We start from the raw sequence: 72,089 nt of genomic DNA on the forward strand, positions 1-72,089 counted from the left end.
ACATGCTATGAGCAATAACGGGGCTAAAATAAAATAAATAAATAAAAAGATAAGCGCCTATAATGGATGGAAAAATAAAGTCGTGTGTAGTTGTATTGGTGTAAGGCTTGGAGCTCTTCGTCGCGTGCTCCTTTTATGAACTTTTGAGATGCAATGGCCTTACATCATTTTTGTCATCGTGAAAGATTTGGACGCTTGGCCGTGTAAATATCTTTGATTCTTCTACATCAACGTAGCTTGTTATGTGCAACCATGTGTATAAGAAAGAGACTCGCATTCATTGGCTGGAATCATCGCGTGTCTAGACTCTCACATTGGAAAGTTACTAGAGTCCTTACGTCACTTGGCTTTGGCATCCATAAATTTAGTTTTGGCAAGGCTCCAGCATTTAACGTTAGATAGAGGCCTTCTTTAGTGAGATTCTGGCATTTAATGTTGAAAGAAGAGAGTCCTGCTTTAATGGGACAATTTTTTTAATTTTTTTTATAGAGATTACTTTTGATAAAAATCTAGCATTTAATGCTTTCTTTTATGTGCATGTCTCTGACTCTTCTTAAAGTTGATCTACACCACCACCACACCCGACACGACTGTCACATGGCGTCTTCTGAGCCTATTTGATATGGCCACGCCAGATTGTGTGTAAACAATGATGGAGGGTGCAAGTAGGATTTCACCCATCATTTAGTTCATGATGCTGACATGTGCCAGCATCTCATTGGTCCACATAAGTGTGCTAAAAATGGGTATAAATAAAGTCTACATGCAATATGCATCCGCTGGCCAACTATCAGGATAACATCTCTACACCGGTAGTTTTGGACAGTTTTACCCTAACGACTAGTTTTCAACGAAGTCATAAAACTTAAGATTTAGAAGGGCATGGAAGTGATTTCCAACATAGGTCAGGTACATTCAAGGCATTTTGCAATTGTGCGTGATTGAGATGAATGGTTGGGATTTTATCCATGTTAGTCAACGGAGTGTTGCAAACAACTACAATTTTACCTACATTCGATAAGCAACAAAATGTATTAATTTCAATCTTTCCATGCAAGTAACTTGATCTCACTCTACTGCTCTTTGTGTGTAGCTTATATAGTAACAATTTATTAAGGTAACCGCAACAAAGGCTTTATGAGGCCCACCGTGATAATTTTATGAAACCCACTCTATATATTTGTTGCACAGGCTTATTTTCAGGCATTTACTAAAAAATGAAGTAAATCTAAAATGTGAATGGCCCATCACAACTAAATAAAGTAGAGATAAGTCACTCATTATTGAAAACCCCTCTCTCTCCCAATAAGCGCACAAGTATAATATCCATGTACCACACACATCCGAATAGCCACACGCCTCTTATTCTCTCTTGCTTTCTCTCTCCTTCCCTGTTTCCACATGCCCCTATCATTTATGAGGCTTTTGCTCACATGAGTTTGTTAGGACATGAAGTTGTGTGCGTTATAACCGTGGAGGTCCTACTGTGGTATGTATTCAACTCTGCGTCATGCATCTAATGTGCCAACCATGTTGGGCCTGGATTCTATCTATATTGGTCCATAACATAGGGAGGGTGAAGTCTACCATTAAAACTTTTACATGCAATGTAGCGTTAACAGTATTTCAAAAAAATACAATAAACATAATATAAAAAAAAATTGAATCTTGTCTTGTCCTATTCTTTAAGTTGTCCTATTCTTTTAAGTGCCATCTTTAGTCGCGAAGTGAAAAATGCGTGTAAATCACTCAATTCTATAGCTTTTTTAATTGGTGCATTATTGTACACTGGTCTTTGCATATGCATACACCAGAGATATTTATCAACTATAAGTACCCGCATGATTATTGTTAATGCAGTCTATTTGTAGGTCGGCACCACTCCGATGCTGATCGGCTTGTAGTGTTCTCGTGATCATCGGTTCCAATAGTCATCGGCTTCCCTTGCCGAGCTCAACAATTCTTATTAGGCCATCGTTTTCGAAAATTCGTCGAGGATCGCGCCAACCTGTGACTGGATTGACCTATAGTCATGCCGAGCTATAGTCGTGTCGACCTGTGACTGGACCGACCTATGATTGGGTCGACCTATCTTATTGGTCGGCTCTTCCCAACCAGTGGTTCTCTTTCGGGTAGTTTGGTTCATTGGTTCATATTGGTTGTTGGTTCGACCTCTTTTCGTGGATCATCCTATTCGAAGGCTAGGAAAGGGAGAGAGGGAGAGAGACCCACATGGTGGATGGGGCAGATATGATGTATTTGTGTCTTGCAGGGCGCTCAATACTAGCAATGTGTTGGGTGTACATAGGCAAGTTAGGCAAGGGCAATCTTCCTTTTATAAGATTGCCCGAGTGGTAGACTCTGAGGAGTTTCAACACGAGGTCTTGGGTCCCACTACGGCGTGCGTGGGGTGTGTGGTGGGTGCGTGTGTTAAAAAAATAAAAAATAAAAAATCTTATAAAAGGAAGACTACCCTTTGTGTTGGAGCGGATTACACCTAAGATGGTGCAACGCTTACCATGAGGCCCGTCTTGATGTATTTATTCTATATCCATATTGTCAATTCATTTTTCTAAATCATTTTAGGGTATGGGCTTAAAAATGAAGCAATCCAAACCTATGCGTATCACATTATATGAAACAATAGGTGATTGAATGCCTTACCATTAAAAGTTTCCTAAGGCCTACTATAATGTTCTTGTAATGTTTATTCTCCATCTAACCTTTTAATAAGGTTAGAAACTTGGATGAAGGGCTAACTTGGATGAAGGGCAAAAAATAAATGTGAGTTTCATCTAAAGCTTTTGTAGCCCACAAAAAGTTTTTAATGGTCAATCACCACTTTCTCTTGTGGTATGGTCCACTTGAGAGTTGAATCTACTTCAGTTTTTTTCCCTAATGCCATAAAATGATTTGAAAAAAATGAATAGATGGCACATATGCAGAATAGGTAATCAAGGTGCACTCCATAGCAAGGGTTGCACCGTATTCGCCACCTCTCAGTTTAAGTAGCGGATTAAGCGTGGCCTCAACCTTACCCAAGATGGTATGGCCCTTATAATGGGGTCCACCTTGATGTATGTATTATATATTCATGTTGTCGAACTATTTTACAAAATTACTTTAGAACACGAGCCTATGAACACTACCCACTGAGTGCACACTCAATTACTTTTCTATTTAGTTGCATAAATGGGGTATAGCATTGACTTAGATGTAAAAATGTAATTAATTTTAGAGTCGCCACTAGCTAAATGAAATATGAAATTTATGGTACATTAGAAACTATAGAATCACTTGAAGATTGGGAATCATGAGATTTCTTGGCTCAAGTGAGTATATTATTATCATAGATTCCAAGTAAGAATCTTGGTGACATAAGATAAATGGTTTAAGCACTCTTATTCCCAGATTACCTTTGTCATTTGAGATAATCAATTGTACTTTAGCTACTCTTATCCAAGATCAATTGATCTAGCCTATTAGATTCGCCCTACATGAATTTTAATGGGCTAAGTAAGAGATTGATTTGTCGAAGAGATATGGAGTCATGATTTTTGGAGATTTCAAATTATTGGCCTGATTTTGGTTGGCTTTAGTTATATGCCAACCAGGTCCATATGTTGCTTTTACAACTTGCTAAGGGGGTGTTTGGCGCAGGGTATTAGTGGGAATAGGAGGGATAGAACTGCATTTGGTCCCGTGCAATTCCATCGACCATTTGGAGAGGATGGGAAAGGCTGGAATCAAGTGGGATGGAATTGTATTAAGTCCCATGGAAATGCATTTGGTCCCATGCAAATTTCAATGTATTTTGAAATCCACTACACATGTGAGCCTCACATTGATGCACATGTTTATCCATGCCATACATCCATATACACCGTTTACAAGTGACATTTTGGTTATATATGTGTTCAAATGGACGACATCCATTGTGAATTTGGTCCATTGATTACAATTCCATGGTCCACCAAACATGATTTTGCTTAAACCAGTGTTTTTCAGTAGTAAAAAATTTATCCCAAACATGGGATTTGATGGCTACAATACCATGGTATTTCCGGACATGCAATCGTTGAGCAATAATGATGTTAATCCCATCTAATACAATTCAATACCATTCAATTCCAAGAACCAAGCAGGCCATAAGTGTTTTGGGCATTTGATTGAACTGAATTTTCTACCGTTCTCAAGTCAAGTTACCTAGGGATGATTTTATTAAAGTCTAGCAAAGGTTTAAATAGTAGTTTGTTTTCCTTTTGAGAGGTGTGTTTACATAACCCAAAATAAAGCTCATTAAATCTCCAGGTGGGCCCTACTAAATAAAACAAGGGTGATTGGCTATTAATAGGCTACGAAGGTTTTGGACCAAGCTGAATTTTGTTTTTTTTTCCTTCGTCCGGGTTTATGTGACCTTATAAACAGGTTGAATGGCAAATAAACATCACCGAAACATTATGATGCGCCTATTGAGTTTTTAATGGCAGGCATTTAATCACTATTGTTTCCTATAGTGTGGTCCACCTGAGATTTGTATCTTCTTCATTTTTGAGCTCATGCCCTGAAAGGATCTGGCAAAATAGATGGATGGCATGGATATAAAATACATATATCAAGATGAGCCCCATGGTAAGGGCCGTACCTAATCCGCACTGGTATAACCGTATAAGTAGCTGAGGTAGAGTAACTCGTTCTAGGTACCTGTCATGAGAGCCACGTAGGTGGGACTTTCATGAGATCCACCCCGTCCATCAGGTACGATGCCTTACTCTAACCATTGAACCAAAAGACTGTTTTCCTCACAAAATCATGTGGGCCACACCACAGGAGATGAAACATCAAACGGCAGTTTTGCCTAGGACCTACCTAGGTGTTTATAGCCCTCTAATAGATTCATCTGATTTTTCCCTGACTGTGGGGCCCACAGTGTGTATGTGCCTTACATCTACGCTGTCCATCTATTTTGACAGATTAGTGTAAGGCATGATCCTAAAAATGAAGTAGATCCAAGTCTAAGATGGACCACACCGCAGGAAACAGTGGTAATTGACCATTAAAAACTTCTGTTGGGCCATTTTTATTTATTTTTTGGATCAAGATGATATTTGTGTCGTCCCTTCATCCAGGTCTTTGTGACCTTATCAACAGGTTGGATGGCTAATAAACACTCCGGTGGCCCCCCCAAGAAGTTTTTAATGGTGGGTATTTAATCACCACTGTTTCCTATAATGTGGTCCATATAATATTTTGATCTATTTCATTTTTTGATTCATGCCTTAAATTAATCTGTCAAAATGGATGGACGGTGTGGATGTAAGGTACATACATCAAGGTGGGCCCCACATTCAGAGATCCACCCACCTCGGTTCCAGGTGTACATTTTTTACGATGACCCAATTGAGTGTTGGATAATCCTGATATTGGGGTCAAGGCCTAAGAAGAGGCCGTGTACGTGATGGACGGATTGGATTTCATGCACGTGTGGTCGTTCCTCTCACGACACTAGCTCCAGTAGCGGTAGGTGGCCTGGCGCTAGTACCCGAGTCTCTTCCTGTTCTAAAGACGCGAGAAATTTCCAACTGTACGACCAGTATATGGCCTACATCCTTCTTAAGGCCATTTTTTTTTAAGTTGCCGAGAATACTCCCCGAGCGTATGGACACCCTTGCACATGATGAAAATGCCTTTGCTCTAAAACAGAAGATCAATCATACGATATGGTTATAGCTACGGTTATAATCCGTAGCTATAGATAACCGTAGCTCGGAGATCAATCGTGGCTCCCGTGATTCCACCGCAAGTCACTGTCCCGATCGGCAATCAATGACGGATTCCACGATTCCACCCCCGATCTATGGCTACGGATTATAACCGTAGCTATAACCGTATCCCTATCCATTTTTATTTTTATTTTTATTTTTTACATGGAGAATTTTATTCTACATACATTTTTATCTAACACATATTTATATAAATATGTATATATAAGCATATAAAAAAAAAATTTATCTTTTTTTTTTCATTTCTTTCTTTATTCATATAACAAGAATATCTTCTAAACTAAATTAGTTATTTGACACGTACCATATATGATTTTAGGGTTGAAAGTTGAGCGGGCTCAACCCGACCAACCTGTGTCCGACCCGACATTGGGTTGGGCCTGGGCAGGATGTATCGAGTTTGGTCTTGGGATTGGGCCATACAAACACCAACCCAATAAAACTTGGGTTGGGCTCGAGTTGAGGTCTTGGGTTGTGTAAGGCCCATATCCTGGTCCGTGTCATTCCATAGGCTTCTACGGTACTCCCGGTCGAATTCTGGCAACCCTCGACCTGTATCCGACGTTTACGCGCGATCTTAAGCCGAGGCCTGCATACCAAAGTCGGCTCGACCCAAAACTTGTACCTTAGCGACCGCACCGTCACCGCAGTTCCAACGCCGTGACTCACGCACCGATCTGATACCCAGGCTAGAAGATGTGGGCCCACGTTCATTTCGAGAAAAACGTCACGCGTTGCGAATTTCGAGGGAATCTCTACAACATATCCCATCAATCAATCAATCAATACACCTCATACTTCAAGTATAAGCTCCATCCCTCCTTTTTCCACAAGTCAACTCTCTCTCTCCCCTACCCATCCCTCTTTTACAAAATTTCAAACACACCCATGCTTTCCCATCTCCTTTCCTTACAACCACCACTCCACCCATTCCTTCATCCATTATTTCCATCTCTCCCTCTCATTCTCTAGCAATTTCTCAAAAATCCCATGAGAGCTCCAACATCCAAGCTCTCTCCCAAATAGTAAGTGTGGCCCACCTTCTCATCTCCCATCTCAACCTTCCAATACCCATCAACCTCTATCAAAAGTGAAGGTAAAGAGCTAAGGAGGCTAAGGGATCAAGGAGGAGTGCAATAGGTGGGTGATCTACCGTTGATTATTTATTTATTTATTTAATGGCCCACTTGTGATAGGGCCCAATTTGATTTATGTGATGTAACCGTATGAGGGGCCCATAGTGGCGGGGTCCCTCCACTACACCGATCTCTCTCTCTCTCTTTCTCTCTCTCCTCTTTTGGTGATGTTGATGATGAGTGTGTGGCCCACCATGAAGTAGGTATCTTATCCATGCCATCCACCTTTGTGGGACCCACCTAATGGATGTATTAGATCTACACCGTTCAGTCCGTTACAGGGCCTGGATGGAAAGGAAAATACAAGTATGAGATGAATCCAACAGGTGGGCCATGCCCATGTGGGACCCACCATGATGCCTGTGTTGAATCCATACCATCCACTGTCCGCATGGCTGGATGTGGCAAATGGGGTGTGGCTAATAGAGTAGTGAGAACTGGCGCTGGAATGTACTAACCAGCTACTTTAAATTTTAGAAAAAAAAAAAAGAAAAAAGAAAAAGAGAGAAACTATGATATATATTAGTATAAAATACATTATTTATGTATGTGAGGTGGGCCATAAGTGTGGGAACCACCATGAATTGTGCCTAAAATCAGCACCGTCCAGAGCATCCAACGGTCTGGGCGGTGGCTTTTTTTTTTAATATAGCTACTGTATGGTATGTTGTATTATTATATATTATATTATATTTCATTACATGATATTATATTACATTATATAAATATAATATAATATTTTATATATATATATGCTTTAAGATATATGTGATGGTGGCCCTTACGTGGGACCCACCTGTACTCAGCCGTGAGCAGCAGCTGACGCTGCATCTGCAGTACTGGGGCCCGTCTGTTGTGGCACCCACCGTGATGTATGTATAAATATCCATCTGGCACGCCACATGCGCCCCACCAGGCATGTGCTATATCAACCCATCCATCCATTTTGAATCCCCACCGTCCATCTGACTTGACGGTGGGCCAGCAGCCAAAATCAGCTGCTGCTGCACGTGCAGCAGCAGCACTCTGAACAAATAAAGCAGATCCACTTCTTTGGTGGACCACCTACGTGGACCCCACCCTCCTGATGTATTTGGATATCCATGCCATCCTTAGGTTTGGAGTATGTATCCCTGCCGTCTATCCATTTGGCTAGCTTGTCTTAAGCTTGAGACCAGAAATGAGACCGATCCAGTTATCAAGTGGACCACGCTGCAGAAAATAGTAGTATTGAATGTCTACCATTGAGATCCCATTTTGGGTTACAAAGTTTTGAATTAATATGATATTGTTTCTTCTCCCTGTCCAGGTCTTTGTGACCTTGGGAACAGACTGGACGGGAAAATAAACACTATGGTGGGCCCACTAGAAATTCAACCATGGAAATCATTATCACCACTGTTATTTGTGGTATGGTCCAGATGATCTTTTAATCTGATTCATTGTTTGGATAATGCTCTAAAATGATCTCCATAGATGGATGAATGGTGCGGCCCAAGTAGCGCGACCCACTTGTTGTATTTGAGAGGCCCGATATGATGTATTCGGGGCCCATGGGTCGAGGCCCATTGTGATATATTTGGGGCCCAAGGGTTGAGGCTCATTGTGATATATTTGGAGCCCATGGGTGAAGGCTCATTGTGATATATTTAAGGCCCGTGAGATGTGGCCCTTTATGATGTATATTAGGCTCGTGTCAGAGGCCCAATGCGATGTATATGTGGCCCATATGATGCGGGCCACCTGATGTATGAGGGGCCCATGGATGTGACTCATCGTGATGTGTATTAGGCCATTGTGTGAGGTCATGGGCCCACTATATGTTTGACCTTATGTGGGTCACCCCTTGAGGGCAATGTTGGTTGAATGTCCACATTGATGGGCAGTGATGGTTAAATATCCACATTGTAACCTTCCCTTAAGCCCATTCTCATCGTTCTCTAGTGGGTTGACCCAAATGTTTGGGTCCCATTGATATTGCTTGATCCATCATCGACTGTTTATCTATGAACGTCGAGGGCGAGTCAAATTGTCGAGGCCGATATCGTTAGTCGAGGCCAATTCCGATCGTCGATTCCTATTGTCGAGGCCGAGTCCGATCGACGAGGCCGATTCTGTATGTCAAGGCCGATTCCGATTGTCAAGGCTGAGTCCGATTGACAAGGCCGATTCCGTTTGTCGCAGTCGATCTCGATTATCGAGGCCAATTCCGTTTGGTCGAGGCTGATTCCGTTTGGTTGAGGCCGATTCCGTTTGATCGAGACCGATTCCATTTGGTCGAGGCCGATTCCGATTATTATCGAGGCTGATTCCGATTCTGATTATCGAGGCTGAGTCCGTATGTCGAGGCCGATTGCCGAAGCCCATTGTGATGTATATGCGGCCCGTATTTGAAGCCCATTCTGATGAGCATTCAGCATTAGTTTGATGCATTCGAGACCTATGTAATGTATGTGAGGCCTATGTGATGAGACCCATTATGGTGCATTTGAGGGCTAGGCGATGGAGCCCGTTGTGTTGTATATTAGGCCCATGTGAGAGGCCCATCGTGATGTATATTAAACTCTTGAATGAGGCCCATGGTGTTGTATATTAGGCCATTGTGTGAGGCCGTGGGTCCACTATATGTTAGGCCTATGCGAGTCATTCCTTGGAGGCAATGTTGGTTAAATGTCCACATTGTCGAGTCCGATTGTCGATGCTGGTTATCGATACCGATTATGAGTATGTGACAGCATAACATAATGATACATGCCCATACGCATTATCTGCATGTTTGTTATGAGACGTAGTTGACCATTGCATATGTCACTGGGCAGGTTGTTATGAGACTCCATGGTAGGCGGAGATTGTCTCACATGAGCGCACGGTATGCGCAGGATTGATGTATGACTGGATTGTATGACTCATGCATCTGGCAATGCGTGTTGTGATTAGTGTACACCCTTACGATATCAGGGTTGTAACCTCCACAGGCATATCGTGGATAGCCAAATGGGACACCTAAATATGTTATTAGCATCGGGCTGTCATAGATGGCCCTGGGTGCAAATTCCTAAACCCTCTTGGTACTAAAAGACGCTCCAACGTCAAGACCGAGTGGATATATATGAGTCATGAGGGCTGTATACCAGTAGGCCGTATCTCCCACTGTGTCGTGATCGGTTGGGAAGGGGTGTGGCCTGACCCACTTGAGGGAGTAGGCATAACTAGACTGAGTTTGACCAGCTCATGAATGGGTCCGCTATCGACATGCCGAATAGATGTTGGCGGACTATTGACCAGGCAAATAGTGAGGTCTTTTACACTTACCCAGTTGTGCGCTTGATGAGGCGGCAAGCTAGTGTAGACTGTACTAGACCCCGGTGATGATCCCAGAATTGAACAGTACTGATATGTGGACTTATTGGGCAGGAGTTGCATATTCATTCATTCACTATTCACTCAAGCTAGTGGTGCGCAACTATTTATTATGTGTACCTTTGCAATGGCCAGGATTTCGGTTGGAGTGCGCGACTAACTTGAGATCAGGAGTTTACTGCATTGAGCCTGACTATCCAAATTTAGGTATGGGACTGGTTTAGATAGAAGTCCCTTGTGATGGACCCCATAGCCTGCGATAATACGTACTATGATCCCAACTTCACACTCCAGCATGATCATTTCATTTGCACCACATATTGCATATTGTTTTACATCCTCGACATATGGCATTTTGGGTTGCATGTTTTCGTATTCATATAACTTCAATGAGACTGATGGTATTCGTTAGCTGTTCCGAATTGCATATTGCATTATATCCTCGGCATTTGATATTTGATTCTTTATGACTTCTCATTTGCATAGCTGATCTATATTACGTATTTTAATATTGATTGACTTCTGGACTTGTCAGTATGTTCGCTTACTCTGATATCGTACGATTCATGTTCTTACCAGTATTTCTGATATTTTATGATTATGGCATTATATTGGATACTTAACACTTACCTTGTGTACACACTTACACCACCCTCTAAGCTTTTTATAAGCTTATGCACGATAGATGCGTGTAGGAAATGTTAGGTTGCAGCAACGTGGAGCTTAGAGCATGTACCTGACTTCCGGGGCTTTGATTTTGATATATGTATATTCTCATTCAACATTGTACTCAAATATTTATATTAGTAGATATATGATGATGATGTTACCTTTGTGATTTGGGTATACTTGTGGTTTTGCTTATTACGAGATAAATGTATGTTAAAAAATTATCCTTGTAGGATCTCAGGATCGGAACCTAGCATATGGGCGTTAGGAGCGGAGAATGGGGTACTACGGAGGCTGTCGGCACCGGATTCGGCGATCGGGGGTTCCTGTGAATCCGATTTCCGGGTTTAGGGCGTGACAATTTGCCTGACCCAACACAAACCCCATTAATATACAAGTTCCTTATAAATTAATTATAATTGAGTGCAGATCATTTGTGTTGAAGGCAAAGGTAATTTCAACGCCTCCCCTCAAGCTAACAAGATATGCCGAATTTTCCTCTCGCAAATAAATTGCTTGATACAAAATACGACTGGTAATGGAGTAGTTGTCCTATATTTTAGCTTGTTTGTTTAGAAAAAAATGCATGGAAATGATCGTGAAGTGAAGGGAATTGACCGTGAAATGAAATGGAATCGTCGGAATTGATCGTGAAATGCATGGAAATGATAGTGAAGTGAAGAGAATTGACCGTGAAATGCATGGAAATGACTGTGAAGTGAAAGGAATTGACCATGAAATGCATGGAAATGACCGTGAAATAAAACGAAATCGCTGGAATTGATTGTGAAATGCATGGAAATGGCCGTGAAGTGAAGGGAATTGACCGTGAAATGCTTGTAAATGACCGTGAATCAACACAGAATGGCCGGGAATGATCGTGAAATGCATGAAAATGACCGTGAAGTGGAGCAAATTGACCGTGAAATGCGTGGAAATGACCGTGAAGTGAAGGGAATTGACCGTGAAATGCATGGAAATGACCGTGAATCAACACGGAATTGCCGAGAATGATCGTGAAATGCATGGAAATGACCGTGAAGTGAAGCGAATTGACCGTGAAATGCGTGAAAATGACCATGAAGTGAAGGGAATTGATCGTGAAATGCTTTGAAATGACCGTGAATCAACATGGAATGGTCGGGAATGACCGTGAAATGCATGGAAATGACCGTGAAGTAAAGCGAATTGACTGTGAAATGCGTGGAAATGACCATGAATCAACACAGAATCGCCGGGAATGACCGTGAAATGACCATGAAATGAAACAGAATCGCACGAGATTGACCGTGAAATGCATGGAAATGACCATGAAGTGAAGTGAATTGATCGTGAAATGTATGGAAATGACCGCGAAGTGAAGAGAATTGACTGTGAAATGCATGAAAATGACCGTGAACTGAAACGGAATCGTCGGAATTGACCATGAAATGCATGGAAATGACCGTGAAGTGAAGGGAATTGACCGTGAAATGCATGGAAATGACCGTGAAGTGAAGGGAATTGACCGTGAAATGCTTGGAAATGACCGTGAGTCAACACGGAATGGCTGAGAATAACCGTGAAATGCATGGAAATGACCGTGAAGTGGAGCGAATTGATCGTGAAATGCGTGGAAATGACCGTGAAGTGAAGGGAATTGACTGTGAAATGCATGTAAATGACCTTGAATAAACACGGAATCGCCGGGAATGACCGTGAAATGCATGGAAATGACCGTGAAGTGAAGCGAATTGATCGTGAAATTTTCATACGTGATCTAGTAATTCCTCGCCATGTACAACGGGAAGCAATACGAATAATGAGGAAGATTATAGTTTATGCATGCTGAAAGAACATGAAAACAAGGGAATCCCTGTACTTCAAACGCGCGATATGTACATGAAAGCTCATTGAGTTTGACAGTATCATTGTACTCTCCCATAATATAGTATTCATCTCGAGAAATTGCATGGCAACGAACATCTCGTGCTTTCGGTATGAGATCCTTTAATTGTTTTTCGGCCACGGTGTCAACGGTCCAACAAATGATGATGCTGATTCTCTTCTCTCATAAAACATCTCTTGAATTTTCAATCTGATCGTCTCTATTAACATAATCACGGGATATTCTCGCGCTTCTTTGAATAGAGCATTAACACACTCAGTTATGTTTGTAATGACTAAATTGAATCTTTTTCCTGGAAAGTGCAATGATACCCACTTTTCATACCCTATTTCCCTCAACCATGCATGTATCGCGGGATTGATAAGTTCGATATCATGCATTAACTTTTCGAACTCAGCCTTCCTACAAGTCTTTACAGCTTGCCAGTAGTATATTTTTAACGGTTTGTCTTTAAACATGTCCACCAAGTTTTGGTATATATGGTAGGCGCAGTAGTCATGGATTGCTGCTTGGAAAACCTGGGGAACTTCTTTCATTAGACCAACCTACTTCTTTTCCAAGATTCTATCAGGTCGATGGTCGAAAGTTCATTTCATTCACTTCGCGGTCAATTTCATTCATTTCATTTCATGGTCAATTCCATGCATTTCACACTCAATTCCCTTCACTTTCACGGCCAATTCGGTTTATTTCACGATCAATTCCATTCATTTCACGGTCAATTTGCTTCACTTCACGGTCAATTCCGGTGATTCCCCCTCACTTCACGGTCAATTTCATGCATTTCATGGTCAATTTCCTTTACTTCACGGTCGATTCAATGCATTTAACGGTCAATTCCCTTCACTTCACTGTTAATTCCATGCATTCCACAGTCAATTCTTCACTTCACGGTCAATTTTATGCACTTCACGGTCAATTCCCTTCACTTCACGGTCATTTCCATGCACTTCACGGTCAATTCCGGCGATTCCCCTTCACTTCACTGTCAATTTCCTTTACTTCACGATAAATTCAATGCATTTCATGGTCAATTCCCTTCACTTCACGGTCAATTCCCTTCACTTCACATTCATTTTCATGCATTTCACAATCAATTCCGACGATTCCCCTTCACTTCACGGTTATTTCAATTCATTTCATGATCAATTTCCTTCACTTTACGGTCAATTCTGGTGAAAATGCATGGAATTGATCGTGAAGTAAAGAGAATTGATCGTAAAGTGAAGGGGAATCACCGAAATTGACCGTGAAATGTGTGGAATTGACCGTGAAGTAAAGAGAATTGATGGTGAGGTGAAGGGGAATCACCGGAATTGACCGTGAAATGTGTGGAATTGACCGTGAAGTGAAGGGAATTGACCGTGAAATGCATTGAATTGATCGTAAAGTAAAGGAAATTGACCGTGAAACGCATAGAATTGACCGTGAAGTGAAGGGAAATCGCCGGAATTGACTGTAAAATGCATGGAATTGACCATGAATTGAAGGGGATTGACCGTGAAATGCATGGAATTGACCGTGAAGTAAAGAGAATTGACCGTGAAATGCATTGAATTGACCATGAAGTGAAGGGGAATCACCGGAATTGACCGTGAAATGCATGGAATTGATCGTGAAGTGAAGGGAATTGACCGTGAAATGCATTGAATTGACCGTGAAGTAAAGGGAATTGACCATGAAATGCATTGAATTGACCGTGAAGTAAAGGGAATTGACCGTGAAATGCATAGAATTGACCGTGAAGTGAAGGGGAATCGCCGAAATTGACCGTGAAATGAACGGAAATGACCGTGAAGTGAAGGGAATTGATCGTGAAATGCATGGAATTGACCGTGAAGTAAAGGAAATTGACCTTGAAATGCATTGAATTGGCCGTGAAGTAAAGGGAATTGACTGTGAAATGCATAGAATTGACCGTGAAGTGAAGGGGAATCACCGGAATTGACCGTGAAATAAATGGAAATGACCGTGAAGTGAAGGGAATTGACCGTGAAATGCATTGAATTGACCATGAAGTGAAGGGGAATGGCCAGAATTGACCGTGAAATGAATGGAAATGACCGTGAAGGGAATTGACCGTGAAGTGCATTGAATTGACTGTGAAGTAAAGGAAATTGATCGTGAAATGCATGAAATTGACCGCAAAGTGATGGGGAATAGTTGGAATTGACAGTGAAGTGAAGCGAATTGACCGTGACATGCATGGAATTGATTGTGAAGTGAAGCGAATTGACCGTGAATGTGTAAGGAATTGACCGTGAAATGCATGGAATTGACCGTGAAATGAAATAAATGAAATTCACCGCTAACTGGTTGAACTTGACCGCAAAGTGAATGAAATAAATAAAATTGATCGCGAAGTGAATGAAATGGATTTTCGACCATCGACTTTATGGAATCTTGAAAAATAAGTAAGTTAGTTACCTAAAGTGTTATCCCCTGCCCGAAGTAACCCATGAAAGAAAAATGTATTCAAGAAAAATGTACGAGAGAAAAAGTTATCCTTGTAAATAATTTTTTTTTTTCCCTCTTGTAATCCTATTGCTTTTAATGGGTCCCATTATGATGTATATGTTATATCCAAATCGTTCATTTATTTGGCAAACTTGTATTAAGGCTTGGGACGAAAAATAAGACAGATATTGCTATCGAGTGGACCACACCGTAAAAATCAGTAGAGGATTGAACGTCTACCGTTGAAATCCTTTGAGGGGTCACAGAAGTTTTAGATCAATATGAAATTTGTTTTTCCTCTTCATCCAGGTCTTTGTGACCTTATGAATAGATTGGATGGAAAATATATGTTATGGTGGGCCCTATGAAATTTTTAACAGTGAAAATCAAGTTTCCCGCTGCTATTTGTGGTGTGGTCCAGTTGATCTTTGGATGTATTCTCTTTTTTCCGATAATGCTCTGAAATGATCTCGAAATATGGATGAACGGTGTGGATATAATAAATACATCATTGTGGGGCCCATGTCGAGGAGCGTCAGCGCTCGTCTTCGCACACCAGCCAATCGGCTTCCGGAAGGAATGAATGACGGGGGTATTTTGGTCCCTTGAAAAGTCGGCTGTACACAGGGGAGTATTCTTGGAAGCTTAAAAAGAGGTGGGCTTCAAAAGGCTGGTGGGCCATAAAAGGGTCGTGCAGTAGGAAATTTCTCTACAGATGCCCTACCTCCTCTCTCTCTCTCTCTCTCTCTCCCCGATTTTACTGATTTCGGCCGGGTTGACTCAGTTCTGGCAACGATTCTCACCGGAAGTTAGTCCTGTCTGGAGGAGACTACAGGTACCACGGCGGCAAAATAAAAGCAATTATTTATTTATTTATTTTTTTTGCGAAAGTTCTTAATTTTCTCTTTTTCTTTGATGGAATCTCTGCAACTGAAATTCCGAATCTATGTATTTCATATATATATATATATAAACTTCTGACAATCTGTAATTAGCAATAATTTTCGTAGGCGTAGATTAGATAATGAGCAAGAAAATAGGGAATTTTTGGTATTTTTTCGGTGAGTGAATGTGGTGGAACGGTCTAAACATCACACTGATTGGTTGATCATAACAGTCGGGTTTGTGAGCATCGTATGGACGGGTAAAAAGCAAGGTTTCAGCTACCCAATTTCAACTGGAGAGTAATTAGACGGTTTAGATAATTGGAACAGTGTAACTTTGGGTTACATGTCACGAGACAGTGGGGCCCACTATTGGGATGGTCTGGATTGGCGTATAAGCTTGTTATGTGTATGATGTATGAGTGGGTATGACTTGGCAGGTGTTTGGAGTGTCTGTATCAAAAGCGGTGGGACCGCACTTCACCTCCCCTAGAATGAGGATGGAATGATGACCAGTCTATGGTCTGTTGTCAATCGTATCTGGATGGTCTATCCATAATCAACAGTGGGGCCCACCATTTGTATGGTCTGGATTGGTATATATGCCTGCTGTGTTTACGATGCATGGATTGTGAGTGGCCATTTGGAGTGTCCATGAAATGTGGGCTGGATCATGCTTCACTTCCCTAGAAGAAGGATAAGATGATGTGGATTCCCACCCATTTCAGTCATATCTGGAGCGCCACCAACCGTGGGCCCCACTAATTGTATGGACTGGCTTGGCTTATATGCCTGCCATGTTTATGATATATGGGTGGGCATAAATGAGTGGTTGTTGGAGTGTCCATGAACTGCAGGTGGGGATCATGCTTCACGTCTCCACCTCCCCTAGAATGAGGATGCAATGATAACCAGTCCTGCCCTTTTCAGTTGTATCTGAATGGTCTATGTAGCATCAACAGTGGGGCCCACTATTTGTATGGTCTGGATTGGCATATATGCCTGCCATTTTATGATGTATGGGTGGATGTAAATGAGCGGCGGTTCGGAGTGTCCATCAAATGAGGGTGGGATCATGCTTCACCTCCCCAGCAGAGGATAGGATGATAATGAGTCTGGCCCAATCAGTACTCTGCTTGGGACCTGTTTTGCAGACGGGAGCGTTTACTGCATCTGACCATTTATGCTTTTATACTGTGTTTTTGTTAACGATGAACAATGTTATTAGACAACGATCATATCCATAAACCATAGATCGAAATATCTCTGTGCCTTTTCCACCGTTCAATTGTGATCCATTTCAAAGTTTCCAAATTGATGGGGGCAGAGCCTAAAGGGCCATATCCTCAAAAACCGATCCTTGCCATCCAATGGGGTCTGATTTTGAGGATATGGCCCTTCCAAGAACTGGCCAATGGATTGGAGCCAATTGCATGAAGAAGAATCATACAATGCTAAGGCCATATGGCTTTACTATTCGGTTTAGGTTCTCTGTTGGTTCATGTGGACCCATGGTTTAGTAATGCAAATGTTGGTGTGATGAGCTTCACCATGGCTGACCCATATCCCCAAAATCCCCCAGATCGGAAGATCCTAGCTATATAATATTTAGCCTTTTTCTTGGTTGAATGTGAATCATTGTTGTATCCTCTCTTAGTGTATATTATCCAACTACCTTTGAAGGGTTAGATTCTTCCGGTCTGGTGATTTTTGGTGCGTGGGCCATCCACAAATGGGACCCTATCAATTGTTTAGATCAATAAACCTAGGGTCCCACTTGGCCCCACTTGTGCAAAATGAAATCCCAAATGGTTACTGTACATCCTTTCAGCCTGAGCCATGTATAACCAATGTTTTAAATATCGACGATATCGGCCGATATATCCCACCTATGCGATATGAAACACATAGGTAGTGCCAATATATCCCACATGTTTGATCCGGTGTGCATTTTCAATTTTTGAATCCTTTTTTTTTTTTTTTTGTTGTTGTTGAAATTATCTTAAATCAGCATCAAATTGTTACAAATATACTGATTCTTCATGTTTTGTATGAAAAATAATAGAGTTGGAGCTTTGATTTTGATATCCATTGGTTCTTCATGTTTTCCATTTTTTTTTTTTTTTTCCTTTAACCGGCTGTCAATTGAGACTAATTTCAAAGTATTTAGGACATGAGTATTTGATGAAATGATCATCACATACACTCTAATTTCGAAATTTGAGTGTAGACGGTCCGATTTGGGAAAATTTGGAAAAAAAATTGAAATTTGTCCAATTTCTCTCAAATTGCTTCCAATGTTGCACTCCAAACATGAAATCAAGCATGTATGAGGGCTGATCTACTGATTTATTAAGTCCTTGCCATTTTTTGAAAAATAAAAATCATTTTTAATTAAAATTATTAAAATTATTATTATTATTTTTTATAAATTTCCATTCAACCAGCTGTCTATTGAGACTAATTTCAAAGTATTTAGGAGTGTTTGATGAAATGATCATCACATACACTCTTAATGTTATGCATTCAATTTGAATATAATTGCATTAGTTCAGTCAGACAAGCCATAGCTTAGGACCCTATACAAAGGAAACCTATTATCTGCACTTCTTTTTTGAGATGTTATGATTTAAAAATGTGTGTTAAAGTCTTTTTTTAACAATCCTGAAGTTTCATTGAAAAATCAACCAATTTCCTAATGTTTTCTTAAAAATGTAATAAATTATCCGATACAAACGATATATCCCATGCGATAACCAATACGTATCTGTATCCCAATGATGCGATATGTAACACGATACTGATATTTCAAACACTGTGTATAACACCTCTTGGATGGAAGAGATTGTTTGATTAGCAAGTTTTAGTGTTATAACCAACTGCTTGTGGGCGCACTTGTACTCCTACTTGAGCATCCATCCAATGGGTGGCATGCCATGAATAACTATTGCTAAAAAAATAGACAGATTGTATGATCATAGCCTCACAATTGGAGGCCCAAAATACATGCTAAATCAGACCATTGCCATTTTTATGTTCCTAAACATTTGTTTAAACCACCGCTCAAGTTTCTGATTTTCTTGAAACCACTTATTTTTATTTTTATTTATCCGCATGTTCCTTCTATATCTCTCACTCATGATCACTTTATATATTACGTTAGTTTATTTTCTTCGTATTATTTATCTTATTTTAATTTTCACAAGATTTTTTTTATTTTTATTTTTATTTTTTGATTTTATTACAGAAAACCACAAAATTTGAAATATCCAGAACTTTCATGCAAAGAAATTGCTGAGAATGAGATTGTTAACTTCTTGTGCCTTACAGAACCCACTGCTTTCCAAACCTGCTTCTCCTTTCCTTGCCATTGCCTTCTCCTTCTAAGCCAAATGGACACTGATGACAAGATCCTTTATTGTGATAACTGTGGCCATCTTGCTACCTTCAACAATGGTGATGATGGTTTCTATTACTGCCAAACCTGTGGGTCGCAAGCCCAAGATGTCATTGATACCGCTGGCCAAGGTGAAGATCTCTTCAATAGTGGCATCTACAATCTGGCCCACAGCCGTAAGATCAAATCTGAACCAATTTCCCAATCCCAAAACCCGACCCCGTTCCCTAAATCCTTAAAACCCCCAAAAGAAGAAGACAAGCCGTACCTTTTCGAGGAAGAGATATCCATGCCATTGGATTTTGGGAACTCAATGGATCCTATTGATGCCAACATGCTTGTGAACAACATCAGGTTGCGGTATGTGGAGGGGGTGCAGCTCATGATTCAGATGCAGTGTGAGGCACTTGTGGACAGGTTTGGAGCTAGCGCATCTATTTGTGGGTTGTCAGGGACAATCTGGTTGAGGTACGTGGCAACGTCGGGGGTTTTTGAAGAGCAGTGGGCAACTGATGTGATAGCAGACTCGGAGAAGGCATTTGAAGACCGGGTCGGGAAAGAAGGCAAGGTCTCTCTCTCTCTCTCTATACTTTTTTTTTTTTTTTTTGCATTTAATGAATTTATGAAGAATTGGTTGGTTGCAATCACCCTATGTTAATGGACTATTAGATTGCACTTGAATTTGTAATCAAACTATGTAATAGTCTATTAGATAGTGTCCATGGGAGTTTTGTGCTCTCACTGTAGCTCCCAAGCCTGGATAAAGAAGGAGCATTACGTTAGGTTGGCAGCCGACATCAAACTTTTGTTGTAACTTTCGTCATGAATCCGGTCCCAAATTGGCTACTTTCGATGTCCTGGGTTGCTAATATGAAGTTATGGTCCTTAATAGAGTGGAATGATGGAATAGAATACATATAGCTGATTGCAATTAGTAAAGATAAGGCTTAGATGATGATGTTGAAGTTATGAAGAATATCATCTAAACTCACTAGCCTTTTTAAATGGTGGCAATTCATCCACCAGACGTGGGATTAATGCATGTCAACACAGACTATCCAAACTATGTGGTTGGTTTTCGATGGAACCCGGCATGAAAACTACATTCACTAGAGATCCTAACTGTCCAATCAACGTAATGCAAGGGCATTTTCACACCGGGCTCGAGTGGGGTCGCCTGTGGGATGCAGGGGCACGCTCGGGGTGGGTGAGGCCCACGGGGGAAGTCTCGTGTTCGAGACTCCTCACTGGGGGTGATTAATGCGCATTTCACACCGGGCTCGAGTGGGGTAGCTTATGGGATGCGGGGACACACTCGAGTTGGGCAGCCCGTGTGAGGCGGTACCCATGTGATTTGGGGCCCACGAGGGGGGTTCGGCCGAGGTCCTAACCCATGAGATGTGGGGCCTAGGCTATGAGATAAAGAGATTAATTCGCCATGCTCTAACAGTTTGAGCTTTTAGAGCAAGTGGTTAATTGTCTTGCATTAAATATTTGATGCAGGATAATTAACTTTTAGAGCAAGTGGTTAATTGTCCTACATCAAATTGGTATCAGAGCAGGAGGTCTCGTGTTCGAGACTCCTTACCGGAGGTGATTAATGTAGGGGCATTTTCACACCCGGCTCGAGTGGGGTCGCCCATGGGATGCGGGGGCACACTCGGGGTGGGCGAGGCCCATGAGGGAGGTCTTGTGTTCAAGACTCCTCACCGGGGGTGATTAATGCGCATTTCACACCGGCCTCGAGTGGGGTAGCCTGTGGGATACGGGGACACACTCGGGGTGGGCGGACTGTGTGAGGCGGTTCCCATGTGATTTGGGGCCCACGAGGGGGGTTCGGCCGAGGTCCTAACCCATGAGATGTGGGGCTTGGGCTATGAGATAAAGGGTTTAATTCACCATGCTCTAACAGTTCGAGCTTTTACAGCAAGTGATTAATTGTTCGGCATCACAGTGGCCATAAAATGAATGGATAAAAATAAATTGCCAGAGTGTCAATGTTCAAATGGAAAAAGATGGCTGAGGTTGTTTGATCAAGTATGATATTGGGTATGCTTTGTCCAGAATGGGACCCAGAATTTATGTAGTTTGGATTGGCTTATGTGTATGTCTTGGGTCCGGTGGATGAGTCCCCACCATTTAGAAAATGTGGTGAAAGATCATAGTCTAGCCTCTAATTTAGATTATCAAAATGTTATCTAATCGTTGTGACTATAGAATTGGGGAGGCTTCCAATTGAAAGTTTGTACTTTTTGGCATCTACATTAGAACTGCTCCACTATTTGAGTAGATAAGCTGCATGGCTGCAAATGTGAAATATGCAATATTTGTCCTGAACTAGTGTTGTTCTGTCATTCTTGCCAGCTTCCTATACAAGTTGGACCAACAAATTTCAATTATAAACACTTTTCATCTTGTGATGGTCAATGCTTCTAAAAGTTCCCCTTCTGTGAACCTAGCCATCCTTTTTGGCATGGGAACTTATGGTTCCTCATCAAGATTGGATGATTGGTGGACTGGAATTTATGATGGCTGATGTCTGTTTACTGGAGATGGTTCCTCATCAACATCAGATGACGGGTAAATGCATTCTTTAGTCCAAAAACTCTAAGCATGGAGTGTAGATATCATGCAAATAGATTGCATGTTTAACTCTAGAGTCATGTCTTCTTTCGTTTTCACTGTTTGATGATGAATGGAGAAACAAAATTATCTAATACCAAAGAAGCATACTGTTTACTTTTAGTCTACTATTTTGGTTTTGCCTACAAACCATCGGATTGCTGCACAGGCTAATGGATGCAGGCAGTCAATCAGTGGACTGCCTCTTTGATGAGTTGTTAACCCCAAAATGGTGCTGATCAGGAGTTTGCAATTTTCAATCCTTACCTGTTTGTCAGAGGGAAGAGATGCAGTGTGTCAGAGATGGCCTTGTAAAGCAGTATCACACGCTGCTTGTCCCAAATTTCTGTATTCTTTACATTTTGTACAAGTGCAGTCCATGGTCCAGTGATCCAAACTGTTGATATATTGGACCCAACTTTTGATGGGCCACGCATTAATGATCTGCCAGATGGAAAGAATCCTTAACCCTTCATTAGGAGGCCATCGATAGACATCATCATCATCATCATCGAAGCCTTATCACAACTAATTGGGTTGGCCACATGAATCCTTTTCTGCCATTCCACTCTACCAAAGGCCAACAATAGATGATCGAGAAAGAAAATACAGCAAAAGTCATTCAACTAAGAAAGGGCAAATACTCTCGTTCAAAAAAGAAAATAAAGAAAAAGAAAAGGTCAAATATTCTTTGTTTGCAATCATTTTTAGAAATTGGCCCATACACTGTGAGGCCATCATATCAACGGTCTGGATCACTGGAACTTGGTTCATGTAAAACCAAAAATCCAATGTCTTTGTTGTGCATGTCAGGTTCTTTTCCTTATATGATGACTTGAGCATCTATTGGATGAAACCAAGAACATTACTGTACTATTATGCTATTTTCATTTTGCTAAATAACATTTCCTCTTTGGTTGCAGAAGCTGAAATCTTTTGCAAGCCTATTGGTGGTAAACATAAAACAGAACCGCATACCTTGTATGGACAGAGAGCGGCGTTTATTTGGAGTAAAAGTCTGAAAATGAGAATACCGGTGGCTTCATCTTTGGCTATTTGTCTTTTGGCTTGTCATATTGCCAGGGAGGCAATCCTACCAACTGACATATTGAAATGGGCGCTTGAGGGGAAGCTTCCATACATGGCTGCTTTTCTTGACATTGAAAAACACATTGGGGCCCATTCAAGCACATGCCCGTTAACTTCAAGGCATTTGTTTAGGCCTGTTCGAGCTGTTGGAATACATCATTTGGAATTGCTGGCAAGCTCTGTTGCAGAACGTATAGGATTGCACCTTCCTTCGGTGAACTTCTATTCAATAGCTCGTCGCTATCTCATACAGCTCTCACTTCCTGTGGAGAAGATTCTTCCACATGCAAACCGTATTTTTGAGTGGTCGATGCCTCCAGATTTATGGTTCTCGACAAGTCCATGCAGTCTGCCAACTCGTGTCTGCGTGATGTCGATTCTAATCGTAGCTATTAGGGTTTTGTATGATATAAATGGTTTGGGGAAGTGGGAAACGAGTTTGTCTAGCGTCAGCAACTCCAAACAGGCTGTCCAAGTCAATCAAGCATCAGAAAAATCTGTTCATTCACGTGAGGTTGGTAAGAAGGCTGGTGATGCGAAGGCTAATTCCAGTGAGATGGTCATGGATACAAACCGAAGTAGTAGCTCATCACACATTCAGAGTTCTGAGTTGGACACTGCAGAATTATTGTCCAACCTTGAGAAGGCATATCATAAGCTCACCAACATACATGGTGGGTCCCTAGCATGAGCTATATATTGTCTTTTCTTTGGTTGGTATTATTTTCTTGGGTACGAGTGTTATTATTTACAGAGCTCTGCTATGCGCACACATGCAATAGGTCTGAGATCTAATCCATCCATCAGGTTTTTCTGACTTTCTACATGTTTTCCAAATATGAATCTGGTCCACTCAGCATGTGAATCTCTATATTGGAAACAGGTGAATGGGTTACAAAACCTCACCCAAGTTTTTCATACCTGTACATTTGTTTTGCAAACTGTGGCCCACCTGACCAGTCGATCAACCTGATTGTTGGGCTAGGGCACCACTATAGTGTTGTCTTTCCAATGGATGGATTGGATCTTGGACCTATCGTGCTATGCTGGCACATGCCTGGTGTGTACATTAGCTTTATTGCATATGCATGTGCACTTAGCCAAGCTCATTATTTACATAATCACTTCAAGTAAACCATGTAGACCTTTACCTTATGACGTTTTACATGATGTGGTCTACTGAAAAAAATGCATCTTTTTTGTTCAGATTTGCAGTGGTACAGGTGAGCCAACCTTTTGGTTATTTAAGCTGTTGATCTGGTGAGCTCCATCCCGGCACATGCTATGCCCCAATATGTCCCCTATCAGATGATCATGGTCATCAGATGAAAATTGACAATTGCAGCAATGGCTAGCATTTGATGGGGGTCCAATGAGATGCTTTGGAAAATCTGAAGGGTGAGATTTTTTTGGGAATCTCACATCCGAGATGGGGCCCTCTGTACGAGGGATTTGGATCACAACCCCCACATTTATAGTTTTTCTTTTGGGCCAAACAAATGCTAGATCAAGCATTGTGAATTGCCTGTTACCTCATGGCTGCAGGGAACATAGCTTTTGTTATTATTAGCACTTGCTCAAAATGCCTGAGGATCTGCTATGTTTTTTGACAGAGTATTCAAAGGACTTGCCATCATATCTAAAATACTGCAAGGATGTTGTCTTTGCTGGACTAACAATGTCATATGAAGAGGAGAATGTTGCTCAACAATTGTGGGATATATTTGAGGATCGAGAGGTAATGTGACTCCAATACAAGATTTAGGAAATGGATTCTATTTTGGATGTAATACTTATGGCTGGCTTTCTCTGACATGTTGTGTATTTTTAGAACCAGGAGCCTGCATTGATTTGTCGAGTTAGATACTCTTCAAACCAAGGAAATGCATGGTACCCTTAGAACCTCGCTTTGTGGAAGCAGGGTCCATGGTTCAGCAATTCAGATTGTGGTAGGTGGGCCTTGCAGTGGATTGTCCATAACCCAAAATTCTCTCAGACAGAAAAATCCTAGCCGGCCCATCTTTGGCCATTTTCAGTGGAATGTGGACCATGAGTTTGTTTCTTTTCTTAATGATCAAGCAACATATTTGTTAGGGGATGGGCAGTTATGTGTTCCTCCATACCCATCTCCCAACAATATTGAAGGATTAAGATTGTCTCCAAGCAGGGAGACTTTGGCTCATGCACCATCCACTGTAGTACCATCACATCAAAAGTCCTGGCAACAAAACCATGGGTTCTACCTATCCAAACTGACCTGTGGATACTGTACATACCCTTGGGTTGAGTAACATATAATTCCTCGTAGTGTGTCATAAATCATCTTATTTGCTGTAGTGTTATTGTTGTTGTTGTTGTTTTTTTTTTTTTTAAAAAAAACCTTCATTGCCCCATTTTCATTCTTGCAAGATATCTGACACATCAATTCTGGAGAATTTGTATGTGAATAAAATTTTGGAAAAAAGAAGAAGCTTGGTACAATTTCATGTGTCAAAAAAATGATGTTGGCAGTGTTGATTGAGGATTAAAAGACTAGACTATCACATTCCTTTCATAGTAAATGCAAAAAAATAAAAAATAATAAAAGGACGAAGAAGAAGAAAATAAAGTGAAAGAAAAGATTGATGACTCAAGTGTACTTCATTACAAAACGTTAACTTTATAAATTTACACAAAATACATGGTAGTTTGTTCCAGGAAATTTATAATTATACATATTTTTCACTGAAATTTACATTTGTAAGATTTACTTGAAAAAACTCCATGGGCCCGTGTAAATTCATTCATGTAGCAAGTCATAAAGAAAAAGAAAACAATCATGTGATGTATGAGTCAATATTTGGATGTTTTCATCGAACCTTTTGTAATTCATGTGATGCCTTGTATATTTGGAATGGGAGTCATTCAATTTCAAGGAGAGCTTACTGTGTGTTCATATGTTGTACCCTTACAACGACAAACCTAAGGACAAATAGACCCCCCTTTGTGTATGAGCATTATAACACAATCTAAAAAAGAAAAGGACATATATGCCCTTATATAATTAGCTTTTAAAACTTGTTAAACAAAGCACTAATTTTTTTTAATAATGGAATTTTATTAAAGAAAAACCGCCAACGCAAGGTGCTATTGCTGGAAAACTCCAACCCAAGGAAAGATAAAATATTACAATTGTCCACGGCTTTTAAGCTGGACGCCCAACCCACAATATCAAGTTTCACTCTTGTAATGACTTATTCCACCAAGGCACTTCTATTGCGAAAGCAATGACCGTTCCTTTCCTTCCTTCCCAACTCACCGCACCACATGAGTAGGAGACCAACAATGGACCTTGGCATTACCCAAGCAGTGTTGAGAAGGGTAAGGAAGTAAACCCACACCTTGTGAGTGAAGGCACAATGGATGAAGAGATGATTTATCAACTCTACATTGTTCATACACATCGTACATACATTAGCAAGCATCATGGATCTTCTCTGGAGATTGTTGATCGTGAGCACCCTTTTCTTGCCCAGCAACCATACAATGGTTGTTACCTTGGGGGCTCCATAAAACCAAGGTTAAAAGGAATGAGCTGTTTGAATCCCCGGGGCTGGTTTCTAAAGAAGCCTAGAGAAGCATTGCACTGTAAAATAGCCTGATTTTTCAACATGCCACACCATCATGTCTTGCTTCCTGGGAACTACCTACCTATTTTGGCTTGTACATTACGAATTACTTTGTTAGTTTGCTACTCATGGTTCCTCTTGAAAATTCAATGGGTCTATGACTCTGGCATCATATAGGAAGTGATAAGAATTTTTGAATTACAATTAATAATTACTCTTTTGGCCTTGTCCCACATGTGTGACAAACATCTGACCTAGATGAGATGAAAGAGGTAGTTTAGGGGTTAGGAAGGGATAAAGCTCCTGGTTTGGATGGCTTTCCTATTTCATTTTTCCAATCATTTTGGGAAATTGTGAAGGATGACTTATTTAGATTCATTTTAGATTTATTCCGACCAAAATCATTTGGCCATAGAGATGGGAAGCACATTCCTGGCGCTAGAGAAAGCCTATGATCATGTCGATTGGGCCTTTCTTGACTACATTCATGATAGGATGGGTTTCAGTTTCAAATGGAGGGCTTGGATAAGAAAATGCATTTCTTCCCCTCAATACTCTGTTCTTATTAATTGATATTGGTTTTTTTAGGGCATCCAAGGGCCTCTGTTAGGGTGACCCACTGTCCCCCTTCCTCTTGTTGATCATTGAAGTGCTTAGTGGCATGCTGTCTAAAGGAAAAGAGATTGGCCTTTTTAGGGGTTTTAGTGTGAAAAACTTCCCCCTTGCTATTTGCCACCTTTAGTTTGCTGACAACATGATTATTTTTTTGTGAGGTTGATAAGAATATGGTTTCTTTTTTTAGTATGTCCATATGCTGGTTTTAGGTTGTCTCAAGTTTGAAAGTTAATCTCTAAAAGAGTGAGTTTTATGGGATTAATCTGTATATGAAGGTATTAATGCGGGGACATTTTCACACTGGGCTTGAGTGGGGCGGCCTGTGGGATGCAGGGGCACACTCGGGGTGGGCAGCTCGCAAAACCCATGGATTTGGGGCCCGTGGGAGGCGGGTGATTCGTGTGAGGCAGAGCTCATGGATTTGGGGCCCATGAGGGGGCGAAACCCATTGATTTGGGGCCCACGAGGAGGGTTCGACCAATGATCTAACCCATGGATTTGGGGCCTGGGCTATGAGATTCAGGGATTAATTCGCCATGCTCTATCAGTTTGAGCTTTTAGAGCAAGTGGTTGATTGTCCTGCATCAAATTTGGTATCAGAGCCTAGGTCTAGCATAGGGTAGGTGTTCGACAAAATTCTCATACCCATAGTAGAGGATATAGGTCACATATAGCTTGTTGAATTTTCTGCTTAGGTGTTTTTAAAGTCCTATATTGACGGAATTTTCAGATTTAGTGACTTTAAGATACCTAGTTGCTGGATTTTCAGTTTTAGCCTTGTTAGAATCACTCTAAAGTTGTCCATAGGGTTTAAGGTACATAGGGTTATCATACATAAAGTACATATGCATCATATAGTGTCACATTAGACGTCATCAAATCTGATTTTCGCATCGCATTCATCATATAGTACACACATATCTAGGTTGTCTCTCATTAGGGTCGTTTAGTGTATGCAAATGTGAACAGGTCGTGGTTTTAGTCTATTCCCCACCATGAATCCGGATCAGATCGTTGAGGCTCTCGAAAGGATTAACCGCCGTTTGACGGCCATTAAGACGCACAATAAGACCACTACCGCGCAATTGACTGCCAACAACCAACGTATCACGCGGCTAGAGGCTACCTCTCACGGTACCCCCATCACCGAGGAAGATCACCAGTTTCAGGTAGGAGAGCCAGTAGATGAGGACCCAGTTAAGCAGAGTCCAGTCCCAGTAGAAACCATTAGGGGTCATAATAGGAACTTTGGTCATGGAGTAGGTCATGTAGGACCGTGCGCTCATGCACCTCGTAGAGAGTCACGAGATCGTTATGACCCTGAGGATAGGGTTATGAAGAGCATCAAAGTCGATGCTCCCAGTTTTGATGGTCGCTTGAACCCGAAGCATTTCCTTGACTGGCTAGCTGACATGGACCACTTCTTTGAGTGGCATGATATGTCACTATCATATCTCCATTGAGCGAGGTTCGCTAAGATGAAGTTGACGGGTTAAGCCAAGTTGTTCTTGACCAATACAGAACGAAAGGCAGAGCAGCATGTAGATGAACCCATTACATCATGGGTTGAGATGAAAGAACTTCTTAAAGAAAAATATGTCCCGCTTTCCTACCGTGATCGTCTTTTGGACCAGTGGCAATCCTTGAGGCAATGGTCGATGTCTGTATCGGATTACATCGAGAGATTCGAGGAGTACATGATGTGATATGTGATGTCAATGAGTCCCCTGCTGTGACCCTGTCTCGTTTTAGGACGGGCCTGCGCCCTGAGATTAGGCGTGAGCTCATCCCTCATGACATTGGTACACTAGAGGATGCCTACCTTAGGGTAGAGGAGCTTGAGCGATACCTAGTGCAGTCGACCAAAGCTTAGGAGCCAGACCAAAGGCCCAACTGGTTCTCCCACCTATAACAGAGATGTTAAAGGTAGGGATCTAGTCAACACTAGTTCGAACGAAAGTGAGCACATGTAGTGTTTCTGTTGTAATGGTTATGGTCACCTCCAAAGGAATGCCCAAACAAAGAAAGAGGTAAAACTCTTATCATGGCAGATGAGGAGGACGAGGACAATTGCAACGTAGAGGAGCATGAGCCTGATTGGTGCTAGTGATGAGGAGTTTGATGATCAAGAGACTCACACTCTCGCAGTGGTCAGATGGGCCTTTACCCAAGCTAAAGAAAATGATGATTGACGCAGGAACATGATATTTTACACTTATACCAAGTGTGGAGAAAAGAATTGTAAAGTGATTGTGGACAGTGGCAGTTGTGCCAACGTGGTCTCTACTAGCACCATGAGTCGACCGGGCTTAAAAGCCGAGTCCCACCCTCAACCCTACAGAGTGTCGTGGGTTGATGAGTCCTCCATTCCGGTCTCACAGCGATGTTGTATCCCCATCCAGTTTGGGTCATAGAAGGATTTGTTGTGGTGTGATGTGGTTCCCATGGATGTCGGCCACATCATCTTGGGTAGACCCTGGTTATTTGACTTGGATGTTACAATATTTGGTCGCTCGAATATTTGTACATTCATGTTTGAGGGTAAGAAAATTAGATTGAATCCTCTTCTACCCAAGAGCATACCGGGAAACAAGGAGATCACCAAGAAGGGTGATCTTGGAACTTCGAGGAAGCCCAAACCTAAGTCTCTTCATATCATTAATGCAAAAGAATTTGAAAGAGAGACTGGGGAGGATTCGGAGGTGTATGCCCTCGTGACTAGAGAGGCTTCACCCTAGGTTGGTGTAGAGTTGCCTAGTGAGGTGATTTCGGTGATGGATGAGTTCAATGATGTCTTTCCTGATGACCTCCCAAATGAGCTTCTACCTATGAGGGACATCCAACATGCCATTGATCTTGTCCCCGGGTTGACTCTCCCAAACCTTCTTCATTACAGCATGTACCCCACGGAGCATGTGAAACTGAAGAAGCAAGTTGATGAGCTTCTTAGGAAAGGGTTCATTCAGGAGAGCATGAGTCCATGTGTTGTGCTTGCCCTTCTGACACCCAAGAAGGATGGCACGTGGCATATGTGTGTGGATAGCAAGGCCATCAATAAGATTACCGTTAAGTATTGGTTTCCTATACCGTGTCTTGACGATATGTTGGACATGATGGCCAATGCTACAATTTTCTTCAAAATAGACCTTAAGAGTGGGTATCACCAGATCCGTATTTGCCCAGGTGATGAGTGGAAAACGGCCTTCAAGACAAAGGATGGACTGTACGAGTGTTTAGTCATGCCTTTTGGGCTGACCAATGCCCTAAGTACATTTATGTGGGTGATGACCTAGGTGTTGAGACCCTTCATGTGGAAGTTCCTAGTTGTGTACTTTGACGACATCCTTATTTATAGCATGACTAAGAAACAACATCTCCACCATTCGAGACTAGTGCGTGGGATCTTTAGGGCAGGGAAGTTATATGCCAACTTCGAGAAGTGTTTGTTTTTGTCTAGTAGTCTCATCTTCTTAGGTTTTATCGTGTCATCTAAGGGCATGTCTGCGGATCCCAAGAAAGTCAAGGCCATAGTCAGTTGGCCTAAGCCACGTAATATTCATGAGGTGCGTGGTTTCCACGACTTAGCTACCTTTTATAGACGGTTCATTAAAGGGTTTAGTTCCATCATGGCTCCCATTACCGATTGCATTAAATAGGGGGAGTGCCAATGAACAAAAGCAGCCTCTAGGGCATTCAAGGAGATTAAGGTCAAGATGATTGAAGCTCCTGTCATGCGACTTCCAGATTTTTTCAAGGCTTTTGAGGTCGCTTGTGATGCGTTTGGTGTAGGTATAGATGGAGTGCTTAGTCAGGAAGAGCACCCTGTCGCTTTCTTTAGCGAAAAACTGAATGAAGCGAAATAAAAGTATTCTACCTATGACAAGGAATTCTATGCGTTAGTGCAATCTTTGCACCATTGGTGACATTTTTCGATTACCGCAGGAGTTCGTCTTATTTTCTGACCATGATGCTTTGCGCTATCTCAACTCGCAAAAGAAGTTGAACCCGAGGCATGTCAAGTGGGGCCAATTTCTCCAAGAGCACACTTTTGTATTGAAGCACAAGGCTAGGGTTGAGAATAAACCCGCTGATGCATTGAGTCATAGGGTTGCGTTACTTCTCTCCATGAGCGTCGAAGTCACTGAGTTTAAGCGTTTAAAGGAAGATTATCCTAATTGCCCAGATTTTAGAGAGGTGTATGTATCATTGTTAGATGGTCAGTCTAGGGGTAGTAGTGAGTTTGTCCTAGTCAGTGAGTTTTTGTTTAGAGGTGATAGATTATGTATACCTCGTACGTCCCTCCGTGACTTTCTTGTCTGGGAGCTTCATGCTGGAGGGGTAGCTGGTCATTTTGGGCGTGACAAGACTATTGCCCTTGTAGAAGAGCACTTTTACTGGCCAAGTCTCAAGCGAGATGTGGCTAACATCATAGGGCAATGTAGGACTTGTCAATTGGCAAAGCAGAGGAGGCAGAACACAGGTTTATATACACCTTTGCCAGTCCCCCATGCCCCATGGGTTGATATTAGCATGGATTTCGTGCTTGGGCTCTCCAAGACGATTAAAAAGCACGATTTCATTTTTGTAGTTGTGGACCATTTTCCGAAAATGGCTCACTTTCTACCATGTTCTAAAACGTCTAATGCCACTAACGTGGCGAAGATATTCTTCGGGGAGATAGTTCGTCTACATGGTTTGTCGAAGACCATTGTGTCAGATTGAGATGTATGGTTTATGAGTTATTTTTGGAAAACTCTATGACACATGATGAGGACTAAGTTACAGTTCTCTTCAACATACCATCCTCAAATTGGTATCAGAGCGGGAGGTCTCGTGTTCGAGACTCCTCACCGGGGGTGATTAATGCGAGGGCATTTTCACACCGAGCTCGAGTGGGGTGGTCTGTGGGATGCAAGGGCACACTTGGGGTGAGTGGCCCTCAAAGCCCATGGATTTGGGGCCCACGAGGAGGGCTTGGCCGAGTATCTAACCCATGGATTTGGTGCCTGCGCTATGAGATAAAGGGATTAATTCGCCATGCTCTATCAGTTTGAGCTTTTAGAGCAAGCGGTTAATTGTCCTGCATCAGGTATCTTCTTCTCTAGCTGATTCTTTTGGATGCAAGGTCGGTGTCTACCTACTCTCTGTTAGGGCTGCCTTTGTGTATTGGGAAGCCTCCTTTATACTATGGGACAAGATAATTAAAAGAATGGAAAGGAAATTCAGCACTTGGAAATTCAATCTGTTATCTTTAGGTGGCAGATTGAATTTAATTAAGGCTTCCCTATCTAATTTGCCTATCTATTTCTTGTCTCCTTTTCGTTGCCCAAAGTCTGTAATAGTAAAGATTGACAAACTAAGAAGAAATTTCTTGTAGCAAGGAGGTTCAACTGCTAAGAAATTCCTCCTGTTAATCTGGAAAGAGGTTTGTACTCCTTATGAATAAGGGGAACAAACATTAAGAACCTCCAGGTTGTCAATGAGGCTTTCTTCGGAAAATGGATATGGAGGTTTGGAAATGAGAGTAAAAGTCTTTGGTGTCAGATCATTGCTACTAAATATGGCCTATTCTGCCAAGGGTGGTGGACAAAAAGCTCCTCTTTATCGTGCATCCTTTTTATGGAAAGAAATAGCCAGGGTAGCCCCTGTAGTATTTGAAATGGTCTCTTTCACTCTCGGTAATGGTTTGAAGATGAGTTTCTGGTTGGATCTATGGTGTGGTGCCCACACCATGGCTGAATCTTTCCCAGCGTTATTTGCTATCACTTGTAAGCCAAGCATTTTGGTGGGAGATTGTTTCGTAAACAATGGAGGTGGAGGTGTTTGGCCCCCTCCCTTTTGATGGAATCTTTCTGATTCTGAAATTGAGTTTACTTTTAATCTCGTATGCAGGTTTTTCTCCCATCTTCTAGTCTAGGTGATTCTCTTCATTGGTTGTTGTCGGGGTCAAGGCTTTTATCTGTTCGATCGCTTTCAACGTTTTCAGTTTTTACCACCTGCTGCCATGCTAGGTCCTTGTGGTTTTACGAAGTGCCACCGAAGGTATCAGCCTTTGGGTGGCTGGTGGGCCGGAACAGAATTCTGACCATAGATATTTTGAAAAAAAAAATGGAATGTCTCTCACCAATGTGGTCGATTTTGCCTTAGGGCAGAGGAGACAATAGACCACCTCTTTATTCATCGTCTTTTCTCTTCGGATATTTGGTGGAGTGTCCTTTGTTTCGTTGGAGTCTCATGGGTAATGCCTAATTCTATAGATGACCTCTTCTGTGGGTGGCATGCAGAACCAAGAGGAGCAATTGGAAAAAGGAAGTGGCGTACTCTTCTCATGGCAATTTTGTGGGTTGTGTGGGCAGAGAGGAATAATCTCTGTTTTAGGAATCTCAATATCTCTTTGGCTAGGGTGTTCTCTAGGGTTTTAGTTTTGTTCAGAGATTGGGCTCCTTAAGCTTTTGTTCTTTGGTTTTGTGCCAACCACGAGGCAGGCCATTGTATTTTATTTTCTTTGTTTCTTTTTTTCTTGTCTTCTTTTGTTTTCTTTGGTTGTGTGTTTTTGTAGTCTTTCTTTGTGCAGCTTAATAAAATTCTCATCTTTCAAAAAATTAAAAAAAGAAAGAAGAAGAGATCACTCAAAGCAATGTGTTTCACTACACAAGCTCTATTCTTTAAAAGGATGGGGAGATTTACATGGATGTCTCCATTAGAACTAGTGTTGGGAAGACGAAGTGGAGACGTGCCTCTAGATTGTTGTGTGATAACCACATTCCTATGAACCCTAAGGAACTTTTTATTGCACAACTATTTAGATGGCTATGCTATATGGGGCAGCCTGTTGGGCAGTTAGAAGGCAACATAAGCATAAATTGAGTGTTGTAGAGATGATGATGTTGAGGCTGATGTGTAGGAAGACTAGCAAGGATAGCATTAATAATGAGGTCATCTTTAGCGACCTAGGAATGAACCAAGTAAGATATAAAATGATATAGAGACTAGAGCATATTGAGATGGTTCGGTCATGTATGATAAAGACTGGAGGTGGCTCTTGTAAGGAGGAGAAATTGATTATAGGGTTGAAGGGCTCGAAATGAGGATGGGAGGAAGATCTAAGAGACTCATGTAGAGGTAGCGAGAAGGGATAGGAAGGATTTTTCCCTTATGATAGTACTTGTAGAAGGTGCATTTTGTCAAGCACCATGTAGTCCCCAGGGCGTATGGGTTTGACACCCAATAAGGGATAGGGAAGGTGGTCAATGCTGATGAGGCAGTGTGAGCACATCATGCATTAACGATTTTAACAAGAAGTAGGAGTTTCCCATGGTAGGGTCCAGGGCAACAGGGTGGACGAATAAACTTTGATTCACTCTTGTAGTTAGGAAGGTGGAGGTAGTCGACCTCCAAAGGGTTGTTGGTGCCATAGCTAGAGACTCAACAACTGAAAGGGAACAACCCTGGATGGATGAGATGCTTGGATTTCATGCCAGAGCCATTGATGCATCCATGGGATTTGGTTGTTAGAGGTGTACACGAGTTGAGCCGAGCCGAGCTTTGCCCAGCTCGGCTCAACTCGGCCAACTTGAGTCCTCAGCTCGTGCTCAGCTCGGCTCGGCCTTCGAGCTTAGAACAGCAGCTCGGCCCGGCCAGCAGCTCGGTCCAGTTTGAGTTGATTTTTCGAGTCAAGTTTGAGTTCGAGTGTTCGAGCCCCAAGTGGGCCCCACAATGATCTTCAGCAACACCACCTAATCCCCCCATAAATCCATCCCATACATCCATCATCCATAAATCCAACCATCCTCCCATACATCCATCATCCATAAATCCAACCGTCCTACAGTTCAGTGATCCATAATCCATTCATCAAATAAGCAATTTAATTATTTTTAAATCAATAATATATGATGATAATAATAATAATATAAACAGTGGGCCACAACCCACAGCCACTCGGCCAGTGGTGTCCAACTGTACCAGAGCCACCCGACTAGTGGTCGCTGGTCGGATGGGTTCCGTTACTTGCCGGAAAAATGGAGAGAGATGGGAGGAGAGGACTCACTTTCAGATGTCGGTCATTTGGACAAACGCTGGAAGGAGAGTATTCGTCGGGCGGTGGAGAACGACGATGGATTTGGGCGGGATTCTTGGATTTGGGCGAACGGATGACCGAGAGGCGGCAAACGGGTTAGGGTTACTGGCCGATTTGGGCGAAAGGGGGAGAGTCGGACGATTTGGGCGCTGGCCCGCTGGGTTAGGGTCGGGCGAAGTAAGGGTTTTTTTTTTAAAAAATAAAAATAAAAATTTAAAAAGCTATATGTATGACTCAAAACTCAATCCGAGTCAAGTTGAGCTCAATACCGAGTCGAGCTAGGACCAGCTCGGACTCGACTCGAAATGTTCCGAGCTCAGAAAAAATGGCTCAACTCGGTTCGAACACAGTTTCGATCCGAGTCGAGTCGAGCTTTTCCGAATTGATCCGAGCGAGCTAATGAGCTAACTCGACTCGTGTACAACTCTATTGGTTGTATTAGAGTATAGTGATTACTAATGAGCATTGATGAATTCACTATGTTAGCTCAAGATCTCATTCATATAAATATCATACTGTAAGAAGTGATTCATTAAGGGGGTGTTTGGTTGCTATATCTCGTTGATGAATTCACTATATTTCTTGGCTTAGTCATTCCCTGCCTTTTACCAAAAAAAAAAAAAAAACATGTTTGGTTCACTCCTTTTTGTTAGTTTTTAAATATTCCCCAGGAATTCCATTCCCCAATTTTAACTGGGGAATGGAGAACCTAGGGAAATTAAATAAAAGACTACTTATAGGTTTCCCCAGGAAACATATCAACCAAACAAAATTTAATCATTCCCTATGATGGATTAAATCACACACCCATGTGCCATGCTGGCACACGTGTGGTGTTTACACGAGCTTTATTGCAAATGTGTGTGAAGCAAAGCTTGTAAGTTGTAACTGCTCCTTTTGTATGTTTGGAGGTCATTTTTCTATATTTCTTAGTTGTGTTTTCTAGACACTTGAGGTGGCTATCCATATCCTATATAAAAGAATGAGTTTCATCTCTATGTCTAATTCCCTATGTGTCCCTTTATGTATATCGTGCTAATGCCTCTTTGCATTCGTGGAATGCTAGGTATGCTCTCGCATGAGATGGAGGTAGGGCCTTTATGTTGTATGTGCCTGGAGTCACATGTGTTCTTGATCCAAGCCACTTAGTGGGTAGGGGACAACTTTAAGCTGTCTTGGCTTATATTAGGTCAATCCACACATCAGAAAGACTCAACAGCTTGAGCAAACTTTTCAATGATTTACATTCAATGCACTGTTCTTTTGAATGATTCACATTCAATGCACTGTTTTACCTCGTCAGGTTACTGGAGATACCTGACATTTCAACAATCTTCTTCATGTTAGGGACCACCTGATGAACCGCAGGATGTTTGACATGTTTGGCAATCTTGCTTGTGTGATGCGTGTGATAGTGTGGGTGGAGATGGTGCCTGTTGGCTAGAACACCTTGAAATATGATGAGGACACCAATAATGTGGTAATTCACCACTACTTTTGAAGTCGTGGTGTCTCATCCATGGGGTATGTCAATGCAGAATGCCCGAGTGGTTGGCCTGTAGTGTCAATTTAGCATGGTCCTAAAGTTACACTGATCGAACAATCCCAGCCACTAGATTGGCGGTCATCAGGTGAATGCATAAGGAATGATCAATGGTCAAATCGAGTGAGTGATATTAGATAGTTAAGATTAGATCAGGGTGGTTTTGTTTCATGTTCCACCAACAATGTGCCTATGATTTGGACTGTCTAGATTGTGTATGCAAAATGTCCGAAGATATGAGACACTGAAACTTAAAAACCTTTGCTAAACTATGACAACCCCACAAAGCTTATCTGCATGAGTTATATAGTGCTAATGCATCAGAATGTGAATAACATCTGTAAGTATTCTCTTGTCCACTGTTAGCAAAACTCTGTTTTAAACTCCATATTTAAAGAAAAAGAAAAAAAAAAAACCCCTCTTATAATTGACTGAACATTTAAAATCTTTATATTTTGGAAGATAAGCAAAATAAAAATTTAAAAACAAGTTTTTTTGGGCAAACCAAATTAAACACATTTTTCCCCCTTTCAATAGAACCCGTTTTTTATTATTTTTATTATTATTATTATTTTATATATAAATTTAAATTTAAATTTTTATAAACACTTTTGGGGGCAGTTTAAAAAACAGAGATCGGCATTCGCCATCTATTGGTAAAATTGAGTAAAAGGTGAATTTTTTTAGTAGAAACAGACTAATTTATATGCGGATTACTTGAAAAGGAAGGATTTGAGAGAGGTAAAGAACATCATGTAACTATCTACATACATTAGTGTTCATACGTATAGAAATTCTAATTATTTAAAAATTTTAATTAAATATTTCTAGTTGAACCTTATTTATATATAATATATAGACACATATATGCAACACATATCTAGCGTCCCCCCCCCCCCCCCCCCACACACACACACATTTTGAGTCTGAACCATGTTAAACCCAAACTTTTCATCGTCTGAATTTCTGGCTATTTTATTTTATTTAACCGATTTTTTTACTGTATTTTTTGTGACTGAGACTGAATTAAACACAAATATTCCCCGTACTGTTTTTTGGCTGTATGCCGTTTTGCTAACTGTGCTCGGCTGAGGCAGTTGCTGGCCCGTGGTCCTTTGTGACATGTTGGGGTCCACATGTGTGCTTGTTCTGATCTGTCCATCTGGTAGGGCACATTGTTAGGATGTCATTGCTAAGAAATGGAGGGAATCCAACCATCACTAATGGACTGAGTAGGTTTTTACCATCCATCCATTGTTTTGACAAAGTGTAGACAATATGATGTGTGGACTGACCTGATTTTATCTTTTTGCACAATCATCTGGACCGTGGGACCTATGAGATGGAAGACTTGGACCGTGCATTTAGTGCGATGCCTGTGTACTCGTGCTGCCATATTAGTTAGCAGGTGGCCTAATTTTTTCCCACAGTATTCACAGGTTTTCGTTTCTGACAAATGTGGCTTGTAATTGTATGTAATCCACACCATTGATTGTTGCATCACACTTGTTATGTGTATAGAACATCCAGGCCATTGAAAATGTCCACTCCAACTTGAAGATTGCTTGGTGCAAAAAGTTAGGAGCACCCATTCAGTAGGTGTACTGAACTGTACAGAACAGTGGACAGGCAATGGAGGATCCGAACATGTGTCCAAGCTGTTAACTGAATCAACCACAACATGTAACTCAGCTTGGCACGTGCAAGCCTCGCTACTATGATTAAAAGATGACTCCTAGAGATTATTTGACCAATTAGAAGTCTTTAACTTCCTTCTTCCTGTGATCAAGGATATTTAATCATTTTTATGGATAGGTTATGATAGAAAAATGTCAACTTTGGTGATCATAGCTTGTCATCAGGTGGACCCCACTTAAAACCATAAATCCCAACACCTCACATGCGACATGCAAAAGCCTTTTTAATTGACTGTAAGGATTTTGACTGAACATGGAATTTTCTGCACTATCCCATGCACATGGGTCGCATCAGATCAACCGGCCCATTAAATAAAGGTGAGCCCTATATCATAGCAATCCCATGGACTAAACTTTCAGTCACGGACCATTGAAGTGGTCTTTTGTAGACTATGGTAACCAACACAAGTTAGGATAAACTAGAATGTACTTGGGATGCTGAGATTGGGAATTGATCTTATGATATGCTTGGAAATTCCTGCTTTAGTAGTTAGATAGGACAGTCTGCCCAAATCTCAAGTGGGTTCACCCCCTTTGGATTGGGTAGAAAAAAACAGGGAAATGGAATCACACTTAATGCAGTTTGCATATTGATGCATGACAATTAACCACTTGCTCTAAAAGCTCAAACTGTTAGAGCATGGCGAATCAATCCCTTTATCTCATAGCCCGGGCCCCACATCTCATGGGTTAGGACCTCGGCCGAACCCTCCTCGTGGGCCCCAAATCATGTGGGTACCGTCTCACACGAGCCACCCGCCCCGAGTGTGCCCCTGCATCCCATGGGCAACCCCACTCGAGCCCGGTGTGAAAATGCCCTGCATTACATATTCTGTTCCACCCTAAACAGGAAGTTGTGGAACCGATACTAATTCGGACGCCACATTTATATCGAGACCTACAGTGCGCTTACACACACACACACACACACACACGTTCTGTGCTTCTATTATAATGCGGGGGCATTTTCACACTGGGCTCGAGTGGGGTGGCCTATGGGATGCAGGGGCACACTCAGGGTGAGTGACCCACATCACCCATGAATTTGGGGCCCATGTGAGGCGGGTGACTCGTGTGAGGCAAAGTCTATGGATTTGGGGCCTACGAGAGGGCGGAACCCATGGATTTGGGGCCTGGGCTATGAGATAAAGGGATTAATTCGCCATGATCTAACAGTTCGAGCTTTTAGAGCAAGTGGTTAATTGTCTTGTATCATATTAACCGTTGGTTTGGTGCAGATGTTTACACCTGCCAACTGCAATATTTGAAATGATGCAAAGATTGTCAACTAACTAGGAAAAAGAGCTCCAAGCTCGAGTGACTCCCTTTCTTCTTCATTTTTTTTTTGATCTCGTCTCAACCATCTTTCCCTGCCTTGTTGCTAACATGCTCATGGAAGTGATAAAGAATCAACCATGTCTATGATATGCTCTTTAGATGCTTCAGACCCCATAGCTCATTGCAAGTTTGGTCTCAGCTTCTTTTGTTTTCTTTTAGTGCGTGTTTGGTTGCACCAAATATCATGATATTTCATTATTAATCAGTCTAATTTGGTGGAAAATATCATGAAATTTGGTGCAGCCAAATGCACCCTTAATGACTAGCCAGAATTTTATTCAAATAGCAAGAGGATTAGGGAAGTGGGAGACCACTTTCAAAGAGTTGGATGAATCTGATACGACCATGGTGTGCTGTAACGACCATTACAGGGCCATAAAGGCCATTACGTAAAGGAAACAGTGACAACTGTTACACGTTACGGGGTCATAATGGCCGTTACGGAAAAAATGACCTATAACAGCCCGTTACACCTCTCGTAAAGGCTCTAACGGCCCGTAACGGTTCATTATGGGGCCAATATATGTTTTCCTAATTTTTTCAATAAAAAAAGAGATTGTAATGGTCGTTATGTTACAACCAATATCGTAATGGTAATGGTGGTGGCCATTACAGCCACCATTAGTGTTATAAAAACCTCTCATTGAGCAATTTAGCAATACATGACCCGGTTCGATACCACAAGTGCACCCCTCTTTGAACTCGACTTGCGACTCGATTCAGGGTGCACCAGGTTGATCCAGGTCTTAAAACCCCGACTTTCAATGCATAATGACTCTCCAATGGCAGGTGAGTTGGCCAACTCTTACATGTATAACTGAAATGTTTAACCTCAAAACTGATGCAAGACATGAAATTCAAATATGATGTGCAAGATATTCCGGCTTTAGATCACGTTAGTTCAGAAACAATTACACAAAATTCCATATCCCACACAAAAGTTCAAGCATTCAATCAAGGGAAATCTCTGTAGGCCCAGGCCTACACAAGCTAGGGTTGGATCAATCAAAATTATAGACCAAACAATAATCGAAGGGTGGTAAATTCATCCACACATGCACAGAAATAATTCCCCAATCTAAGAGGTCCACAGATTTCAATTCGAGGAACCCTAAGGTTGAAGAAACGGCATAAAATTGGCGATTTGAGTAATTTAGGGTTAGGGTTAGAGATTTGGGGTGAAAAAGGGGTGAAAGAGAGGAGAAAGACAAACCAGAGAAGCGTCACACGTGTGGACAACAACGAAGGCCCAGCTGCACGTGCACTTGAGGTGTCCCGCACATATGTGGGGCCTAAAAATCAGAAAACGGCCAGGTCGGCCCTGGTCGGCCAGGGGTGGGTCAAAAAACCTCCAAATTTCAACCTGATCCAATGCACGGTCTGTGCGTGGTGCTCCGCTGAAGTTTCAACCCTCTTGCAGGGCCAAATTCTGAAAATCTGCTGTAGAGAGAAAAACGGCTGCAATAGAAGATGGATTTGAAGTGTAGATGATTGTAGGAGAAGAGAAATATGAATGGTAGAAGGTGGGGGCGAATCAGGATACGTGTGACTTCGCAATACGGTAGTTAGCCCTTCGAGGAAGGGAAGGTTTCACACCCAATTGAATCTCCACAATTCAGAAATTTAGAACAGAAAAACGCAGAAATTTTATTAATCTTCAATGAGAAAAAAGACTACAAGGAGTGCCTATTTATAATAAAACCCTATACCCCAAAACTCGCACCATGTGCGTAACCTATTACTTGGAGAATGAAGTAATAAAAAATAACAACTAATCAAAGCAATATAAACCGTCCATGATATTCCTAATAACAATAATAAGCAAAACCCAAAGTATTAGATTAATTAGAATAGCGAGACACGATCATGAGAACCCATGGTGGGATTCACACGACTATCGGGTCTACTCCAACAAACCAAAACGTAGTCCTCTAACTAGGAGGCCCTCCTTGGACGTCGTCATCGATCAATATCGATGGCAGGGCCCTCCTTGCGTAGTGTCTAGGGGGGCGGGCGTGTGCTCGTTATATCCCCATTTACTCTCCTCGGCTGCGAAGATTTTGCCACAGGCGAAACAAAACTCGTGAACACTCCAAGATGTCAGGATCAAGTTTTTGAAGCTCCTCAGTGAGTCACGTATTGTCTGAAGCTGGGCGTGACTGTCACTTAATCATGTACTTCTGAAACCCGCCGTTCAACGTCGATATTATCTGATGGCCCAGAATATCCTATCTCCTCTATGGGTGTGGGAAGGGTAAGTATAGGAGGTAGAGGCTGAGAAAATGGGTCGGAAAGGGTAGGTATGGGAGGTAGAGGCTGGGATGATGGGTTGGAAAGGGTAGGTATGGGAGGTAGAGGCTGGGAATATGGGTTGGGAAATGGCCATGGATTAGGAGAAAAGTCTGGGGAATCAGGATGGTTAGGTGAAAGGCTGGACAATGCATCAATGGCCCCCTGAAATGCAAATAGATCTTCCACATTGTATGTGGAACTAATTTCCATGGAGGGTGGAAGATCTACCGCATACGCATCGAGACCGTTTCGTTTTATAATTTTGAATGGTCTAGCACTACGCGCGTGTAATTTATGAACAGCTCCCTGAAGGTACCGCTTTGGCCTGATGCGGACCATTACAGAGTCCCTTACATTTAATTCCTTGAAACGTTTATGTTGGTCTGCAGAAAGTATGTAATGTTCATTAGTAGTCATGATCTTCTACCTGTTTTCTTGATGCCATGAATGAATGCGATGCATAAGGGACTCTGTAGACTTTGATGGCCTATGGGATAGTGACATAGGGATAAGATCGATAGGCTTACTAGGAACAACATTACACCAAAATGTGGCTTTATATGACCCAAACCGAATAGGAACAAAAAAACGGCGCCAACTATCGGTATTATTTGCTTGTGTAAAGGCGCGACGCACAACTGCAAGGGTCGCAGACTCTTGCGCTCCCTCTTCCTCATCACTAGGGGCTTCTACTGATTTGTATTATTCCTCCTCACCGCCACTTTCTGGGTGCACTAGTTATACTTGCCCATCAATAAGGAACACCTTGGTGCCCTCTCTCGTGCCACACTGGTGGGCAAAGTGACCAAACCGTTGACACCTAAAATACCTAGTTGCTCCACTCTTACACGAGCTAGACCCGATAACCTCTTTACCCTTATCATCCTTAGGCCTGAACTGAAAACTGCTGAAAGGTTTGTCATGGTATCCAGTACTAGGCTTAGCCTCAGAAGGGTTGGCTTTAGTACTAGAATCGTGAAAATCAAACCGCATTCCCACAGATGTTTTGAGGTATTGCTCGACCTCTAACACTACTTGATACAACTGTTCAATAGTATCTGTCTTTGGCGAGCAATTCTCTGCTAATGTCAGTACAGAGGCCCGTTTTAAATCGAGCAAGGATGAGTACGGGATCCTCATCAACTTCACACCTGGTCAAGTACTCTTCGAACTTCTCAATGTATTCCGCCAAACTTATGGAACCTTGCCGAAGAGACTGTCATTCCTCAATTAACCGTAAGCAATAAGACAAAGGGAGGTACTTCTCCTTAAGCGTTTCTTTCATTTCTCCCCAATGGACTACTGGGAGCTCCTTCACTCTTTCTTTCTTTCACTCTACAGTAGCCCAAAACCTCTTTGCTTGGCCTACAAGCTTCATCTTGGCGAATTAGACTTGACGAGCATCCGACATGTCATATCACTTAAAATAGTGATCCATGTCCGCCAGCCAGTCTAAAAAGACTTTAGGGTCTAAGTGGCCATCAAACGTAGGGGCATCTACTCTTAACTCCTTTGAGGAGTAGCGCATTTGGGTTATATTGATCATGATGTCCCTTGCGGGGTGGGTGCACAGGTGCAGGCCCATGACCAATTCCTTGGCCACCTCCATTCCTTGGTCTAACCTCCTGATCACCTGCTTGAGATTGAGCATCTTCCCCAATGGTAGGGTTTGCTCTGGCAGAGGCCTCTAGTTGGGTAACGCGCTCATTAAATTGCTTAAAGCATTGGTCCATACGTTGTTCCAAGTGCTTACCCAAAGACTCAAATTGTTGGGTCAGCTTGTTCATTGACTCTCGCAATTTCTCCATATTCAGTGTAGGGTGCCAGCCAAAACCACGACTCGTACGTGTGAGCATACAACTACTAACTCAACTTAGGGACCTTCTAATACGACTATATGCACCTAGATGAGACTAAATGCTCCTATAGGACTATATGGGGGAAACGACACAATACTACTCAATTTCCAACACCCTATCTGTCCAAAGAATCTGTTAACGGAAAATCTAGCAAAGAGATATGCGGATTTTCTGATAGCAGAAAATTCAGCAGCTTATATCAGAAATTATGGACCTCTAAACAGCTCTATATGATGACACTTAATGCATCATGGACACAAATAAACTAAACCCTAAACATGCAATGCATTCCCCTATAAAAGCCTTGTGCTCTGATACTAAATTTGATGTAGGACATGAAATTCAAATATAATGTGCAAGATATTCAGGCTTTAGATCACGTTAGTTCAGAAACAATCACACAAAATTCCATATCCCACACAAAAGTTCAAGCATTCAATCAAGAGGAATCTATGCAGGCCCAGGCCTAGACAAGCTAGGGTTGGATCAAACAAAATTATAGACCAAACAATAATCAAAAGAGGGTAAATTCATCCACACATGCACATAAATAATTCCCCAATCCAAGGGGTTCACAGATTTCAATTCGGGAAACCCTAAGGTTGAAGAAAGGGCATAAAATTAGGGATTTGAGTAATTTAGGGTTAGGGTTAGGGATTTGGGGTGAAAAATGGATGAAAGAGAGGAGAGAGACGAACCAGAAAAGCATCACACATGTGGATAGCGGCGAAGGCCCAGCCGCACGTGCGCCGGAGGTGTCTCGCACGTGTGTGGGGCCCACAAATCAGAAAACGGCCAGCTCGGCCCTGGTTGGCCAAGGGTGGGTTACAAAACTTCCAAATTTCAGCCTGATCCGATGCACGGTCTGTGCATGGTGCTCCGCCGAAGTTTCAGCCCTCCTGAAGGGTCAGATTCTGAAAATCTGCTATAGAGAGAAAAACGGCTGCAATAGAAGATGAATTTGAAGTGTAGATGATTGTAGGAGAAAAGAAATATGAATAGTAGAAGGCAGGGGCGAATCGGGATAGGTATGGCTTCGCACCACGGTAGTCAGCCCTTCGAGGAATGGAGGGTTTCACACCCAATTGAATCTCCACAATTCAGAAATTTAGAGGAGTAGAACACAAAAATTTTATTAATCTTCAATGAGAAAAAAGACTACAAGGGGTGCCTATTTATAATAAAACCCTATACCCCAAAACTCAGGCCATGTGCGCAGCCTATTACTTAGAGACGAAGTAATAAAAAATAACAACTAATCAAAGTAATCTAAACCGTCCATGATATTCCTAATAACAATAATAAGCAAAATCCAAAGTACTAGATTAATTAGAATAGTGGGTCACGATCATGAGAACTCATGGTGAGATTCACATGACTATCGGGTCCACTCCAACGAACCAAAACGTAGTCCTCTAATTAGGAGGCCCTCCCTGGACGTCATCATCGATCTAGATCAATGGTGGGGCCCTCCTCCTCCTCCTTGCGTACATGCGTAGGGGGCATGCGTGTGCGCATGATGTCCCCATCAAAAACTGAATCAAACACCTTCAAAATAAAGAACTTACCCCAAGGAATGGAGCCCTTAGAAGATTCCCATGAACATAGTATTCCTAGAATCTCCTTCGACAATGACAAGGCTCCTGGAGGATATAAAAGCTATGGCGCCATGTGCTACTTGGGGCAAGATTGAAGAGGAGAGTTGCGGCAGCGCAAATGTGGCATACACATGAGAGATCGAGACCATTCATCAGTTGGGACCAACCACCAACATGCCCTTGGTTCAAAAGTATGGTTGGATAACCCATCGGGTAGGCCAACCATGCGTGGGGAAAACAGATGGTTAGGAAAAGCAATGGTCCATATTGCGACCTGCCCGATTTGGGGCCTGGGCATGTTCACGGCGGCAAACACATGAACAGCCCAGATTTGGCATGCATATGCTGCCGATCTCCTCCTTTGCCTTATTCGTATTTGGAGAACTGTGGTAAATCTCAGGAAAACTTTCCTGAAGATGCCTCACGAATTACAGTTTATATTTTTGGTCTTTCCCCTTCCATCGCATTCACTTTTGTCAAACACGAAAATCACCATCCATACAAAAGCATGCATTAACACGGCCCGCTCCAGAATCAAAAGAGCAACCGACAAACACTGACCATCATCATTGCAACCCCTTCAAAACTCTATATTAGATGAACATCAGAATGTAAATGTGAGAAACTATTCCAACATTCAGAAGGCAAGAATTCAGTTACCATCTTGCAAGCTATTCCGTAAAATTAACAGTGGCTATAACGGTCACCACCATTACCTTTACGATATGGGTCGTAATGGCCGTTACGGTCTCTTTTTATTGAAAAAAAAAATCCCGAAAAACTTGTATATGTCCCATAACGGGCCATTTCAAGGGCCGTAGCAGAGGCTACGGGTCATTTTTTTTTCATAACAACCATTACAATTGTTAGACAACCGTAACGTTTAACAGTTACCATCATTACCTTTACGTAATGGCCTTTACAACCCATAACGGCCGTTATGGCACATCATGCCATCTTGTCTATTATGATTGCAAGCATATGGAGACCAAACAGATTTCATAAAAGCTCTAATGGCAGGAAAGTGGATACTAAAGTGTCAAAAACATATACTCGAATGTGCTCATGGCTCCTTAGACATGGATTTTGTGAATAGCTTGGGGAAGCACTATATATTAGATGCATGTTATGTATGAACCTCTTTTGATACTGTACATACCATATCGACTGTGTCCATCTAGTCTTTCAAGTGACGAGAATTTACTTTTCTTGGTGAGTGTTTTGTTACTCCAGCTTAAGTGAACTTGTACATGAAGACTTGTTTTTCTTGGTGGGCCTTTAAAGTGCATGATGATGAATCTGAAGGTTTCCCTATGGTTGAATGAGGTGTGCTTCAGTGGTACGCGGCATGTGGGGCCCATGTGTGTACGCACGACATCCAACACATCCATCAGAAGCATGAGATCACTTTAGCCCCATATATCAAAATGCCTGATCCAACACTCAGGCGGGCCACAGAACAGGGAACAAGATGGGAGGGAATGCCCACCCTCGATTTGCACCCGGGGCCAGAGGAGGTGCAAAACAGTGTTATTCTGAGCATGATCCTTCATTCAGGCCAAATGAAGGGTTTGAATGGCGTGGGTTGCAGATAAACTACACCGGTGGGCCCCCTATTCAAATCCACACTAGGCATCCACTCTCAATTTGTTCCCTGTGCCATGGCCCACCGAATTTATTTATATTATTATTATTATTATTATTATTATTTTTTGGGGGGGGGGGGGGGGGGGGTGTGCGCTGAATTGTGTGTATCTGGTGTAATGTGAGATCATGCATCTGATGGACAGTTGGATGTCATGAATACATGACGTGGGCCCCATTTCTGTCCGGTACCACCTGGGCGCACCCCTGGTTGAGTTGCGATTACCTTACGAGCTCGACTTAAAGAAACCCAACTGCAATTTGAGGGCCAATTCCGTATTATGAATACTAGGAATCATCATTAATATTCGTCATCTTGTCTTGGTTAAACTGCTCATAATTTGATTCTTGTGCATCCAAACACAGCCTTAACATGATCCATTTCCAGTTTTCAACTCACTGTTCTCCAATTTCAGGAAATCAAACCGCCCTTGGAAAGAGAAACTGGATGTGGCATCTTGAGCCGAAAGAGGCCAAGAGATGAAGGAGATGTTGCTACGTCCACAGACAGTCAGAGATCAAGAGAAAACGGGCATGTCCAATCCTCCAAAGATTGCAAGATATCAAGACACGAACATTCTACCACGTCTGTAGGTGAGAAAACGGTTAATGAGGCGGGCTCCACGAAATCGACACTCAACGGGCATCTTAGCATGCCTACAAGCAAGAAAGGCAAAGCAGTCAAGACCGACGATCGTGCGACGCGGAGTCTGAGTGGCGAGTGCTCTTCAAGCATGGAGAGGGCATTGAGAAGGATGAAATCGAACATGGAGGAGAACATGTTCCGCTATATTCCACCCCGGAACACCTCTCCGAAGAAGCATGGATACATTCATTTCAAGAGGAAGAGAATGAGCGGAGAATTGAATTATGTGGCCCACGCGGACTACTACATATTGCTCCGTGCTTGCGCCAGGCTCGCACAGGTTGATGTCCGGACCATGCATATTGCCGTACTGAAACTCGAGAGAAGACTCTCTTGGATCGAGAGGCGAATCGATAGCAGCTTACTGGAGCTTTCTTGTAAGTTAGATGATACCAAATTGTCATATTCTGATGATTCACTTGATTTTTCAAGTTTTAAATTCAAGTTGTGAGCTTTTCTCAATCGGGGATAGCTTTTCCTAGCATAAATGCGCAAATTTCTTTTATAGGGATTATATTATCCTTGACTGAAAGAAGGGTGATAATGTACCCGAGCCTTGGGTTGATATTAGAGGGTTGGATCATTTGACAACCCTAAAGCCCATCCACCCTCCAAAAATCTCACAATGACTGTCACTAATATATATATATATATATATATATATATATATATATATATGAATGAGACTCGGCTGAATCAACTCAACCGAGTGAGATTTCGAGCCAAGTTATTAGGAACTGGCTGATGAGCTTGACTTGAACCGAGTCAGTCCGTGAACGATTGCCATTGTAATAAGAAAAAATCATGGTAAGATCTGAGACTCAAACCCACGATCTGGCCCTTGCTGACTCCCCATTTTTGTTTTTGTTTTTTTGAAAAAATGATCATTTTTCCTGAAAAAAATGAGCCACAGTTTTATTTTTATTTTTAATACTCATACTTTAATTATTAAATATCGAGTCAAGTCAGTTCAAGTCTTCAGGTCAAGTCGGCCCGGCTGAACATCGAGTTGAGTTTTCGGGTTTTTGAACTAGGTGGGGCATCATGTCCACACGTCTTGTGATTTAGAAATCAACAGTCGGATGCCTGTTCACCCAGTGGGCCATGGCCCCAAAATCTCTCAATTTTCATGGTCCTTAGCATCCAATCCTTCCTCTTTTTTCGTTTTTTGATTGCGCGTGGGCCATTGCAATATTTGTTTTGTAACCATCTATTTGCTGGCCAGGACTGGCATGTTGTGTTCCTTACCGTCGCTAGCTAGCTAGACTGGTGGGAGGGATGTGGGGCCCAACCATAGAAAGGCTATGGCTTTTGAACTAAAACAAACATCATCAGCTGGAAAGCCCTCTCAACCCAAACAGTTATAGAGTGGGCTGCTCAAGGCAACAAAATAATCAACTACATGGCCTTCTATCTAAGGTTGGTGATGTCCACAGGGAAGATTGGAGAGGCCCATCATATCAACGGTCTGGATCACTCAATCATGGCTGCATCATGACGTCTTGTGTCCATCTTGGTCCCCCAAAAAAGAAAGAGCTGAACTGAGATGTGCGTTTACCGTGATGCCGGGCACTCATGTGAACCATTTCAGACCATCAAACTCATGGGGCCCGTTGCGACTGTAGCCTAATGATGATTGTGGTTGGATGATCCCAGCCGTCGGATTTTGTCCATTGAAATTGAATTTGGAGTGGCTGGGTTTCATTTTTAACTGAACATTTTATGGGTTAAAACAAGGTATAGTTTGGATCATCCAACCAATGTGATTTTTGGGCCAATGCTCTTATCTACTATGGTGGGCCCACAAATCAGATTGGGTGAGTGGACAATTTAGAATTTTTGGTGATCACACACTCGTCCATGCAACTACGTGGTTGCTAGAAACATTATTACAAATTGGTAATTGCTCTTGATTGAGCTGAACGTTTTGCAAGTCAATTCAATTGTGTATCCAAACACGCCGCAAACTATTTTCAGTGTTCTCAATCTATCATTGTTGGCAGTTCATTTCTCTTCCTTTCGAATAGGGGTGGCCCATCAGGTTCTGGGTCCCAACCCAAGTGTGGCCCGGGACTTGAGGAGTCTGGGTTGGGCGGGGGCCCAATCTGGAAGCCCAATTGATAATTTTGTGGGCCCAGCCTACATATTGTAGAAAACTTCCATTGAGGTTGTCAGAGCTCAAGAACAGGCCCGCTTATGATGTTATGGGCCGAGCTTGGGCATAAATGAGGGTTACTTTAACTAACTATGAGCCACGTGGGTGGAACTTTTATGAGATCCAAACCGTCCATTAGGTACACTGTCTCATTTTCACCATAAATCACAAAAATCATGATGATCTAACACTCATTTGCGCCACATCATAGGAAACGGTTGGGGTGGGCCCACCAGTAGATTGTTTGGGCCCATAGTGCTGTCTACATGCCATCCAATCCATTCATCTGATGTATCTCATCAGGATCAAAGAATTTACCCAAAAATCAGGGTATTCTCAAACTCAGGTAGGCCATACCAAGTGAGTTTAGATGTTCAGGATTTTGTGGGGTGGCCCATCTGATCTTTGAATCACCCTGATTTCTGGGATCTAAGTCTAACAAGGGGCGATTTACCTGATGGACGGGGTGGATTTCACGAAGTTTAGGTCTTTTCAGCCGCTTTAGAGAAAGTAACCCCGGTGGATAGCTAGGGCAACCTACTCGACTGGCCGGCCAGAGGCCGTACTCATAGGCCAGATTGACGATCGGTCGAGCTTGAACCGTTCCCGGTCACAATTGGACGGTTGTAACCATCCAATCGGATTACTCAGATGGGATCCGCTGTCCACGTAACAGCCGTCCATCTGTTCATCATGGATTGGATGATTTGGATCAATTGATCAATTGGATAATTTTTCCTACAGTGATTGACATCATGAAGCCACCAGATGAACGGTCCGGATCGTGCTAACACCAATTATGAAAACGATGTGACGTGGATGCCGCACCTCTCTTCCTTGCTTTCCAAGCGGAGTTATATGATACTCAGCCTGCGTACGATTCTTGATACCCAGGCACTCAGAAATTGTATACACGTAATAAAATAACTCAAATAAAACCGACTATATTGTGAATATTACCGTATCTAAATTACAACCTGGATAACAGATTGTTTGAAAGATCCTTACCTATGATTCATAGATATTTTTTTGTTAATATAGGACCGTTGGATTTTCATTTTTAATCGTCCAATAAATGTCTACAATCCAATGCTATGATTCGATAATAATCTTAATTTTTATTTGATGATATATCTACAATTAATACCATAATTTGGACAGTTTATCTTGACTGATTGTCTTCCACTTATTCGATTTTTTACTAATTTCTAAGTGCCTGCGTATCATCCATCACACTCTGCCAAAGTATCAAAGCCTTTCTCTCTTTCCAATCCTCCCTTCGGCTCTTCCTAGCGAAAGAAGCTTCGACAATGAAATCTCCGTACACTAATACATTGTAACCTAATACAGACGCAGGGTAGTCCATTTTCTAAGTTTTGGTTAGGAGTCTGATATCCACCGTACACGTGTCATACGGGAACGAAATCTGGTGACCCCGAGTTGTGGGCTCCATGTGGATGGGGCATAGCCGTAAACTACAGTGATCGAAAGACATTAACGGTTTGATTTCGTTTATTGAATTTTGGACATTGGCCATCTTCATTTGAACCGTCCATTTAGAAACCACCATTCGGATGGTTAGGATCATCCGGTACTATGGTTCTTGGATCATGCACAATCCACGGTGGCCTCTACAATTTGGACGGTTGGATTGGCGTTCATTTACCCCGCCTCATGCATGGTCGGTGAGATGCACAGCCTAAAAAACGGTTGTACACGGACCCGGATTGCCCCTGACCGAAGCTAGGTGGGGCCCACCGTGATATTTGTGAGGAATCCAGCCCCGCCCGTCCGCTTTCCCAGCTGACTAGGGCATTTTCGAGTGGGCCGTACGACAGAAAAAGGTGACCTTTCTGGGTCCACTGTGATGTTTATATTCCATCCAAACCGTTCATCAAGTCATTCCCTTTGAGATGAACTGAAAACACAAAACTATTATCATGATCCAAAACTTCTGTAACCCCACGAATGTTTTAACGGTGGGAATTCAATCCCCACTAATTCCTATTGTGTAGCCCCCTTGAGTTTTGGATCTGGCTCATTTTTAATCACACGTCTTAGTATGATCCGGCAAAACGAATGGCCTACCTAACTTACGTCCGTATCAAGGAGAAAATTATAACTGTAAACGCCACTTTTTATTCAGCTTCTTTTTGGAGCCGTCCAAAACTTACCTTACCAACTTACACCTTTTACGTAAGGTCAAAGCATTTGCGAACAATCGCTGAAAAGCGGGGATAATTTCATCCTCAAATGCTCTGTCCGTACATGAAAGGTCTACGTTGGGGGAAACGGATTGGCTACTCCCCCTGCCACCTGCCTATGGCCGCTGGTCGGTATCTGTGGGCCCCTGCATGTGTTTAATCCATGCCGTCCATATATTTTAATGGATCATTTTATGGCATGGGACCAAAAATGAGATAAATAAAAATCTCAAGTGGACCACATTACAGGAAATAGTGTTGAATGAACTTCGACCATTAAAAACTTTTTAGGGGACATAAGGGTTTTGGATCAAGCTGATCTTTGTTTTTCCCTTCATCTGGGTCTTTATAACCTAATCAACAGGTTGAATGTCAAATAAACAGTTCAGTGGGCCTTAGGAAGATTTTAAGGGTGGATCTCCAATTACTATTTTTTTCCTGTACTGTAGTCCACTTGAGATTTATATTTTCTCATTTTTGAGGTAAATCCCTAAAATGTTATGTAAAAATGGATGAAACACATACATCATGGTGGGGCCCGTAGAGCACCGACCATCAGCCACGGGGCCGGTGGCTGAGGGAGTAGCCAATCCGTTCTCCTCAGTTGGGAAGTTAAGTTTTGGGCAGTTGTGAAAAGAAGCTGCATAAAAGGTGGCGTCTACAGTGATAATTTTCTCCCGCAGGAAGTACAGGGGTTGCAGGCAGACGCGGATTGGCCGATGACTTTCGGCCATGGCTAGTGGTCGGTGCTCCGTGGGCCCCACCATGACGTATGTTCTTCATCTGCGGTGTCCATCCAATTTTTTTTTCAGATCATTTTATGATATGAGACCAAACTTGGGGTAGATCTAAATCTTAAGTGGACCATATTACAGGAAAGTGTTGATTGAACGTCCACCGTTAAAAACTTATTGGAGGCAGTGTTGATTGAACATCCACCGTTAAAAACTTCTTGAAGGCCACAAAAGTTTTCGATCAAGCTGATATTTGGTTTTTCCCTACATCGAGGTCTGTATGACCTAATCACTGTCAAAAGCTTTTAGTGATGGACATTCAATTACTACTGTTTTCTTGTAGTGTGGTCCACCTGAGATTTAGATCTACCTCATTGTTTTGGAAAAGCACTAAAATGATCTGAAAAAATGAATGGACGGAGTGGATAAAACGTATACATCATTGTGGGGCCCACAGAGCACCGACAACTAGCCACTGCCTAGTGGCAGCGTCACTAACCAGACCGCGTCCGTCGCAGGCGGACACGGATTTTCTGCTAAAGCCTTCCTGCTGTAAACCTAGGTGGGGCCTACTGTGATGTTTGGTTAAATTCTCACGTTTTCGGCACACTTGTGTATTGTGTTCTGTTCATTTTTCGTCCCATGTCCTAAAATGATCTCAAAAAACTTATGAACGGAGTAGATTTTTTAGAAACATCACGGTGGGACCCACCTAGGTTTCGACCGCAGAAACTTTCGCAAGCCACCTGCCTAGTGGTAGCGTTACTAGCCAAACCGCGTCCGTCGCAGGCAGTCCACGTTCCCACGTGTTCATAGGTGACAGCTGGATTCCACGTGTTATGATCTCTCAAAACCTGGTTCGTTGAGCAGAATCTTGAAAGGAATGATCTCTTGCACACACGTGGTTCCACGTGCCAACAGCTTTCACACGTGTCAAACACGACACCACAGAAAAAAAATCTCTGTTACACACGTGTCATACGTTGCAGGGAACGCGGATTGCGTACTACCCCGCGCGTCCCTAGCTCCGAACGGGCAGGTCTGTGGGCAGGCCCACCGTGATGTATCTGTACATCCAAGCCGCCAATCCCTTTTCTTAGAATATTTTAAGGCATCAAAACAAAAATGAGGCAGATCCAACGATCAAGTGGACCACACCAAATAATAAGCTTAGTTGCATTAAAATGCACAAAGCATTAAATGTCAGTTGCATTAAATGCCAGAGTCGTCTGTGGTGTGGTCCATTTGATCGTTGGATCTGCCTCATTTTTCTTTAGTGCCTTATAATAATCTGAGAAAATAGATAGACGGCTTGGATGTACAGAAACATCACGGTGGGCCCGCCCACAGACCTGCCCGTTCGGAGCTAGGGACGGGCGGGGGTAGTACGCAATCCGCGTCCACGTTGCAGGTGGGGGTGGTTACGGTGTCCCACTCAGGGCTTTTCATTTTTCCACGGGTGGTAGTTGAAGGGACATGAACCATAGACTAATACATTCATGTGTGGACAGAGATTCGTGTGCACACGTAAAGGAGAGGGGTGGACCTTGACGCGAATACTGCCCACATATTACTCAGGTTTTCCATCCTGACAAGTGGGTCCCACGATTCAGTCGGTTCTCTGCCCTCATCGTGGTTGAACTACGGTCCTCATTCACGCTCCAAAGAAAGAAAGATGAGTGGCCAGGATATGAAAGTGAGTGTATGTAACCTGAACTTACATCGCATTGAGTACGGCCCACCGTGAATTTTATTTTTTTTTACATCGTATCCGTCCATCAAGTGAATCATCTCATTTTATCCTAAAAGGAAAAATTTTATGCCGATCCAAAACTCATGTGTGCCACACGATAGGAAAAAGTTGAGATGGAGACAGCTACCACTAAAAACTTACAGATTGTGTGCGAGACCTCCACTTTTAAAAATTCCATCCAATCCATTCAAAAGTTGCATCCAACTAGGATGAATGACAAACTCGAAAATTTGGAATTTCAAAAACTCAGGTAGGCCACACCACGTGATTTTGTAGATTTTAGTCACGATTTTACCACCTGAGATTTGGGTCATCCTTATTTTTGGGATCCAAGGAAAACATGAGAACTATCACATGATGGACGGATTGGATTTTATCCACACATCAATCTGGACCCCAAACATCACGTTGTATATTAAGCCTAACTTACAGAGCTTCGCAGAGGACCCATACTCATGGAATATTTTTAAGGTGTCATCCATTCAAGGTGGAATGCAACAGATTAACGGTCTGGATTACTGATTCATGGGCCCCACTTCTCAGAACTCGAAACCCGAGCATAACTGAAAATCGCGGATCGAGGACCCAGTAATGCCAGAAGAAAAGGTTTGGTTAGGTAGACTCGTGCAAAATATCATTTGCTTTATCTTCGAGAATACGGAAATGAAAGAGAACATTCCAAAAGTCCTTATCTTGGTCTAACGAACTAACCTGCGTGTGCAACTTACAGCCGTTAATTTAGGTGGGCCCGATCGCACAGGTACAGTGTATTAATTTCCAGGTTTGATTTTTGCGGCCCCCGAATTGCTCGATGACGTGAGAGCATCAGAGGAATATGAGTCATATGATAGATTAGCCGGAGAGAGAAACTTTGATACTCTGCCGGAGTGTTAACGATGATACACAGGCACTTGGTAATTGAACAGAAATTGCATATGTGGCATCCAAATAATTCAAATTAAACCGTTAAAATTTCAGATGCATCATGGTCCAATACTGGCTATTGGATTGGTAGACGTTTATTGGTCGGTTGGAAATGAAAAATATACTGTGGTCGTACCAAACAAGTGACCATGAATTAGAGGTTGGGATTGTTCAATCGATATGATTTCGTGATTGTGACTTAGAGAAGTGGATCCCACAGTTCAGTAGGTTTGATTTTGAGTTAATATATCCCACGTTTACAATTTGTGAGTGTCTGCATATGAAGCGTCATGAGCTAGCAGAGTATCGAAAGACTCCGCTTTAAAAGTAAAAAGCCTGGAGGACTAATAGAATGACCGGAGTACCCTTATAAATTTTGTTCTAAGAGAGGGCATTTTGGTAAACTTCTTTGAAAACGGTGGCCGCTCGGGTCCCTCCATGGGGAAACGGGGGGCCCCACCTATGTGTTCTGTGGGTTCCCGGCTGGAAACAGGAGGATCCAGTTACCCACAAAGGAAGCAGAGGATTATTTAATCTCTGAAGTCCCGCGAACCACCGAAACTGGACAACAGTTGGAAGTGGGTCTCAGTAATCATGCCCGGATTAAGGAATTCTATTTTTCACCAGCCCTTGGCCCTGAAACATCACCCCTGCGCACGTTAGCAATTTCTATATATGAGGCCGGTTCATCTGCAAGTGAATGTAGAATAAGCTATTTAGTGTCCACGTGGCGTGTATATGACATCCACTCCGTCCATGAGGCGAGACCCTTCCAGTTAACCCTGTGTACAAAAAATTAGGGTGATCCAAAATCAGGTGGGCCCACCAAGTAAAGCTTGTCTCAAACCATTTACACGGTGGGCCCACATAAGCTTTTGATCACTCTATTTTTGGGGTATTCTTTCATATTTACGGGGGACACCTGATTAATGGATTAGATGGGATCAACAAGACACAGTGGACCCCACATACAATCTGGAAGCTTTTTATGGTGGGAATAGTCTCCCCTCTCTACACGCACGTTTAGATGCAGCCCACGTGCAAAACTAGAACGTGTGTTGGACATCTGAACGGTGTATTAGGTGGGTCGAATAGTGAAGATGACTGGTGTGAAAAAACATGCTGATCTACTTATTAGGTGGACCACCTCTGCAGGAGAATCTTTTCATGGTGTAGATTCAATATACAAACGTGAAGTTCACATGATGAATGGACCACCGAAAAGGCCTCATTTTTTTGTCACCACAACTTCAAGGTGCGACCGACCATATTGACGGACGGCTCAGATGGCTGACTCACATGCCAGACCGGTTCATATGCTGCGTGGAAATGTGCGTGTGAGCTGTGGCAATGGTGCGTGTACGCTCATCAAACGTCATGCTTGATTTCTGCATTTCAATACGTCATCTCATGATGCAGAGCGTTCGTGCACGGGTATGGCCCCACCATTGACTGGACTTGGCCCAAAATCATGCCGGCCCGTATTAATTTTGTCCTAAAATAACCACGAACGTCAAAAAGAAAAAATGACGGTTCACGTTCAATGATCAAAATGTTTTATTGGAACCCATGCAATTTTTGAGCCATGAGTAATCCAATATAGATCCCACAAAATGAACGGCCAAGATGACATCTAAGATCATCTAGAAGGGCCGACGGTCACGATCCGACTGTATCCACGCCCCCTATAATCATCCTACCTGAACTAGTTTTGTTCAATCAAAGCCACCAAAGTCAAAAAGAAAGAACGACGGTTCACGATCAAAGTGTTTTGTTGGAATGGGTGGGATCATCCATCCGAAGCCATTTTTGGGCCATGACTAATCCAATATAGATCCCACAAAATGAACGGCTAAGATTAATCAAAGACCATCGGAGCGTTCATTCACAGGTACTGCCCTAACATTGATTGGGCTTGCCAAAAGTCATCCACTCCCTATAATCATAAGGTTCGTGCACGCTGTGATTGTACGGACATCACGGCGTTCGTACACATGTGCGGCCGACCACTGACTAGACTTAGCCCAAAGTCATGCTATTTATGCCAGTTTTGTCCTGATATAACCTTGAACGTCAAAAAGACAAAAAAATGACGGTTCACATTCAACGATCAAAGTATCTTATTTGAAACGGTAAGACCATCCATCTAAGCAATTTTTGGGCCATCACTAGATCATATGAAATGAACGGCTAAGATTACATTAAAGACTGTAAGGGCCTGTTTGGCCAGGCAGATTGGGTGGTACTAGAATGGATTGCACGGATTTCAAACTAATGATAGCTGTGTGAGTGGATTTGTGCAAGATCTATGGGATTGCTATATCCGGGGATCGCTATATCCGGTCTGTTTGGCATGCCTGGCCAATCCTGAGATTAAACCATCCAATCGCTTTCAATCCCTCAAACCAAACACGTCCTGGGCAATTTTGAAGGCATTAGGGTGGATTGAAAGGTCATGATGGTAATGTCAGTGGATTGTCTTAAGATCCATGGGATTGCTATATCCCGGGATCAGGAACCGTGTCTGTTTGGCACGCCTGGCCAATTCGGGATTTATCTTCCAATCCCTTCTAAGCTCATCCAATTTGCCCGGCCAAACAGGCCCTAAGAGTGTTCGTACAGGAGTGTGGCCCTAGCATTACCTGGACTTACCAAAAACCCAATCCGTACCATCAAAACGTTTATACACGTGTGTATAGCTCACCATTGACTAGACTTGCCAGCCAATGGTAGTTTTGTCCTAACATAGCCCGCACGCGTCGTAAAAAGAAAGAAAACCTAATGGGATTTAATGATCAAAGCTCGTGGAATTATCCATATGAAGCAATTTTCGGGACATTACCATCATGACCTAAATTCCGAATAGTCTGCGTATACTGCGGATCTGGCATCAGCGTCATGGCTTGTACACTAAAGTGTACTTAAATTTTTAGATATGTTTATACAAATTCGCTTAAACTAATAGTTCTACCATAAATTTAAATTTCATTCAGATTTAGTTACATCTCATTAATAAAAAATTGACAATTCATTTCGATCATTAGTAATTTAACATTCTAAAAATTAGTACTTGAGTACATAAACTTCGATCCCGAGTTCTCAGATTTAACTTAATAAAATGTACATGCGTTTTCATTTTAATTCGCATTTACAATTCAACTTAGCAGAATCATTCTAATTCACATTTGCAATTCAACTTAGCAGAATCAAAGCTAAGCAAAGATTATAAAACTTGATAAATATAGGACAAACAGTTAAAGTACAATTGAAAAGTGGTATCTGCACAAATGAAAATTATACAAGCCACAATATATATACTGTAACACCCTGAAAATCGAGGGTCGTGCATATGCTCGACTCCCGAGTTTCCGAGGTCACTTATAATCGGTTTTCATTAATATGCGATTAATCTAAGTTTAAAGGCGCAGCATAGAATTACTTGAAACATGAAGCACGATCACAACTAGTCTGCTGAAATGAAAATAAATCATTATATACAGGTCCAAAAGGATATAAAAAAGGGTTGCATCAGGCGTTGCCCAACAAAATCACAAAAGGAATATCATGTCCAAAAGAATAGGGCTGAGTCCACAACTCAGCGATCTAAATTCTGTCTACTAGGCCGACAGGGAACCATCCATCAGGTGAAAGTAAGAGAACTCGTCTTCCTCCTCGAGGCTCGCATCACCAGGCTCCACGAAATCTGTATCACCTGCATCTATGAACAGGTCTGGTTGGTGTTTTAAAACATCGTCCCAAAGTGGGAGTGAGTGATCAACTCAGTGGGTGCTATTAGTCTTAATCAATTATAATGAGAATTTAATGAAAAGTAATCAATCATAAACATCTATCTAGTCTTATTAATGCGCATGCATACAGGATGATATGATGTATGCCCTCGCCACAACACTCCCTCGTGCGACACCATCTAACGATCGCCAATGCCAACACTCCCCAGTGCGACCTCGACTGCCGAGTCGCTAACCTAGATAATGCCATGTAATGATGATGTTAACCGGTTCTTAGTTAAGTCCATTCATCTAGCAGATTTGGAAATCTAATACACCCCACGTATCAATTGCCCTGAACTAGTTGCGAGGCCAAGACCCCCCAATATGTGAGGCCGAGACCCTGCAATCCTTGACCCCATCGGGTTTCCCCCATCCCCAACTTCAAGCACATGGGGGTGCTGAATGTGGGGTCGCTCGCGGTCACTACGGGGAGGCGCGTCACCCCAGCGTAGGCCGACAGCTCGGACATAGTGTCCCATTCCACCATGCCCGGCTCACGAGACTGTGGATCAATATTCCATCCGGTATCGATGGGCTACAACGGTGGTGGAGTGTTCCAGTTTCCATATATATGTGAGCAAACAATGTTAACAAACTAGGTGGGTCAGCCAGTGGACTAAACCGTACGAGCCCAGGCAAGTATGTGGCGGAACGACATCGGGTACATGCGACCCATGTAACCTAACTACTGCCGCCCACACGTACTCGTCCAGACCCATGGGTTTAGCCTCAAGGTGGTCCTACCAACGGAACCACCTTCGCTCTCCTCATGTTCCTAACCAACCCAATGGTAGGAATAGTGACTCATAGCATGCTAACTACCAATGTAACATCAAACATATTCAACACCATGTTCTTATGTTACTCAACATACAATTCAAATTTCTCTAGCAAGTAAACTATTAATATCATGAATAAAGTGTATGTGTGTGGTGTGGGTTGGTGAGGAAGTTAAGCATTTCATACACCTCAAGGGATCAATTACACAAGAACAATAAATCAACACACTAAGAAGCAACACATATGAGAGAAAATGAAATCAAACAAACATGATCATGTAATCATCCATACACTAGATCATGAGAGACAAGATTTAACATCAAGGAGAACTAAACATGTCATTCCATACAATCCAACAACATATCATTTCTAAGTTCTTTTAGATTCTTCCATACAACATACCAAACAAACAAAATCATTAAGCTTCGATTATAATTGGTGCTAGGCCACCTAAGGATAATAGTCCACACCTATGGATCGTTGAGATCTTGGAAACGACCTAGGAATGAGGGCTTTTGGGGTCGGACGGCCGGATTCCCTAAAACAACCATATGCATGTTAGAAATTTATGAAATCCCTTCTCATCACAAGGGTTTTAAGGAAAAAGGAGTGATGGGTCTTACCTAGACGATCAATGGGATGAATGGGCGGTTGTAGAGGAGGGATTTTTCTTGAAGAAGAGATAGGGAGTTTTGGGGTTTAATTCTTTGGGCCCTACCTCGATATAGGGTCCACCTTCACTCCCTTCTTCACTCTCCCTCTCTCTTTCTCCTCCTTTCTCCTCTTTCTCTCCTTCTCTCTAGGGCAAATTCGTATGGGGAGAGGGGTGCCCCAAATGAGGCCCTTTTATAATACCAGATTTGGTAACAATGGCCCCAAGTGTTGGGTTTTTACTATACTAGACCTATGAGAGGGTCTTTCTAGCCTCTAGGGCCCACTATGAGGTGTACAAGTCAATATACACCGTAGGATAGTTAGTCCTAATGATGATCTATGTATGGATATGATGGGCCCGCTATTTGGATGCACCGATCGACAAATATGATAAGAAGTCTGCTCAATGGTCACCGATGGTCGATCGGGGCCGCGGCTATACGGATATGAGTAGGGAAATATCCTTACTCCACGGGTAAAGTTTGGTCGCAAACCGACGGTCCGAAATCTTCAACTTTGCATAAGAGTGGATGACTCAATTCACTTAAGTTCCAACTCCTTCCTTTACGGTATTTGCACTTCTCATGCATCCGTCCTTTGGCTCAAGTTGACCGGTTCTGGGCAGTACCCAGGTCCAATTCCCGCGATGGACGTCAAGCCCAATGAGACGGACATTATTCTATAGTTTTGGAACTAGTGGTCCACCAACGAGCGGTCTAGAGCTTGTTTGGATAACCGAGGTAGTTCGGGTGGCCCTCTGACCATGAAACTTATAGGATAGGTGCTCCATGACCCCATAAAGGGCCATGTAAAATTTGAAAATGATCAGATATAGGGTTTGATCTTACGGGTTTGATTCGGGATCAACAGTCACCGTGCCACGATGGGGACCCAGATTTTTGTGGGTGGGTGTAGAAAAATACATTAGACCCTTATCGTAAATTATGAAGAAATCTGACGGCTGAAATATCTTACATTTCAGTTTTATTTACACGTGCAAGATTCTAATTTTAGCATTGGTGGGGCACATCTGGCAAGTGCCAGATTCCACTTTTGGGTGTCCACTGGGCCCGTGGTCCGCGATAGTCCCCAAGCCCAGTGAGATCTATGCTCCCTTGAATTTTTATAATTTTCTGACATTCCCATGTCGCGGTATAGCCCGCACGGGCTGTCGCTAAATGTAAACGGCCATCTGGCTTGGAGGCCCGCACCAGGTTCTATTAAGGCTCGTCTAGTCTATACAATTGGGTTAATCTTGGTCTAATTTATTTGTGATACCTTACTACGAGTAGCTTAAATGAACGGTCCTGTGACAAATCCTATGTGGTCGCCCCAGGACACTGTTCTAGTTGGGCGGGATGTTATACTACACCTGATGTTCAAGTGATCGGGCGGATTCATTGGCTTCCTATGGCTGATTAATCGGACTGGTGCAGCTCTTTACTGGTACCACCCCTGTATAAACTAGCATTGAGTGCTAATGGTCATTAAGTAATATTTAGGTTGATTAAATAAAATTTAAAAAAATAAAAATTGATGGATTTTTGGAAATCCAAAACAGTGAAAATCCAGGATGTTACATATACCCAAGATGATTAAAATGTAAAGTTTTCAATTTATTCTAAATCCTCCAAAATAAAACAATGGTAGTATAATCCGATCTAAACCTACCCGTCTGAGGTCTCACTAATACCTGCATCATGATATGCCTGGTTGATGTTTTAAAACACCGTCCCAAGTGGAAGTGAGTAGTTAACTCAGTGATTCCATTAGTTCTAAGTTACACGTGTTATCAACTCAATTAGTACAGGCAATGATACAACAAGAAATCAAACAATTTTTAAATACTCTTGTTAAATGCGCATACGAAGATATGAGATGATGCATGATCTTTTCAAACAACACTCCATCACAAGCGACTTCAATGCCTATTTCGCAATACGCATATCAGTTTGGTCTAATACAATGTGATTGATGCGTATGTTAGCCGAGTAATTATTAAGTTACATTAATTCAGAATATCGGTGAAGCTAGGATACCAACATCAGATTACTAGTCCTTATCCGAATCACGTGGCTCGTTATAACATGTAGCGACTCATCACCAGTGTCCCTTGATCCAAATTTATGTGTCATTCGTTTATTTAACAAATCAACGATTCCAAAGATACGACATGATAATTAAATATATGGGGATTAACCCGGTATAAGTCGTCACCCAAATATCGAGTATGATTACTCAGTTACGAGGTGTGGGCTTGTTACATAAGCTTTTGATCACTATGTTTTTGGGGCATTCTTTCATATTTATAGGGGACACCTGATTAATAGACTCTACCACGGAATCATCGGCTAGGTAATTTGATGGGGACCGTTCGAACAATAATCTATCACCTCCATTAGTATTCACTAGTCAATACGGGGAGGCTCATCACCCCAGCATAGGCCGACAGCTCGGAGACGGTGTCCCATACCACTATATACATATCCAATGATCAAAGTGTTTTATTAAAATAGGTAGGGCCATCCATCCAAAGCGATTTTTGGGCCATAACTAATCCAATGTAGATCCCATGAAATGAGAAAGGCCAAGATCACATTAAAGACCATCAGAGTGTTCAGACAGTGGTGTGGCCCAACATTGATGAGACTTGCCAAAACGTTCCTAGACATGGATGGGCCCACCATTGACTTAGACTTTGGCTGTAAATGATGTTAGCCCAAGCTAGTTTTGTACTAACGTAACCATACGTCATGAAAAAATTAATGGTACTCATTCAATGATCAAAGTGTTTTATTGGAACATGTAAGACCATGCATCAGAAGCGATTTTTGGGCCATGACTGATCTAATGAAATGGATGAACAGAATAGATGAAACTCATACATCATGGTGGGGCCCACAGCACCGAACACCAGCCACGGGGCTGGTGTCAGGGGGAGTAGCCAATCCGTCTCCGCTTTGATGGTACGGGCATCACGTCTTTCGTAGATGGGTGTGGCCCACCGTTGATTCCACCTAGGGATCGGATTAGGTGCTGCCCGGCCAATTTCAAGATCGTGCGGCCCTTACCTTGGGGCCCACATTAATTATGTATCTTAAATCCATACTGTCCATCCATTTTGCCAGATCATTTTAGGGCATGATCCCAAAAATAAAGCAGATCCAAATCTCAGGTGGACCATATCATTGAAAACCACTAATCAGACTTAGCCCAAAATCATGCCAGTCCATACTAGTTTTGTCCTAATATATCCTAGAACGTCAAAAAGAAAAAATGACGGTTCACATTCAATGATCAAAGTATTTAATTTGAACCGGTAGGACCATGCATCCATCTAACCAATTTTTGGACCATCACTAGATCCTATGAAATGAATGGCTAAGATTACATTAAAGACCATAAATCTAGTGTGTACTATCAAAACCTTCATACGCGTGTGTATGGCCCACCATTGACTAGACTTGCCCAAAATGATGCCAGCCAACGCTAGTTTTGTCTTAACATAGGGCCGCACACGTCATGAAAAAAAAAAAAAAAAAAACCCTTGTTCGGATTCAATGATCAAAGTGAGTAGAACAATTCATCCGAAGCAATTTTTGGGCCATGACTATTTCAATATAGATCCCAAAAAATGAACGGCTAAGATGACGTCAAAAACCATCAAAGCATTCGTACATGTGTGTTGCCCCAGTATTGATCGGACTTGCCAAAAATCATCCACTCCCTACGATCTTAACGTTTTTGCACGCTCTGGTTGTAATGATTATCAAAGCATTTGCACACGTGTAGCTTACCACTGATTAGACTTAAAAAGTATTGATTAAAAATTATTATTATTATTATTATTATAAATTATGTTTGAAAAAATTTGCTATGCGCTCGAGTTGATGGGACTGTCCCATGAGGTCGAGCTGTGTGGGCCCCACCATGATGCGTTTCGAACATCTACCCCATCAGTCAGATGCACCATTCCATCGTGGGCCTAGGTCTCAAAAATCAAGTCAATCCGTGACTTGTGTGGGCCACACCACATACAGAAGTGGGGAGGGGCCGTGCACCATTAAAACATTCATAATCATTTTTTGGGTCCACCGAGATATGGTTTGCAAATCCAGCCCATCCATTATGTGTGTCCCAATTGGATGAGGGCTCAGACCAAGTTTCAGCAGCAATCAAAACTCAGGTGGGCCCCACCAAGTGCTTTTATATGTTTTCACATGATTTTAGATGGTATGGCCCACCTGAGTTCCATATACGGCTGATTTTTGGGATATCCCATAATTTAGAGGGGACCCATCAAATGCACGGTGTTGATGGTCGACACGCATCACGGTGGGGCCCACATAGCTCGACCTCATGGGAGCTTATCGTGAGGTCAAGCGCATAGTACCTTTTCTTTATATATATATATTATTATTATTATTATTATAAATTATGTTTGAAAAAATTTGGGGCGTGGAGTAATGGGAATTACATTTGGTACTCGAACTGGAATACCCATGGGTAGGCATGAGCATGTGAAGCAGTGTGACGGTAGAGGTGCATTTTACATTTTTCATGTCACATACCTACAACAGAGAATATGGGTTAGGTGGCTGGAATGAGTGAATAGTCTGAATGAGACCGGTGTGTCTTTTATAAATATGGCTAGTCCAATGGTCATAAAATGGCTAGTCAATGAGTGTAAACGGCTAGCATGAAGCAAGTAGTTGTCCCACGTACATAATGGTTAGAAACAACCAATAACAGCTAGTTTCTTACCAACAGTCATAAAATGGTCATATTGAGTTATGACCCTGGACCAAAATGACCAGTAAGCCTATCCTGTGTAAATAGTGCCTAAGTGGTACATTGGACACTCAAATCACTCTCACATATAACCCGATAAGAAAAACAACAATGTAAGCTGATAAGTCAACAAGGTTCATACGAACCTTAGCCAAAAGTCCTTAAGAAATAGATCAAAGCACTGGTCTAAACTGGCTCCAATTTTCTAATCTTCTTTCTAATATGGGATTTTCTTTTGTTTATTTGCCAGATAAAATTATATATGCATAGTTTTACTTATGGTTCTTCATATTTGTTGAATGCATAACCTCATAAAGGCTCATCATATCTTAGAAATGATTTGATTGCAACCTATCAACATTCTCGATTACTTTGATACGGGCAAATAACGCGTTAAGAAAAGTGAAATTACACGTCCTTCGGCTTGTTCTTAAATTTTCGATTTCTTTTATTATTACTTTTTACATAATTTATAAATATACAATTTGTATTAACAAATCCAAAATCATGCTAGCCCTTACTAATTTTGTATTAACATAACCACAAATGTCAAAATGAAAAAATAAAATAAAAAAATGATGGTTGACATTTTGATGTAAAGCGGGTCGCGGACACTTTCATGTCCAAGATGGATCTGTAACACCTCGGGTTTTAAGGGGCGTGTAGGAACTCGGCTCTCGAATTCCCAGGTGCCACAGATGCCCTAATGGGCTTCAGATTTTAATTACATTTGGATGATCTTATAAACAATGGAGAGTTTAACAGGGCATGAAGTATAAGTAAGTCATAAAGCAATATCAAGTGTCACTAAATATAAAAATATTCAACATACAAATCCAAAATCATCTAAATAGGGAATTAGTCCCACCCATACATGACCCAAAGTGACTAGAGCCTTGGTCCATACCCCACGATTGCCCGAACTCAGACTAGAAGGATCTGCCGAAAGTCTGGAAGCAGGGAAGCTCTTCTACCTCATCCATGCTCACCCCGCTCAGCTCGTCGAGCTCCGCCTCACCTGCATCTAATGACGTGTCTGCTTGGTGTTTTAAAACACCGTCCCAAAGTAAGAGTGAGTAGCTAACTCAGTCGGTGCCATTAGCCAAAACGTGTAGAATCGTTGACGCTATATTACCCTGAAATCCAGGATCAATCTCTAAACTCGTTTACTCTCGAGAGCACACCGAAATTTCGTATCAGACCTGTAACGCACGTTGAAAGTCCGATTCCCCAAAACTATACGGTTATGACCGCATTATTGGACTTAATAACCACCTCAGAAATCAAGTCCTAATAGTACTCAGAAACGCACAATTTGAGCCCGGAGCAATGTGTGTGAGAAACGCAAATATCTTTAGGAAATGAACTGAAACTTAAGTGAATTGAGTCGTTCACTTGAAGATCAAATCTAAAGATTCAGACCGTCGGAATCTGACCCAATTACACCCTCGGATCAGGAAAAATTTTTAACACGTGTCAGTGTACTTGTGGCCCTGATCGAGTACCGGTGACCGTCGAATTGAAACTGCTCCTCTGCGGTCCATCTGTAAATCCGATCGGACCAAAAACTTAGCCTAACCTAGATCCAATGTCAATGAGCTTAAGCTGACCACACGCAGAAAAGGAGCCTCCAGATGTGCTCCGTTGGACCGAAACAGCCACTATTTGGCTATAACTTAAGTATACCTTGGCCCCTGGGGCCATTTATATCGGTCCTGGGCTTATATAAAGGCCTTAAACCCTCTCTCTCTCATTCCATATGAATTTGAAAAATCCTAAGAGAGAGAAGAGAGAAAAGAGAAGGAAAGAGAGAGAAAGTGAGAGAGAGAGTTGGCGTTTGTTCTTGGGATTCAATCCCGCCACTCCACGTGCTTAACCACCATTCATGTATCGTTATACGGGCGATTCTGATTCCGTTCTTAGGTAAGAAAACCTAACCCTAATCTGTTTTAGGGTTTCAAATAGTGTAAGTGATGAAATAGCTAACCTATTTCATGCTATAGGTGGCCGTCGTGCCGTAGACAAAGACTTGGCATACAAACTGAGTTCGATACTCGTTTATCGGCGAAAGGTGCGGACTATAAATGTTTAGGTTATGGTTTTCAAGGCCTTCAATGTCAATTAATGATTTATGACAGACTTGATTGCTTTCACATATGCTTAGATTCGATGTTTCCCGTATATTATATATGTATGTAAACTATGTTGATTTTTAATGCATTCCAAGTGTTTAATATAATGCTTGAAAGAATATGAAATTATAATTTGTGCTTGCCATGAATATTAGTTGCTAACGCATGATCGTGGGACATGTGGCAACTCCTTTGTGAAAGGGTTCGCTACTATATGTGTTTTTTTAAACTACCTTATTACATATATATACTATGTGTAGTCTAAGTGTTTGATAAAATACTTGAGTGAGAAAATGCTTGATGTAATGTATTTGATGCGGGTGTTGAGATGGGATTCACAACTCCCTTATCTATAGTTACGGTTTCCTTTATGTAACCTATCTTACTACTATGTGATTTATAGATGAAATGCCTAAGTATGATAACATGTGTAATACGTGTTTGTTGAAATGCTTAAATGAGATGGATAGTGAAATTGGTTGTCACATGCTGTCTTGACTATCACATGTTAATGCCATTGCTTGAAGTGTGATTAGGGCTACGATGTAGTCCAGGCAATTGGTAATGATTCACGGTCGGCGGTCGAATTGTTTTAGCCACGACTGATACGTTCGACGAATCCGAGTCATACGTCATTTGACAGCAGTGGTTAGGCCACGCGAAAGGCTTATGTATTTCATGTCGATTAAGTCAACGTACACTCGTACTAGTCGAGCTTGTCAAGTAACCTGATTGGCCCAATGTATATTCACCATGTATGGACGCTACTGCTTGAATCTAAGGTACCAAACTCACTAATGGAAACCCTGTTTAACTTTAGTACCTCGATCCACTAAGACTCATGAGCTGGGCATGGTGGTATGGAACACCGTGGTCGAGCTGTCAGCCTACGCAGGGGCGACGAGCCTCCTTGTAATGTCCAGTGAGCAAACCAACTCGTGAACCGAATACGGTGGTATGTGACACTGTATTCGAGTTGTCGGCCTACGACTAGGTGACGAGCCATTCGTAGTGACCTCGAGCATACTCTGAGACTATGCTGAGGCGACGAGCCTTTCCATAGCAACTAGAGTATAAGGTAGGCCTGCATTGAGGTGACGAGCCCTTTGTAGTGACCTGGAACCGCAACATCGTATGAGACTAGTTAGGACTAACGACCCTAGAATGGATCATTGTTTGGAAAATGATATAAGGGAGGTACCTTAGCTTTCCAATCTTACTGTATGAAAAGGTCTAATAAGAACTCGGTAATCACGTTCACGCACTGCATTGCATGTGCCTTTGGCGTTGGTGTTGAGCACTGAGGAAGGGGTGTATGCCGCGACTGTAAGAGGAAGATCGCAAAGGGAGTGCAGGCAATGGCATGCATCATTAATACATATCATTTTTTGCATTAACCAGAGTACTTAGGGATGCTTGATTGTATTACTTTATCATTACTGCTTGACTGAATTGATAACATGTTAACATTTGCTTTATAGCTCCACTGAGTTGATCACTCACTCCCACGTTACGGGACGGTGTTTTAAACACCAACCAGACCCTGTTTTAGTTTCAGATGATGGCGATGCTTACGAAGTGGAGCCGAACTTTTATGATGATGAGGAGTTCTCCTATATGCAACTCTCTGGCGGGTCTATGTAGACCTAGAGTTGCGCTGACGGGGCTACAGGGTTTTGGATAGAGAACATTACACATTCTGATTTTGTATATTTTGAATTAAACTTGTAATTATTTAACCTAGTGACATTCATACTCTGAGGGCTTGCTATTACTTTTGTACAGTTTATATACATATCACAGTCTTCCGCTAGCGTACTTTAATTGCCTCTGGAGTATGATATGCTGTTTTGGTATAATCTCATTCATGTTTAAGGCACTAATACGGACAACATTTAATCATCATTATCTATGTTGCATAAGTGATGCATTGGAACTCGGGAGTTGAGTCTATGCTCAACCCCTGATTTTCAAGGCGTTACAAGTTGGTATCAGAGCATGATTTGGATTAAAATGGACCTGGGTTATGGTCACACGATGCCCATTGATGTACTTTGACTTAGGAGGGTGCGATAAAATGTAGAAACGATTATAGGATTTTCGATTTCGTTGGTCGTTGGATTCGACCGAAACTGACCATCGTAATTCACCCTGTAGGCACCTTTGATTGTGTAAAATGATCCTAATCTCTCTCTAGTCCTTCAATTCAGTCAATCCCATGCGTAAAACATGCGAAAAGCGTGAATACTCACAAGTGGAGTGCAAACGTGCCATAAATGAGTGCGGGGGGGCAGTCCCACCCATTTTCGGCATCCCGGGGGGTGGGCACCGCCCCCATGCGTAGCCACCACCGGCCAGACAGACCCCGGATGGAGCCTCCGCCAGATCGGCGAGGCCCCGCCCGGCTAGACAGCGACCCCGCCAACCGATCGACTATGGGGTCCTCCACACACATGTGGGACCCCTCTCCTCCCTCTGAAAATCCATTTTTGGGTATTTTTGCAAAATCTCAACCCCCCTCCACTCCATATTCTCTCTCAAACCCCTCAAATCTTTCTTCCTCTCTAACCCATTGCACTAAACTCATCTTTAAGCTTTAAATCTTCTTCTTTCATCATCACTACCTTCCTATTTCTCTTTTCGAGTGATTCAAACCCCACTAACTTTGTCAATTCCTCTCAAATCTTCTTTCATATCTTCCGAACACCACCTTTTCCTTCATTTTCACACCATCTTCCTCTTTTCTTCCCATTTGAGTACACAAACCCACTTGTGTGTCTCAAAACTCCAAGACCCACCAACCCATCCTATTCTTAATGGTTTTCTTTGAAGTGGTTACCGCCTCTTCTCCATCTCTACGCTCTTGTCTCTCATGACGAGGAAAAGAGTGGCCCTGGATGAGGCCATGCCAAAACGACCACGTCGTCCTACGAGGAGGGCGGACGCCGAAGCAATTACTAGTGCCGAGCAAGAACAGAGGTCCAAGTGGGACCTCAATCCTCGAATTCCTTTGGAGAGATCCCTACTACCGAACATCGAACTAGGTAAGTTCCGCAAACGCAAGGTCGTGTTTGAGACGCATGTAGATGAGAAGACGTTCGGGACGTATCCAGTGATTGACTTCCTTCTGAAAAAGGGGTGGGGGCCCATATTTGAGGGAAAGGAGCCTGCAAGTGCAAACACTGTGCGCACTTTTTATGACCTCATTCTGAATTCGATATATAAGCCCCTCTAGTTTACCATCCCGATAGGTAGGCAGGAGATTATGATTAGTGTGGATGATATTACTCATGTCATGGGTGTTGAGAAGGGATTGGTGCATGCTAGCGAGAAGGATTGCGCTAGTAAGCGGGAGAAGAGACTCCGCATGCGATTCCTTTGTGGCCAGCTCGAGCATTGGAGGTTAGTCTCTGGTGGGACAGTGTCCTCCGGACCATTGCTGCCGGATACGTGTGGACGTGGGAGGCTTTCGAAACCCGCTTCCATGAGAAGTACTTTCTTCTCACGTATCGGCATGAGAAAGAGAGTGAGTTCCTTCGCCTCCGTCAGGGAGGGAAGTCTATTGCTGAGTATGAGAACAGATTCACGGAGCTAGCTTGGTATGCTCTGTTGATATTAGCTGATCAGCCGATGCGGATGCAGCGGTTTTCTGAGGGCCTGTGACCCGAGATACGCTCGAAAATGTGCTGCGCTAGCATATCTACCTATGCTAAGCTAGTGGGCATGTCTCTACGAAACGAGCAAGACGGGGATAGATTGTCCTGCACACGCATGCCTATGGTTCCTAGGCCGCGACAAGATTTGCCGAGCAGGCCATTCCTCGGCAAGAGGCCCCGTGCAGACTCGCCTCCTAGACTTGCAGCTCCACCAGCCCCTGTGAGGTGACCAGACTTGTGGTGCACTTACTGCAAGAGGTCGGGCCATGCAGATACCTACTGTTTCATCAAGATGAGGGACAACGGCTTC

General features: G+C 42.3%; 1 protein-coding gene and 1 long non-coding RNA gene across 3 annotated transcripts; both read left to right on the plus strand.

The window, feature by feature from the left end:
* The first annotated feature begins 16,003 nt into the window (after positions 1–16,003).
* On the plus strand, positions 16,004–48,667 carry LOC131227057 (TATA box-binding protein-associated factor RNA polymerase I subunit B-like). Of its 2 annotated transcripts, none has more exons than XM_058222759.1 (5): positions 16,004–16,128; positions 19,425–20,137; positions 23,120–23,959; positions 24,899–25,023; positions 47,976–48,667. In XM_058222759.1, exons 2-5 carry the CDS (start codon positions 19,570–19,572, stop codon positions 48,654–48,656), a joined length of 2,214 nt encoding a protein of 737 aa, XP_058078742.1. In that variant the 5' UTR covers positions 16,004–16,128; positions 19,425–19,569; the 3' UTR covers positions 48,657–48,667. The 2 variants fall into 2 exon arrangements, with proteins under 2 accessions (XP_058078742.1, XP_058078743.1); XM_058222760.1 differs by having other exon boundaries at positions 16,008–16,128; positions 19,508–20,137.
* Positions 35,897–37,678, plus strand: LOC131227058 (uncharacterized). Its single transcript, XR_009162049.1, has 2 exons — positions 35,897–36,449; positions 36,500–37,678. It is a non-coding gene; the product is annotated as an uncharacterized LOC131227058 (long non-coding RNA).
* Positions 48,668–72,089: the final 23,422 nt, after the last annotated feature.

This window comes from Magnolia sinica, chromosome 15 (genome assembly GCF_029962835.1).
Source record: "Magnolia sinica isolate HGM2019 chromosome 15, MsV1, whole genome shotgun sequence".
NCBI lineage: Eukaryota > Viridiplantae > Streptophyta > Magnoliopsida > Magnoliales > Magnoliaceae > Magnolia > Magnolia sinica.

Excerpts from the sequence above, each read along its gene's own strand:
- LOC131227057 (XM_058222759.1), top strand. The coding sequence starts at position 19,570 with ATGGACACTGATGACAAGATCCTTTATTGTGATAACTGTGGCCATCTT. Across the intron at positions 20,138-23,119 it reads AGACCGGGTCGGGAAAGAAG|AAGCTGAAATCTTTTGCAAG; the intron begins GCAAGGTCTCTC and ends CTTTGGTTGCAG. Across the intron at positions 23,960-24,898 it reads TAAGCTCACCAACATACATG|AGTATTCAAAGGACTTGCCA; the intron begins GTGGGTCCCTAG and ends GTTTTTTGACAG.